Source organism: Salvelinus fontinalis, chromosome 21 (assembly GCF_029448725.1).
Source record: "Salvelinus fontinalis isolate EN_2023a chromosome 21, ASM2944872v1, whole genome shotgun sequence".
Taxonomy (NCBI): domain Eukaryota; kingdom Metazoa; phylum Chordata; class Actinopteri; order Salmoniformes; family Salmonidae; genus Salvelinus; species Salvelinus fontinalis.
In genome coordinates, this window is record NC_074685.1 from 40,457,848 (window position 1) to 40,529,936 (window position 72,089).

General features: G+C 43.6%; 1 protein-coding gene across 4 annotated transcripts; it reads right to left on the reverse strand.

Moving 5' to 3' along the window:
• Positions 1-13,929: 13,929 nt before the first annotated feature.
• Positions 13,930-54,603, reverse strand: LOC129818883 (netrin-G2-like). Of its 4 annotated transcripts, none has more exons than XM_055875194.1 (4): positions 54,298-54,603; positions 52,513-52,722; positions 50,437-51,245; positions 13,930-14,605 (listed from the first exon to the last, which is right to left on the reverse strand). In XM_055875194.1, the coding sequence occupies exons 3-4, from the start codon at positions 50,653-50,655 to the stop codon at positions 13,958-13,960; spliced, it is 867 nt and encodes a 288-aa protein (XP_055731169.1). In that variant the 5' UTR covers positions 50,656-51,245; positions 52,513-52,722; positions 54,298-54,603; the 3' UTR covers positions 13,930-13,957. The 4 variants fall into 4 exon arrangements, with proteins under 4 accessions (XP_055731169.1, XP_055731166.1, XP_055731167.1 ...); XM_055875191.1 differs by lacking the exon at positions 54,298-54,603 and adding an exon at positions 53,112-53,370; XM_055875192.1 differs by lacking the exon at positions 54,298-54,603 and adding an exon at positions 52,827-53,104.
• Between the last annotated feature and the right edge of the window lie 17,486 nt (positions 54,604-72,089).

Below are 72,089 nucleotides of genomic sequence, written 5' to 3' on the forward strand. Positions count from 1 at the left end.
TCTCACTCCTCCGCCCCTCCATCCCTCCATCACCTCTCTCCCACTTCTCCAACCTTCTCACTCCTCCATCACCTCTCTCCCACTTCTCCAACCTTCTCACTCCTCCGCCCCTCCATCACCTCTCTCCCACTTCTCCAACCTTCTCACTCCTCCGCCCCTCCATCACCTCTCTCCCACTCCTCTGTCCCTCCATCTCTCTGTCTCCTTGTCCCTCCCTCCATCTCTCTATTCTCTGTACGTCTTCTTCTCCATCTCTCCTTTGTCCACCTCCTCTTCATCCCTCCATCTCTGTACTCTCTTCTAACCTGTATGATCTCCCACAGCCTTAGTGCAGTAAGGAGCTCATCATTCTGACAATGCAGCGTTGTCAGATCAAAAAGAAACACACGTGTACTGGACGCCATCTTGAGTGGGGAGTGAGGAGTGAAGAGTAGAGCTCGAGCGATTATGATTTTTCAACGCTGATACCGATACCGATTATTGGAGGACCAAAAAAAGACGATACCGATTAATCAAACTATTTTTAAATATATATTTGTAATAATGACAATTAGAACAATACTGAACGACCACTTATTTTAACTTAATATAATACATCAATAACATCAATTTAGTCTCAAATAAATAATGAAACATGTTCAATTTGGTTTCAATAATGCAAATTCCAAGTGTTGGAGAAGAAAGTAAAAGTGCAATATGTGCCATGTAAAAAAGCTAACGTTTAAGTTCTTTGCTCAGAACATGAGAACATATCAAAGCTGGTGGTTCCTTTTAACATGAATCTTCAATATTCCCAGTTAAGAAGTTTTAGGTTGTAGTTAGTATAGGACAATTTCTCTCTATACCATTTGTATCTCATATACCTTTGCCTATTGGATGTTCTAATAGGTACTTTAGTATTGCCAGCCTAATCTCGGGAGTTGATAGGCTTGAAGTCATAAACAGCGCAATGCTTGAAGCACAGCGAAGAGCTGCTGGCAAATGCACAAAGTATTGTTTGAATGAATGCTTACGAGCCTGCTGCTGCCTACCACCGCTCAGTCAGACTGCTCTATCAAATCATATAATAATAATATAATAACACACAGAAATACGAGCCTTAGGTCATTAATATGGTCAAATCCGGAAACTATCATTTCGAAAACAAAACGTTTATTCTTTCAGTGAAATATGGAACTGTTCCGCATTTTATCTAATGGGTGGCATCCCTAAGTCTAAATATTGCTGTTACATTGCACAACCATCAATGTTATGTCATAATTATGTACAATTCTGGCAAAGTAATTACGGTCTTTGTTAGAAAGAAATGGTCTTCACATAGTTCGCAACGAGCCAGGCGGCCCAAACTGCGGCATATACTGTAACAGTGGTCCTCCTCCTCTTCAACCGAAAAGGAGGAGTAGTGATGGAACCAAGGCGCAGCGGGTTGTGAATACATAATTTTAATAAACAAGACGGAAAAAAACACGAAACGAAATACACTTGGATGATTAACAAAATAACAAACGGAGTAGACAGACCTGGACGACGAACTTACATTCAACACGAAGAACGCACGAACAGGGAAAAAATAGACTACACAAAATGATGTACAAAACAAACCGAACAGTCCCGTATGGTGCGACAAACACTGACACAGGAGATAACCACCCACAACGAACACTGTGAAACAACCTACCTAAATATGACTCTCAATTAGAGGAACGCCAAACACCTGCCTCTAATTAAGAGCCATACCAGGCAACCCTAAACCAACATAGAAACAGACAACATAGAATGCCCACCCAAACTCACGTCCTGACCAACTAACACATACAACAAACTAACAGAAATAGGTCAGGAACGTGACATATACCCTGACTCTGCTTGCACAGAACGCAAGAGAAGTAACACAATTTCCCGAGTTAAAAGAAATTAATGTTAGCAGGCAATATTAACAAAATATGCAGGTTAAAAAATATATACATGTGTATTGATTTTAAGAAAGGCATTGATGTTCATGGTTAGGTACACATTGGTGCAACGACAGTAATTTTTTCACGAATGCGCTTGTTAAGTCACCCGTTTGTCAAAGTAGGCTATGATTCAATGATAAATTAACAGGCACCGCATCGATTATATGCGGTGCCTGATTGTTTGTTTTTTATAAGATAAGTTTAATGCTAGCTAGCACCTTACCTTGGCTCCTTGCTCCACTCGCATAACAGATAGTCAGCCTGCCATGCAGTCTCCTCATGGAATGCAATGTAATCGGCCATAATCGGTGTCCAAAAATGCTGATTACCGATTGTTATGAAAACTTGAAATCGGCCGTAATTAATTGGCCATTCGGATTAATCGGTCGACCTCTAGTGGGGAGTGGGAGTGAGGAGTGGAGAGTGGGAATGAGGATTGAGGAGTGGAGAGTGGGAATGAGGAGTGAGGAGTGGGGAGTGAGGAGTGGGAATGAGGACTGGAGAGTGGGAATGAGGAGTGGAGAGTGAGGAGTGGAGAGTGAGGCTCGAGGAGTAGGGATTGAGGAGTGCAGGGGATACACAAGCCCTTAAGGAAGTGACTCTACCTCTCCTGGGCGTCGATATCACCGCCATCATTGCCCTATCTCATTACCACGGCGACCTGGACTAAGAAGAGCCCCATTTGGTCTTCTTTTTAATAATATAAAACCCATTTCACCTCGAGCGGTCCCAGCGGTGCCTGCGCAACGGGTGAATATTCATTATTCATTATTCAAATCTTCTCCTGAGCAGTTTGGAAAACCCAATATGTTCTGTGCCAGATGAGATGGCTCAGCCTTATTGTCCAGAGGGAGCATTGAGTAATCGCCTGGCCTCCAGAAATCGATATCCAACGGTAAGCATCAGACACCTCCGATTATACAGTAGTGTCCGGGAGACCCCCCTGCCGGCCCACCGACCTCCCCCCATCACCCAGGCATCCCAGAATAACAGCATTGATTAGTGATTACGTTACGGGCGGTGATGGAGGAAGATATCAGGCCTATGTCATTTCTATGGGGGCTATATTTGGCTCCCCTTGATACCGGATCCAGCAGCACAGATAGTATTGTATTGTTATAGCTTGATATTATTATACAGCAGCTTCTCTATGGATGTAGATGTTAGGGGAGAGACTGAGAGATGAGGTACATTCTGTAGGTAAGGCAATGATAATATAATACAGTTATTTAGCTAGCAGACGCTTTTATGCAAAGTGACTTATACAGTAGCTACTGAACATAAGTATTGACTATGTGGCCCTCGCGGAAACTCACAAAATTACTGATAAAGGCATTGTATTTGATTAGGGGAAAATAGGGGGATGTTGGTAAGTGAAATATTGGTCAGGGTTGCTTGGTTTGGGAGATGGCTACGGTCAGGACTTACATCTAGGCTATACATGGGCAGGATACTAACCAGTATACTAACCAGGATATTAACCAGGGTACTAACCAGGGAACTAACCAGGATACTAACCAGGGTACTAACCAGGATACTACCCTGGATACTCTAGGATCTACATCTAGGCTATACTTGGGCAGGGTACTAACCAGGGTACTAACCAGGATACTCTAGGATCTACATCTAGGCTATACCTGGGCAGGATACTAACCAGGATAGTCTAGGATTTACATCTAGGCTAAACCTGGGCAGGATACTAACCAGGGTACTAACCAGGATACTTTAGGATCTACATCTAGGCTATACATGGGCAGGATACTAACCAGGATACTCTAGGATCTACATCTAGGCTAAACCTGGGCAGGATACTAACCAGGGTACTAACCAGGATACTTTAGGATCTACATCTAGGCTATACATGGGCAGGATACTAACCAGGATACTCTAGGATCTACATCTAGGCTAAACCTGGGCAGGATACTAACCAGGGTACTAACCAGGATACTTTAGGATCTACATCTAGGCTATACATGGGCAGGATACTAACCAGGATACTCTAGGATCTACATCTAGGCTATACCTGGGTAGGGTACTAACCAGGATACTCTAGGATCTACATCTAGGCTAAACCTGGGCAGGATACTAACCAGGATACTAACCAGGGTACTAACCAGGATACTCTAGGTTCTACATCTAGGCTATACCTGGGCATGGTACTAACCAGGATACGCTAGGATCTGCATCTAGGCTATACCTGGGCATGATACTAAACAGGATAGTCTAGGATCTACATCTAGGCTATACCTGGGCAGGTTACTAACCAGGATACTCTAGGATCTACATCTAGGCTATACCTGGGCAGGATACTAACCAGGGTACTAACCAGGATACTCTAGGATCTACATCTAGGCTATACCTGGGCAGGATACTAACCAGGGTACTAACCAGGATACTCTAGGATCTGCATCTAGGCTATACCTGGGCAGGATACTAACCAGGATACTCTAGGATCTACATCTAGGCTATACCTGGGCAGGATCCTAACCAGGATATTCTAGGATCTGCATCTAGGCTATACCTGGGCAGGATACTAACTAGGATATTCTAGGATCTGCATCTAGGCTATACCTGGGCGGGATACTAACCAGGATACTCTAGGATCTGCATCTAGGCTACACCTGGGCAGGGTACTAACCAGGATACTCTAGGATCTACATCTAGGCTACACCTGGGCAGGGTACTAACCAGGATACTCTAGGATCTACATCTAGGCTAAACCTGGGCAGGATACTAACCAGGGTACTAACCAGTATACTCTAGGATCTGCATCTAGGCTATACCTGGGCATGGAACTAACCAGGATACTAACCAGGATACTCTAGGATCTACATCTAGGCTATACCTGGGCAGGATACTAACCAGGATAGTCTAGGATCTGCATCTAGGCTATACCTGGGCAGGATTCTAACCAGGATACTCTAGGATCTACATCTAGGCTACACCTGGGCAGGGTACTAACCAGGATACTAACCAGAATACTCTAGGATCTACATCTAGGCTATACCTGGGCAGGGTACTAACCAGGATACTCTAGGATCTACATCTAGGCTATACCTGGGCAGGAAAAACTCCAGGCCTTAGCAGGTGCCTTGGTATATTTCCTTCCCTCTTTTGTCTGTCTCTCTCTGTCTCTCTCTATATATAGAGGGAGCCTCTGAACAGTTGATGTTGAGATGTGTCTGTTACTTGAACTCTGTGAAGCATTTATTTGGTGTGAAGCATTTATTTGGGCTGCAATCTGAGGTGCACTCTAATAAACTTATCCTCAGCAGCAGAGGTAACTCTGGGTCTTCCTTTCCTGTGGCGGTCCTCATGAGAGACAGTTTCATCACAGCGCTTGATGGTTTATGCGAATTTTCCGCATTAACGGACCTTCATGTCTGAAAGTAATGATGGACTGTCATTTATCTTTGCTTATTTGAACTGTTCTTGCCATAATATGGATTTGGTCTTTTACCAAATAGGGCTATCTTCTGTATGCCACCCATACCTTGTCACAACATAACTGATTGGCTCAAACGCATTAAGAAAGAAAGAAATTCCACAAATGAACTTTCAACAAGGCACACCTGTTAATTGCAATGCATTCCAGGTGACTACCTCATGAAGCTGGTTGAGAGAATGCCAAGCGTGTGCAAAGCTGTCATCAAGGCAAAGGGTGGCTACTTTGAAGAACCTAAAATGTAAAATATACTTTGATTTCTTCAACACTTTTAGGGTTAATACATGAATCCATAGGTGTTTTTTCATAGTTTTGATGTCGTCACTATTATTCTACGATGTAGAAAGTAGTAAAAATAAAGAAAAACCCTGGAATGAGTTGGTGTGTTCAAACTTTTGACTGGTACTGTATATATATATATATATATATATATATATATATATATATATATATATATATATATATATATATATATATATATATATATATATATATATATATATATATATATATATATATATCTTTTCCCCTTACTTTCCCTTTCTCTCTCTCTGCCTCTCCGGTTCTAAGACTGAAAAGTGTCGGCAATACGTCCAGGCCCCCTCCTGTCTCTGACCACAGGCATGTGGGGCAGAGCTGCCTGGGAGACTGAGAGGGGACTGTGGGACTGAGAGGGGACTGTGGGACTGAGAGGGGACTGGGGGGCTGAGAGGGGACTGGGGGGCTGAGAAGGGACTGGGGGGCTGAGAGGGGACTGGGGGGCTGAGAGGGGACTGGGGGGCTGAGAAGGGACTGGGGGGCTGAGAAGGGACTGGGGGGCTGAGAGCTGCCTGGGGGGCTGAGAGCTGCCTGGGGGGCTGAGAGGGGACTGTGGGGCTGAGAGGGGACTGTGGGGCTGAGAGGGGACTGGGGGGCTGAGAAGGGACTGGGGGGCTGAGAGGGGACTGGGGGGCTGAGAAGGGACTGTGGGGCTGAGAAGGGACTGTGGGGCTGAGAGGGGACTGTGGGGCTGAGAGGGGACTGTGGGGCTGAGAGGGGACTGTGGGGCTGAGAGGGGACTGTGGGGCTGAGAGGGGACTGTGGGGCTGAGAGGGGACTGGGGGGCTGAGAGGGGCCTGGGGGGCTGAGAGGGAACTGTGGGGCTGAGAGGGGCGTGGGGGGCTGAGAGCTGCCTGGGTGGCTGAGAGCTGCCTGGGGGGCTGAGAGGGTCCTGGGGGGCTGAGAGGGTCCTGGGGGGCTGAGAGCTGCCTGGGGGGCTGAGAAGAGACTGTGGGGCTGAGAGGGGCCTGGGGGGCTGAGAAGGGACTGGGGGGCTGTGTCAGCATCCACTCAACACCTCATCAAACACCCCTCCTCACCTTCTCTCTTCTGGCAACCAACACCTCCTCAACACAATCCTTTACTCGCACGTTTCTCACTTATTTCCTCATCCATCCCACTTCTCCTCCCTCCCTCCATCCCACTTCTCCTCCCTCCCTCCATCCCTCTTCTCCTCTCCTCCCTCCATCCCACTTCTCCTCTCCTCTCCTCTCCTCCCTCCATCCCACTTCTCCTCTCCTCCCTCCCTCCATCCCCTTCTCCTCTCCTGTCCTCCCCTCCTCCATCCCACTTCTCCTCCCTCCCTCCATCCCACTTCTCCTCCCTCCCTCCATCCCACTTCTCCTCCCTCCCTCCATCCCACTTCTCCTCCCTCCCTCCATCCCACTTCTCCTCTCCTCCCTCCATCCCACTTCTCCTCTCCTCCCTCCATCCCCTTCTTCTCTCCTCCCCTCCTCCCTCCCTCCCCTTCTCCTCTCCTCTCCTGTCCTCCCCTCCTCCATCCCACTTCTCCTCTCCTCCCCTCCCTCCCTCCATCCCCTTCTTCTCTCCTCCCCCCTCCCTCCCTCCCCTTCTCCTCTCCTGTCCTCCCCTCATCCCTTCCTCCATCCCCCTTCTCCCCTCCTCCCTCCCTCCCTCCCTCCACTCCCCTTCTCCTCTCCTCTTCCCTCCATCCATCCCGCTTCTCCTCTCCTCTTCCCTCCATCCATCCCGCTTCTCCTCTCCTCTTCCCTCCATCCCCCTTCTCCTCTCCTCTCTTCCTCATCCCACTTCTCCTCTCCTCCCTCCAACCCCCTTCTCCTCTCCTCCCTCCCTCCAACCCCCTTCTCCTCTCCTCCCTCCCTCCAACCCCCTTCTCCTCTCCTCCTCCATCCCCCTTCTCCTCTCCTCCTCCATCCCTTCTCCTCTCCTCCTCCTCCCTCCCTCCCTCCCTCCGTCCCCTCTCATCCTCCCTCCCTCCAACCCCTGCTCCCTCCCTCCATCCCAACGTGGATGTTAAATACCATTCAAATGTCACCCTGCCATATTGATTGGAATAATAATTCTGAGAGGTGGGAGAGATGGCTTGTTGATGCTAAGCAGGCAGTGCGACGGTGAAAGCCATCCCTCACTGTCACAAAGTTGCAGTGTAAGAGGTTCCAGGTTCCCGCCCGGCACCGCAGCAACACGTTAGATGTGGACGCAGGTTTACGTTAAGACCACAGAGGCTGTGTGTTAGTGTTGTTCATCATCACGCCGTAGTAGACCAATGACAGCGGGTGTAGTAGGATTCACAAAGAGTAAAGAGAGGGTCAGTGTAAAGGACCCAGCATTAGTGTGATTATGTATGTTAGGGTGTGTGAGAGTGTTTGAATGTAAGAGCGATTTTAAACAGCATTCTAAACAGACATCAGAGACGTGTTTGAACTATTTTCAGTGTGTGAACCGTGAAGAGAACTAATTTACCCAGCAGCCAACACTCTTCCTTGTGAAACACCTAGGTCATGTTCAGAAGGGCCGAAAATCAGTGTTCTTATTGGATATAGTTCAGGTAGTACCACCCAGTTTCACTCCGTATCAAAATGTTTTCTCGCTGAACACTACCCTCTGTTTAGCATGTATTAGTAACTCAATTGTACCCGAAGGAAATTGTAGAACGCCGCTAAGTTCTGTAGCCAATCTTCAAGGTGAATAGATTAGATAGATTAAAGGGAAACGTGTAGCGCTCGTAGTCAATAAACTGTATATTGATAACCATGGCTATTCTAAATATTACTATATTTCCATGGAGGAGACAAATAATGGAACACCCAATACTATCCATGGTAGGGATTGTAATAAAAAAACTGTAAAACAATCAAATACAACAATTGATAAAGAAATAACTACACCATTCCAGATAGGGAATGTTGTAAAATAATTAGTATTCGCCATTCTATTTACAGTATTTATAAATAGATAAGACAGCATTAGAAGAAATTATGATTCTTTAAATAATACATCTTCAAATGTAAGGAACTGGAACACAAAAGTACTGAATCAAAATGGTAGACATAAAACACAGCAAACAGAGGACATAGAAGGCACAGTATGTGGGTATGTGCAGGTGTATTGTGATAGAAGGTGGAGCGTGTGTTTTTGTGTTTGGAAAAGTGTGTAGTTAAGTGAAAAAGGGAAATGGAAGAGCCCATGTGTGTCTGCGAGATGAAGTTGTGACAGAGAGAGCTTTCCATTTTGTGCACCTATGGGATATACCGTTGAAGTCGGACGTTTACATACACCGTAGCCAAATACATTTAAACTCAGTAACTTCAGATATCCCAAATGTTTTGGGTAGCCTTCCACAAGCTTCCCACAAGTTGGGTGAATTTTGGCCCATTCCTCCTGACAGAGCTGGTGTAACTGAGTCAGGTTTGTAGGCCTCCTTGTTCGCACACGCTTTTCAGTTCTGCCCACAAATTTTCTATAGGATTGAGGTCAGGGCTTTGTGATGGCCACTCCAATACCTTGACTGTTGTCCTTAAGCCATTTTGCCACAACTTTGGAAGTATACTTGGGGTCATTGTCCATTTGGAAGACCTATTTGCGACCAAGCTTTAACTTCCTAACTGATGTCTTGAGATGCTGCTTCAATACATCCACATCATTTTCCTTTCTCATGATGCCATCTATTTTGTGAAGTGCACCAGTCCCTCCTGCAGCAAAGCACCCCCACAACATGATGCTGCCACCCCTGTTGTTCTTCGTGTTCTTCGGCTTGCATGCCTTCCCCTTTTTCCTCCAAACATAACGATGGTCATTATGGCCAAACAATTCTATCAGACAAGAGGACATTTCTCCAAAAAGTACGATCTTTGTCCCCATGTGCAGTTGCAAACCGTAGTCTGGCTTTTTTTTTGGCGGTTTTGGAGCAGTGGCTTCTTCCTTGCTGAGCGGCTTCAGGTTATGTCGATATAGAACTTGTTTTACTGTGGATATAGATACTTCCATACCTGTTTCCTCCAGCATCTTCACAAGGTCCTTTGCTGTTGTTCTGGGATTGATTTGCAGTTTTCGCACCAAAGTACGTTCATCTCTAGGAGACAGATTGCAACTCATTCCTGAAAGGTATGACGGCTGCGTGGTCCCATGGTGTTTATACTTGTGTACTATTGTTTGTACAGATGAACGTGGTACCTTCAGGCGTTTGGAAATTGCTCCCAGGGATGAAACAGACTTGTGGAGGTCTATAATTTTTTTTCTGTGGTCTTGGCTGATTTCTTTAGATTTTCCCATGATGTCAAGTAAAGAGGCACTGAGTTTGAAGGAAGGCCTTGAAATACATCCACAGGTACACCTCCAATTGACTCAAATTATGTCAATTAGCCTATCAGAAGCTTCTAAAGCCATGACATCATTTTCTGGAATTGTCCAAGCTGTTTATAGGCACAGTCAACTTAGTGTATGTAAACTTCTGACCCACTGGAATTGTGATACAGTGAATTATAAGTTAAATAATATGTCTGTAAACAATTGTCCTAACCTAATGTCCTAACCGTGCCAAAACTATAGTTTGTTAACAAGAAATTTGTGGAGTGGTTGAAAAACTAGTTTTAATGACTCCAACCTAAGAGTATGTAAACTTCCGACTTCAACTGTACATTTTTAAATCAATTATAAATAATGTTTATTTATTTATTGTCCTATCATGATGGAACGGTCCCCAACCCTATACCCTCAACACCCACCTGAGCAACCCAACACTAAGGAGAAGTCCTTAGACTACTGTAGGTAGCCTATATGCAGCAAAGACAGAACGATAAATAAGGTCAGAGACCTAATAAAGGAGCACCGCCCCCTCAAGATTCTGAGTCTGCCTGGCAGGGTTGGTCCTACAAAGCCAAAGCCCCCTGATGGGAGAGCATAATATACAAGGAAATTCTCAAAGCTGCTAATGAGAACCTTGACGACCTTGTACCTAGCCGGTGTGGAGCCCCCACCAAGGTATTGGCAGTGCTGGCAACACTAGGTGCAGTAGCCCATGGGGAGGGGGACACACTCGGACAATCAGAGAGGAGGCAAATTATTGTGGTCTGACTGCACAGAGATGGTTGGAAAAATGGTCACAACGAAGGGACCAGCGTGTGTGTGTTTCAGGGGAAAGGGGTGTATCTGAGCTCCATCAGCTAGGACTTAACATTGGTTAATCAAATCTCCCCATTCTTGTTCAATTTTGCATGCCTTTTCAAACAGCTACACATGTACATGTAACAGTATAGCTTCCGTCCCTCTCCTCGCCCCTACCTGGGCTCGAACCAGGGACCCTCTGCACACATCGACAACAGCCACCCTCGAAGCATCGTTACCCATCGCTCCACAAAAGCCACGGCCCTTGCAGAGCATGGGGAACAACTACTTCAAGGTCTCAGAGTGAGTAACGTCACCGATTGAAACGCTATTAGCGCGCACCCCGCTAACTAGCTAGCCATTTCACATTGGTTACATATATGCATTCGCACATCAAGTCCTTTCTTGAGTTGGGCTGAGGTATGGAACAACTTGATCATCTGAGCTTGTGGTTGTTTGTGGGGGAAGGGTGGGGAGCGTGTGTGTGTGTGTGTGTGTGTGTGTGTGTGTGTGTGTGTGTGTGTGTGTGTGTGTGTGTGTGTGTATCCCACATCTGTTGCTAGGGGGTAATGATGTTAGGGACAATATAGAATGAATCACAATAATTGTTTGCTAAAAATGTAATTTTTGTAATGGCAATCCTGGTTATGGGTAGGTAACAATCCTTTGCATGAACTGCCTACATTACTACGCATATTACTTGTTAATTGTGGAAATTATGATAACAAATCAAAATAGATTTTAGATTTTGGATTATTCAAAGTAGCCACCCTTTGCCTTGATGACAACACTGCAAACTCTTGGCATTTTCTCAAACACTTCATGAATTAGTGACCTGGAATGCATTTCAATTAACAGGTGTCCATTGTTAAAAGTTCATTTGTCGAATTTCTTTCCTTCTTAATGCATTTGAGCCAATCAGTTGTGTTGTGACAAGTTATGGGTGGTATACAGAAGATAGCCCTATTTGGTAAAATACCAATTTTATGGCAAGAACAGCTCAAATAAGCAAAGAGAAACAACAGTCCATCATTACTTTAAGACATGAAGGTCAGTTAATGCGGAAAATTCCAAGAACTTTGAAAGTTTCTTCAAGTGCAGTCGTAAAAACCATCAAGCGCTATGATGAAACTGTCTCTCATGAGGACCGCCACAGGAAAGGAAGACCCAGAGTTACCTCTGCTGAAGAAGATAAGTTCATTGGAGTTACCAGCCCCAGAAATTGCAGCTCAAATAAATGTTTCACAGAGTTCAAGTAACAGACACATCTCAACATCAACTGTTCAGAGGAGACTGTGTGAATCAGGCCTTCATGGTTGAATTGCTGCAAAGAAACCACTACTAAAGGACACCAATAAGAAGAAGAGACTTGCTTGGGCCAAGAAACACAAGCAATGGACATTAGACCGGTGGAAATCTGTCCTTTGGTCTAATGAGTCCAAATGTGAGATTTTTGGTTGCAACCGCCGTGTCTTTATGAGACGCAGAGTTGGTGAACGGATGGTCTCTGTATGTGTGGTTCCCACCGAGAATTATGGAGGAGGAGGTGTAATGGTGTGGGGTTGCTTTGCTGGTGACACTGTCTGTGGTTTGTTTAGAATTCAAGGCACACTTTACCAGTATGGCTACCACAGCATTCTGCAGCGATACGCCATCCCATCTGGTTTGCGCTTAGTGGGACTATCATTTGTTTTTCAACAGAACAATGACCCAACACAACTCCAGGCTGTGTAAGGGCTATTTGATCAAGAAGGAGAGTGATGGAGTGCTGCATCAGATGACCTGGCTTCCACAATCACCTGACCTCGACCTAATTGAGATGGTTTGGGATGAGTTGGACTGCAGAGTGAATGAAAAGCAGCCAACAAGTGCTCAGCATAATATGTGGGATCTCTTCAAGACTGTTGGAAAAGCATTCCAGGTGAAGCTGGTTGAGAGAATGCCAAGTGTGTGCAAAGCTGTCATCAAGGCAAAGGGTGGCAACTTTGAAGAATCTAAAATGTATTTTGATTTCTATAACACTTTGTTGGTTACTACATGATTCCATAGGTGTTATTTCATAGTTTTGATGTCTTCACTATGATTCTACATTGTAGAAAATAGTACAAATAAATAAAAACCCTTGAATGAGTCGGTGTGTCAAAACATTTGACTGGCACTGTATATTTAAAAAAAAAATAGATATACAGTGCATTTAGAAAGTATTCTGACCAGTTGACTTTTTCCACATTTTGTTAAATTACAGCCTTATTCTAAAATTGATGAAATTGCTTTTTAAGTTGGAATGCCAAGCGTAGCGTCTGGAGAAAACCTGGCACCATCCCTACGGGGAAGCATTGTGGTGGTAGCATCATGCTGTGGGGATGTCTTTCAGTGGCAGGGACTGGGAGACTAGTAAGGATCGAGAGAAAGATGAACGGAGCAAAGTACAGAGAGATCCTTGATGAAAATCTGCTCCAGATCGCTCAGGACTTCAGATTTGGGCGAAGGTTCACCTTCCAACAGGACAACGACCCTAAGCACACAGCCAAGCCAATGCATGAGTGGTTTCGGGACAAGTCTCTGAATGTCCTTGAGTGGCCCAGCTAGAGCCCGGACTTGAACCCGATCGAACATCTCTGGAGACCTGAAAATAGCTGTGCAGCAACACTACCCATCCAACCTGACAGAGCTTGAGAAGATATGCAGGGAAGAATGGGAGACACTCCCCAAATATAGGTGTTCCAAGCTTGTAGTGTTATACCCAAGAAGACTGGAGGCTGTAATCATTGCCAAAGGTGCTTGTAAAGGGTCTGAAAACCAATGTAAATGTGATTTTTCCATTTTTTTATTTTTAGATTATTTGCAAACATTTCTAAAAACATGTTTTCACTTTGATATTAATGGGGTATTGTGTGTAGATTGTGTAGATGTTTTATCCATTTTAGGCTGTAACGTAATAAAATTTGGAAAAAGTCAATGGGTCTGAATACTTTCCGAATGCACTGTATATATTTACAAAAAATATATTTGGGGGATTGGAAGTGATGCAGAAAATTACATTGATGGAACTTGGAACAATCTATCTGCAATTTTAAAGCTGATCCACCCCTCCCCCCAAACCCCTCCCCCCAAAATGTACAAAAAATAAATAAATACAAAATTTTACCCTCTCTTACCTGGCGGGCACCTCAATGTTGGAGATAGCATAGAAGTACTTGAGCAGGTTGTCTCTCTGCACGTACGTTCCCCCCAGGGCTGGCCGGAGCAGCCTCAGCCGGAGGTTAGTGAAGGTAAAGAAGTCCCTCAAGCCCTTCATACTCTCCATGCGCGTGTACAAGCTGTCCATGTTGAGCAACCTCGGTCCGGCAAACACCGCAAAACGCTCACGAACCTCGAACTTCACATTCTTATCGTTCTTCGACCCCACCCAGCGTGAGAACTGCTCAGTACAGATGACACGGGTAATATTTGCAGGCAACAGGTCACGGACAAGCTTCGGCGGCATGTTGAAGGCATCTAGACAATCATCGGCGTAGAACTGGTAGGATTGCCAAGTGCGACCATGGTCCATGGACTTCTCCAGCACCATGATGGTGGGGCGGCCGTACTCGAAGGTGATGGCGATGTCATCAGTCAACTCCAGGCTCTTGTTCCAGGCCAGGGATATGTTGGCCAAGAGGGGTTCTGGATAACGGGACCATGTAACTGTCTGCCAGTAGGTGATGCGGCCTGTGCGCTCACGGTCCTGCATCAGTTGGGGAGGGTGGGCCAGGTCCGAGTTGGAGGCATCACACTCATCACTGCACAGGTACGGGTTCTCCTGGAGAGGGGGAGGAGAGAAGGGAGTGGAGGGAGGGAGGGAGGGAGAAGGGGAAGGAGGAGAGAGGGACAAGATAATGAGTTGCTAGTGAAGGGTTGCACTCACATATCAAGAGTCTCTTGCAGGTAAGTTGGAATATACTGTGACTCAAAAAAAAACACACTGCTTCCAAGATATTGGAAAAAACACAGATTTTATTACAATAGCTGTTTTGATCTATAGTCAGGCAAAATCATCAAAGCTTAGAATGAAACATTGGGTATCTTGAAACTTTATATGCGCATTAATTTAATCAATTCAGTGAACTATACCTGCACAGAAAACTAACCAGTCAGTCAAAAGGACACAACCAGCCTATAACAAAAGCAAGTTACAGTTCTGTGGAGGCCGAGTTTATAAATCATCTGATTTATGGTGACACTGCGATAATAGAAAAAAACAACAAGCATAAGCAAAACATAGTGGACGTAGTTTGTGAAAAGCTATTCTCAGAAGAACCACTACTCAAATCCTAGCCTGAAGATATGTAGTCATACTGGTTTTCTTTCCTGCATAGTACATAGCTGTACATAGTCCATCTGTAAATAGCCCACCCAACTACCTACCTCATCCCCATATTGTTTATATTTACTTTTTGCTCTTTTGCACGCCAGTATTTCTACTTGCACATCTGCACATCTATCACTTCAGTGTTCATTTGCTAAATTGTAATTACTTCGCTACTATGGCTTATTTATTACCTTACCTCCTTACTCCATTTGCACACGCTGTATATAGATTTTTCTATTGTGTTATTGACTTTACTTTTGTTTATCCCATGTGTAACTCTGTTTTTTGTCACACTGCTTTGCTTTATCTTGGCCAGGTTGCAGTTGTAAATGAGAACTTGTTCTCAACCTGTTTAAATAAAGGTGAAATACTTTTTTTGTGTGAAAAATAGTAGTTCATTGATTGAATAATGTCACTGATTGGCCCAGAGATTCCAAATCAAATCAAATTTAATTGGTCACATGCGTGATTAGCAGATGTTATTGAGGGTGTAGCGAAATGCTTGTGCTTCTAGCTCTAACAAGTAATATCTAACAAATTACACAACGTATACCCCATACACACAAATCTAAGTAGGAATGAATTAAGACTCTATAAATATGAACGAGTGATGTCAGAGGGGAACGGACTAAGATACAGTAGAATAGTATAGAATATAATATATAAATATGAGATGAGTAATGCAAGATATGTAAATATTATTAAGTAAATGAGATACCCTAGAATAGTTTAGAAAACAGTATAACATGAGACGAGTAATGAGTAATGCCAGATATGTAAACCTTATTAAGTGACTAAGATACCGTAGAATAGTATAGAATACAGTATATACACATAAGATGAGTAATGCCAGATATGTAAACCTTATTAAAGTGACTAGTGTTCCATTCCTTAAAGTGGCCATTTCTAGTCTATGCCTACTGGCAGCAGCCTCTAATGTACTAGTGATGACTGTTTAACAGTCTGATGGCCTTGAGAAATAAGCTGTTTTTCAGTCTCTCGGTCCCAGCTTTGATGCACTTGTACTGACATCACATTCTGGATGATAGCGGGGTGATCAGGCAGTGGCTTGGGTGGTTAATGTCCTTGATGATCTTTTTGGCCTTCCTGTGACATCGGGTGCTGTAGGTGTCCTGGAGGGCGGGTAGTTTGCGTTGGGCAGACCGCACCACCCTCTGGAGAGCCTTGCGGTTGCGGGCGGTGCAGTTGCCATACCAGGCGGTGATACAGCCTGACAGGATGCTTTCAATAGTTTGTGAGGGTTTTAGGTGACAAGTCAAATTTCTTTAGCCTCCTGAGGTTGAAGAGGCTCTGTTGTGCCTTCTTCACCACACTGTCTGTGTGGGTGGTCCATTTCAGTTTGTCCGTGATGTGTATGCCAAGGAACTTGAAGCATTCCACCTTCTCCACTGCGGTCCTGTCGATGTAAATAGGGGGGTGCACCCTCTGCTGTTTCCTGTTGTCCATGATCATCTCCTTTGTTTTGTTGATGTTGAGTGAGAGGTTATTTTCCTGGCACCACACTCCCAGAGCCCTCACCTCCTCCCTGTAGGCCGTCTCGTCACTGTTGGTAATCAAGCCTACTACTGTTGTGTCGTCTGCAAACTTGATGATTGAGTTGGAGGTGTGCTTGGCCACGCAGTCATGGATGAACAGGGAGTACAGGAGGGGGATGAGCACGCACCCTTGTTGGGCCCCAGTGTTGAGGATCAGCAGAGTGGAGGTGACGTTTCCTACCTTCACCAACTGGGAGCGGCCCGTCAGGAAGTCCAGGACCCAGTTGCATAGGGTGGGGTTCAGACCCAGGGCCTCGAGCTTAATGATGAGCTTGGAGAGTACTATGGTGTTGAATGAGTTATAGTCAATAAACAGCATTCTTACATAGGTATTCTTCTTGTCCAGATGAGATAGGGCAGTGTGAAGAGTGATGGTGATTGCATCGTCTGTGGATCTATTGGGGCGGTAAGCAAATTGAAGTGGGTCTAGGGTGGCAGGTAAGGTAGAGGTGATATGATTCTTGACTAGTCTCTCAAAGCACTTCTAGATGACAGAGGTGAGTGCTGCGGGGCACGGGGGAGATAGTCATTAAGTTCAGTTACCTTTGCCTTCTTGGGAACAGGAACAATGGTGGCCATCTTGAAGGATGTGGGGACAGCAGACTGGGATAGGGAAAGATTGAATATGACCGTAAACACACCAGCCAGCTGGTCTGCGCATGCTCTGTGGACGCGGCTAGGGATGCCGTCTAGGCCATCAGCCTTGCGAGGGTTAACACGTTTAAATGTTTTACTCACGTCGGCCACGGAGAAGGAGAGCTACAGTCCATGGTAGCGGGCCGCGGCGATGGCACTGTGTTATCCTCACCCAGCTGTGTTGGGTTCAGTAGGGCACACAGTAGAACAAGTTTTTGAAACAGAAATGTATGTTTGTTGTTGTTGGACGATTTATCACACCATTTCAAAATGTTTGTTTCTGCTGAACACGGTCCTAGTGTTCCAGGCCATCAATCCTTGTTAAGAGAGGAAGAATGAAAAACCAGCAGTACAAGATATCTTGAGGCTACTGGATTGAACAGCCCTGCTATAGAAGATCTAACAGTGTGGGTGGCTATGACTTAATACTGAAACGACTGGGTCTTTTCTCCCAACAACATTAGATGAGATCCTCCCACTCTCACTAGGGAGACGTGGCACGCTTATTTCCTCTCAGATAACCTCATTAACTACTGCTGATATCACCCTCTTATTAGACGTAACACAACGAGGCACAGACACAACACAGTAAAACAGTGAGAGATGCCTGTGAAACACAACAGCTTGCTACTCCATAATACACAACTAGGGTTGCAAAACCCTAGAAACTTTCCCAAAACTCATTGGAAGATTCCAGGAATCAGCAGGAAATCCGGAATCCTCCGATCAGGATTTCCAACCGGAATCTGGCCCTAGGCCAAGAAAAGGTACACATTTTTGTCCACCCCTCACTCCTGCCTCCGATGCAGCAACCTACATTGGAGAGGATTTGTGGCCTGCCCTAAGGAAACGACCCCTGACCTCCAAATCCTATTGAAAATGATTACACTCAACTGACACTGTCACACTGTCCCAGATACACAAGGACACGTAGTTTACATAGCGGAACTGCATTAATGCAATATACAGGACAGAGTGACGGAGGGTCTGTGTAGAGAATGGCGCAAATACAGTGTTTGTGTATTTGTGGTTTACATGCTCATCTGGATCTGGTGTGGGACTGAGCAGTGATGCACTAAATGATGCACTTGAACTTATTGTCTGACCTCTCTGTTTCTTAGATAATCAGGGAGGGGGGGGAAGTATTTTGTTGTGTATGGGAGGGTTGCGTGTGAGTGGATGCGTGTTGGTATTTGTTTAACCCCCCCTCTCCCCTCCCCTTCTCTTTCCTTACCCCCTCTCCCCTCTTCTTCTCTTTCTTCTACCCTGCCCCACATAGCTACCTCCTGCCAGCAGTATGTACACACACACACACACACACACACACACACACACACACACACACACACACACACACACACACACACACACACACACACACACACACACACACACACACACACACACACACACACACACAGATCCCAGCCAACTGCTACGGCAGGTGGCCCACACCGCTAATCCCATCCAGCATTTATCCTCGCTGGGATCCTGTTGCCGCGACGATGAGCACCACGGCGATGGAACTCTGTCGCCGTAAACATGCGGCAGTGATAAGCAGGTTCCCTTTTGGGGCGGGACGCGTCCCAATCGGAGCAGAAGCTTGCTCATTCCCTTAAGCTTAGGGACCTAGATCTGGCTCAGAAAACACAATAACCATGGTCTAGAAACAATCTAACCTAAGTACGAGACTCAGTAAGAACACATGTAGTTCATTTTAGACAGTTTGCTACAGCAAATGTGAAATATTATGTGGATTATAATGAACGGCCATTTTTGTAGGGGTTGATACAGTTTTTGTTAAGGAAAATCAAGTCTGAAATTTTAAAGTGGGAATTCCAAACTTTAGAAGCATTTTTAACAAAAAATACACTACAAGTTTACATTTAATGCTGTGCAGAACAATTATCAGCAGCAAAAGAGTGATCAAATTAAGATCTTACATCTGTAAACAGTATTTTATGAGCTGATATGATGCGTCCCAATTGGAACAAAAGCTCGCTTGAGTCCTCATTCCCTACACCTGAGGGATCTAGATTTGGATACTGACACTCAAAATCTGAGAAATATATTTTTGTTGTTGTGTGATTTGGAGAATGTATAAAGCAGATGCAAATATAAATGGGCATATCCATCTTTATGAGAGGAAACACTCCAGTAAGTTACAGAGACATCCGAACATTAAACAACTATGTACCAAACATAATATTCAATTCAAACAACTCACAATATCAATACAATTTGTCTGTTTGTCTAAGAAGGAATAGGACTCAAATTCAAATGACCTACATCAAAATAAACAGAAGGCATGCTTTGTAATCTCTCTCTCTCTCGCTCTCATTCTCCTTGCCAGCAAGGGCCATAAAGTCCCGGACAGCCAAAGAACACAATGTAGTTTCTTTGGAACAATCATCCAATGAAATAACCATCCCATTAAAACAGCCCACAGTGAGACAGAGCCAGGGATATTGCTTCCTGGCTCAGTGTGTTTGTTTTGTTGTTTGCTGTGAGTTAAGATCACCAGAGGACTGTCTCCCTTGCCCTGTTGGGGAATGTGATTGTCCTGTACATAAGAAGTGTATGTCTGTTACATTTTAGTCATTTAGCAGACGCTCTTATCAAGAGTGACTTTAGGTAAAGAGTGCGTACATTTTCATTCGTCCTGGTCCCCAATGGGAATCAAACCCACAACCCTGGCGTTGCAAGTGCCATGCAGAAGCTTGGAGTAGGACATGTAGTAGAGACCCTCGTAGTGGAGAAGATATGGAGGGAATTACCCAGTGACTTAAAAAGGGTCATGGGGCAAACCAACCCGTTGTCAGCTAATGACATAGCCCAGGCGGTGGAAACATACCGATCTACAGGGGAGTTGTTAAAAGGTGACAAGGAAGAACGGAAGGATTCCACAAATCCCGTACCCCGACTCACCCCGGCGCGTCCGCTACCGAAACGTCCAAACCCCCTCCAGAGGTGGGAGAAGTCATCACCCACACAGCAGGGTCGGTGTTATAAATGCCAGTCTCCAGACCATTATGCCCCACAATGTCCCAGAAAGGACGAGTCCATGGTCACGGAGTCATCGCTGCCCATCCCGGTTCGAGAGGGCAGGATCAACACTGTTGGTTAGCAGAAATAGCCCCAGAGATTCCGGTTCGAGTAGAAGGACAAGATGTGGTAGCCATTCTCGACTCGGGATGTATGGTTACGTTAGTAGAGGAGCGGATGGTGATCTCCGCAACACTGCTACTAGACAAAGTAGCCGTGTCCTGTATCCATGGAGACACCCACTATTACCCCACCGTGAGTCTGTCTATTCTCACTCCGAAAGGAAGGTGTACAGTCAGGGCAGGGAAAGTACCCCAGCTGAAGGTGCCATTATTGATCGGGAGAGACTGTCCCCCCTCAAACAGACGGGTTGTGCGAACGCTTGAACAAAACGATCAAAAGCATGTTGAGAAGAGTGGTGTCCAGAGACGGGAAAAATTGGGACATGCTTCTCCCACACTTAATGTTTGCCCTGCGAGAAGTACCCCAGGCGTCCACTGGATTCTCCCCATTTGAATTGCTCTATGGCAGGTCCTGTAGAGGAATCCTTGACTTAGCCAAGGAGACCCAACCATGTCCCTTTCGGTCCACAATAGAACATGTTACCCTGATGAGAGACCGCCTGTCGGGAGTATGGCCCATAGTAAAGGAGCATATGGAGAAAGCGCAAAGAACCCAAGGCCGAGCCTACGATAAATCCACGACACCCTGTGAGTTCACCGTGGGGGAGAAAGTGATGGTGCTCGTGCCCACGGCTGAACACCGCTTGCTGGCGCAGTGGAGGGGGCCCTACGAGGTAATGAAAAGGGTCTCACCGGTCAATTACCTCATCAAGCAATCTGATAGAAGGAAGAAGGTCCAACTCTATCATATAAACCTGTTGAAGAAGTACCATGGAAGAGAGGAGGGGGTGGCTTTGATGGCCCTGGAGGGCAAAGGAAAAGAGGACGCTCTACCACATGTGCGCCGTGGCCAAACTCTCCTGCCGGAGCAGTCGAGACAGCTAGACAAGCTGATTATGAACTTCGGCCGGGTATTCTCTCCATTCCCAGGACAAACAGATGTCCTGTTCCACCATATCCACACTGAGCCCGGCAAGAAGGTGCATATCCGGCCTTACAGGATTCCTGAGGCTCGCCGAGTCATCGCTAAGAACGAGGTAAGGGAGATGCTGAAGATGGGTGTGATCGAGCCATCTACGAGTGAGTGGTCCAGTCCCATAGTCCTGGTCCCCAAACCTGATGGTAGTATGAGACTCTGCAAAGACTTTAGGAGCGTGAACGCCATCTCTACATTCGACGCGTATCCCATGCCCCGCGTGGATGAACTCGTGGAGCGGAATATCTGGGTACACTGTGGTGAATGGGAAAATACGCCCACAGGCAGAGAAGACCAGGGCAATTCGGGACTGGCCTCGACCCCGGACAAAGCGGGACGTTCGGGCCTTCTTAGGGATAACGGGATATTATCGCCGTTTCATCCCTGGATATGCAACCATTGCCAACCCCCTCACAAACCTCATCAAGAAAAACTTGCCAAACCGGGTAGAGTGGAAGGATGAGGCGGAAGTTGCCTTTCAATTTCTAAAAGATGGCCTGTGTTCTGATCCCATCCTACAGGCTCCGGACTTCTCACAACAGTTCATTGTGCAGGTAAAACAATCTTGAGCGTGGATTCCGATTGGTCAGACCAGCATTGAAAAGTCCGGCGCCCGATGCATCCAAGGCCCCTTTCCGCCCTCCTATTGGCAAATCTGACCACGACTCCATTTTGCTCCTCCCTTCCTATAGGCAGAAACTCAAACAGGAAGTACCCATACTAAGGACTTTTCAATGCTGGTCTGACCAATCGGAATCCACGCTCAAGATTGTTTTGATCACGCGGACTGGGATATGTTCCTTAGCTGTCACCCTAGACCCACTTCAATTTGCTTACCGCCCCTGATAGATCCACAGATGATGCAATTACCATCATACTGCATACTGCCCTATCCATCTGTTCATTGACTATAGCTCAGCATTCAACACCATAGTACCCTCCAAGCTCATCATTAAGCTTGGGGAATTGAGGCCCTGAACCCCGCCATGTGCAATTGGGTCCTGCCCCCAAGTGGTGAAGGTAGGAAACAACATATCCACTTCGCTGATCCTCAACACTGGGGCCCGACAAGGGTGCGTGCTCAGCCCCCTCACGTACTCACTGTTCACACATGACTGCGTGGCCATGCACGCTTCCAACAAAATCATCAAGTTTGCAGACAACACAACAGTAGTGGGCTTGACTACCAACAACGACGAAACAGCCTACAGAGAGGAGGTGATGGCTATCGGAGTGTGGTGTCAGGAAAACAACCTCTCACTCAACGTCAACAAAACAAAAGAGATGATCGTGGACTTCAGTTAACAGCAGAGGGAGCACCCCCCTATCCACATCAACGGGACAGCAGTGGAGAAAGTGGAAAGTTAAGTTCCTTGGTGTACACATTATGGACAAACTGAAATGGTCCACACACACAGACAGCGTGGTGAAGAAGGCGCAACAGAGCCTCTTCAACCTCAGGAGGCTGAAGAAATTTGTCTTGTCAACTAAAACCCTCACAAACTTTTACAGGTGCACTACTGAGAGGATCCTGTCGGGCTGTATCACCGCCTGGTACGGCAACTGCACTACCCACAACCACAGAGCTCTCCAGAGGGTGGCGCGGTCTGCATAACGCATCACTGGGGGCAAACTACCGGCCCTCCAGGACACCTATAGCACCCGATGTCACAGGAAGGCCAAAAAGATCATCAAGGACAACAACCAGCCCGAGCCACTGTCTTTTCACCCCACTACCATCCAGAAGGCGAGGTCAGTACAGGTGCATTAATCTCTCTGGGATATTCGGGATGGTAGCGTCCTACCTCGCCAACAGCCAGTGAAATTGCAGGGCGCCAAATTCAAAACAACAGAAATCCCATAATTAAAATTCCTCAAACATACAAGTATTTTACATTTTAAAGATAAACTTGTTGTAAATCCAGCCAGTGTCCGATTTCAAAAAGGCTTTACGACGAAAGCACACCAAACGATTATGTTAGGTCAGCACCTTATCACAGAAAAACACAGCCATTTTTCCAGCCAAAGAGAGGAGTCACAAAAAGCAGAAATAGAGATAAAATGAATCACTAACCTTTGATGATCTTCAACAGATGACACTCATAGGACTTCATGTTACACAATACATGTATGTTTTGTTCGATAAAGTTCATATTTATATCCAAAAATCTCAGTTTACATTGGCGTGTTATGTTCCGTAGTTCCAAAACATCCGGTGATTTTGCAGAGAGCCACATCAATTTACAGAAATACTCATAATAAACATTGCTAAAAGATACAATTGTTATTCATGGAATTATAGATAAACTTCTCCTTAATGCAACCGCTGTGTCAGATTTAAAAAAAGCTTTACGGAAAAAGCACAGCATGCGATAATCTGAGTACAATACTCAGACACCAAAACAAGCCAAACAGATACCCGCCATGTTGTGGAGTCAACTGAAGTCAGAAATAGCATTATAGATAATCACTTACCTTTGATGATCTTCATCAGAATGCACTCCCAGGAATCCTATTTCCACAATAAATTGTTGTTTTGTTCGATAATGTCCATTATTTATGTCCAAGTAGCTACCTTCGTTAGCACGTTTAGTACACATATCCAAACGCTCGCGCAGATCCAGGCAAACGTCGGACGAAAACTTCAAAAAGTTATATTACAGGTCGAATAAACTTGTCAAACTAAGTAGAGAATCAATCTTTAGGATGTTGTTATCATAAATATTCAATAACGTTCCAACCGGAGAATTCCTTTGTGTCTATAGAAGTAATGGAACGCAAGTCGATATCATGTGGAATGCGCATGACCAGGACCATGCACTCTGCCAGATCACTGACTCAAACAGCTCCCTTCCGGGTCAACATCACAGTAGAAGCTTCATTCAACGTTCTACAGACTGTTGACATCTAGTGCAAGGCGTAGGAAGTGCAAACAGATCCATATCCCACTGGGATTTCAATAGGCGATGAGTTGAAAATCGGCCAGCCTCAGAATTCTCACTTCCTGTTTGGATTTTTTCTCAGGTTTTTCCCTGCCATATGAGTTCTGTTATACTCACAGACTTCATTCAAACAGTTTTAGAAACTTCAGAGTGTTTTATATCCAATAGTAATAATAATATGCATATATTAGCATCTGGGACAGAGTAGGAGGCAGTTCACTCTGGGCACGCTATTCATCCAAAGTGAAAATGCTGCCCCCTATCCCTAAAAAGTTAACAATATGTTTATCTTTCATTTGCTGTATTGGACGTGTTAATGTGTGAAAGTTACATATTTCAAAAAAATATTTTAGAATTTCCCGCGCTGCCTTTTCACCGGAACGTTGTCGAGGGGTTCCGCCAGCAGAACGTGTGTCCTAGAAAGGTTAACCATACCACGTGGTTAAACTCTGAGACTATCGAACCGACAGAATAAGAACAAATCTTTGATACTAATTACTAGTCTGCAGCTAGGAATTCGATAACATTGAACGCGAAGAATGACAACCGCCGAAACATCTATTCTATAACAACATTGCTGAATGTTATTCTGAACTATCCATTCTAACCACGGCAGAGAGGGCGGACAAACTCTCCAACAGAAACTAACTTTCCAACAGTGATCACGACGACACACTGAGCGTAAATATATATATTGATTGCAATTATTCCCGAATGAGTGAGCGTTCATGTGCAAAGGATTAGCATTTCAATTGTTATAATTAGCAAATTTGTAGTGTATTTTATCTCAGTCGACCCCCACTTCCCTTTTGTCCACCAAGCCGCGATGCCGGTTTAGCCCACTAGGGCACATTCCCCTATCATTTTCTTGTAACCATATCTACCTGTTTGTTTGTGTATTTCTGTGATTATTTAGTTAGTTAATAAATAAATGATGTAAGACAATTGATGTATGGATGACTCATAGTGAAGACTGGGTTCGTGCAGATAACCGTTTGGAATGAGACTAATGTGAGATAAAGAATAATTCATTAATTAGAAGACTAATTGATCAGATAATAAAATATCTGAAAGTTATATTAGGAAAATTATAACTTTGTAATCTGAATATTTTCCTTGGTGCCCCGACTTCCTAGTTAATTACAATTACATGATTAAGTTAGTTTAATCACGTAATAATAATTACAGAGAATTTTTGATGAAAATAAGTCTTCAGTTTAATGATGCCAAAGACACGACACAGTACTCAGTCCAATTACTACTAAAAGAACACTCAGGGGGAACCACTGTTAGTCTACACCTGTTGTTTACGAAGTATGTGACAAAGAATAAACAACAATTGATTGGATTCTTATAATCTTTGGGGACATCCTGCCATTCTTGTTTACTGTAATCCCATGAGAGAATAAATCCTAACTCACTAACTATATAGACGATGTTCCAAATATTGTACTCAATCCAAGGATCAGACAGGTGAAGTGGTATCATCGGGAGGCTTAGAGGTGGTTTGAGTTCTTCACCTCAAGCTGTCTGAGCCTTGCAACAGATCCTCCTTAGTCCCACCTTGAACTGCCCAAGACTATTGATATTTTTTTTATTTTTTTTATTTCACCTTTATTTAACCAGTTAGGCTAGTTGAGAACAAGTTCTCATTTGCAACTGCGACCTGGCCAAGATAAAGCATAGCAGTGTGAACAGACAACAACACAGAGTTACACATGGAGTAATCAATAAACAAGTCAATAACATGGTAGAAAAAAGAGAATCTATATACAATGTGTGCAAAAGGCATGAGGTAGGCAATAAATCGAGTAATTACAATTTAGCAGATTATACACTGGAGTGATAAATCATCAGATGATCATGTGCAAGAAGAGATACTGGTGTGCAAAAGAGCAGAAAAGTAAATAAATAAAAGCAGTATGGGGGGTGAGGTAGGTAAATTGGGTGGGTAGTTTACAGATGGACTATGTACAGCTGCAGCGATCGGTTAGCTGCTCGGATAGCAGATTTTTAAAGTTGTTGAGGGAGATAAAAGTCTCCAACTTCAGAGATTTTTGCAATTCGTTCCAGTCGCAGGCAGCAGAGAACTGGAAGGAAAGGCGTCCAAATGAGGTTTTGGCTTTAGGGATGATCAGTGAGATACACCTGCTGGAGCGCGTGCTACGGGTGGGTGTAGCCATCGTGACCAGTGAACTGAGATAAGGCGGCACTTTACCTAGCATAGCCTTGTAGATGACCTGGAGCCAGTGGGTCTGACGACGAACATGTAGCGAGGGCCAGCCGACTAGGGCATACAGGTCGCAGTGGTGGGTCGTATAAGGTGCTTTAGTAACAAAACGGATGGCACTGTGATAGACTGCATCCAGTTTGCTGAGTAGAGTATTGGAAGCTATTTTGTAGATGACATCGCCGAAGTCGAGGATCGGTAGGATAGTCAGTTTTACTAGGGTAAGTTTGGCGGCGTGAGTGAAGGAGGCTTTGTTGCGGAATAGAAAGCCGACTCTAGATTTGATTTTGGATTGGAGATGTTTGATATGAGTCTGGAAGGAGAGTTTGCAGTCTAGCCAGACACCTAGGTACTTATAGATGTCCACATATTCTAGGTCGGAACCGTCCAGGGTGGTGATGCTACTCGGGCGTGCGGGTGCAGGCAGCGAACGGTTGAAAAGCATGCATTTGGTTTTACTAGCGTTTAAGAGCAGTTGGAGGCCACGGAAGGAGTGTTGTATGGCATTGAAGCTCGTTTGGAGGTTAGATAGCACAGTGTCCAAGGAAGGGCCGGATTAGGCCACCAACAAGCCATGTGTACCTAAACAGTATCGCGCACACACGCACTTACTAACACACACACACAAGCACACACACACTGCCTGTGTAAGCTTGTAACATGCATTACCATGAAAGCATAAAGTGAAAATGAAATGAAACATTTCCCCGACTACAGATGTAGTGTCACGCCCTGACCATAGTAAGCTGTTTTTTCTCTGTGTTGGTTGGGGCGTGATAGTGACTAGGGTCGGTCATCTAGGGTTTTTGTATGTCTATGTTGGCCTGATATGGTTCACAATCAGAGACAGCTGTTTATCGTTGTCTCTGATTGGGGATCATATTTAGGTAGCCATTTCCCTTTTGTGTTTGTGAGATCTTGACTATGTTTAGTTGCCTGTCTGCACTATTTTGTATAGCTTCACGTTTCGTTTGTGCTCTATTGTTTTGTTTTGGTGAGTTTTCAGTTTATAAAAAATATGTGGAACTTTACTCACGCTGCGCCTTGGTCTCACTCATACGACGATCATGACAGAAGATCCCACCAAAAATGGACTAAGCAGCGTGTACAGGAGGAGTGACTTGGGAGGAGATCCTGGATGGAAAAGGACCCTGGACGCAGGCCGGGGAGTATCGCCGTCCTAAGGAGGAGATAGAGGCAGCGAAAGCGGAACGGCGACGATACGAGGAGATAGCTCAACGGAGCAAGCACGAGAGGCAGCCCCAAACATTTTTGGGGGGGGGTCACACGGGGAGATTGGCGGAGTCCGGGTATAGACCTGAGCCAACTCCCTATGCTTACCGTGGGGAGCGTGTGACTGGTCAGGCACCGTGTTATGCAGTGATGCGCACAGTGTCTTCAGTACGCATTCATAGCCCGGTGCCCTCTGTTCCAGCTCCTCGCAGTTGCCGTGCTAGGTTGGGCATTCAGCCAGGACGGATTGTGCCGGCTCAGCGCTCCTGGCCTCCAGTGCGTCTCTTCAGTCCAGGATATCCTGCGCCAGCTCTACGCACGGTATCCCCAGTTCGCCAGCACAGCCCAGTGCGGCCTGTTCCAGCTCCCAGCACTTGCCGTGCTCCAGGGGGGATTCAGCCAGGAAGCGTTGTGCCAGCTCTGCGCTCCAGACCTCCAGTGCGCCTCCACGGCCCAGCATATCCTGACCGGCTTTACGCACTATGCCTCCAGTGCGCCTTCATAGCCCAGTGCGTCCTGTGCCTCCTCCCCGCACTCGCCCTGAGGTGCGTCTCATCAGCCTGGTGCCACCGGTACTGGTCCCACGCATCAGGCCTCCAGTGTGCCTCCACAGATTGGCTGAGTCAGGTTGGAGACCTGAGCCAACTCCCCGTGCTTACCGGAGGGAGCGGCGTACTGGTCAGGCACCGTGTTATGCGGTGGAGCGCACGGTGTCTCCAGTGCGCGTTCATAGCCCGGTGCGCTACATTCCATTCCAGCTCCCCGCATTGGACGGACTAGAGTGAGCATCCTGCCAGGACGGAAGGTGCCGGGCTCAGCGCATCTGGCCTCCAGTGCGTCTCCAAAGCCCAGGATATCCTGTGCCTGCCCTCAGAACCAGGCCTCCTGTATGTCTCACCAGCCTGGTAAGCCCAGTGACAGCTCCACGCACCAGGCTGCCAGTACGTCTCCTCAGTCCGTTGAGACCTGTTCCGGCTCCACGGAGGAAGCCTCCAGTGATGATCCATGGCACGAAGCCTCAAGTGATGATCCATGGCACGAAGCCTCCAGTGATGATCCATGGCACGAAGCCTTCAGTGATGATCCATGGCACGAAGCCTCCAGTGATGAGTCATGGCACAAAGCCTCCAACGACGGTCTCCAGTCCGGAGCCTCCAGCGATGGTCCCCAGTCCGGGGCCCGCAATGAGGTTCTACAGTCCGGAGCCCCCAGCGACGGTCTCCAGTCCAGAGCGCCCAGCGACGGTCTCCAGTCCGGAGCTTCCAGCGACGATCTCGAGTTCGGAGCCTCCAGCGACGGTCTCCAGTCCGGAGCCTCCAGCGACGGTCCCCAGTCCGGGTCCCGCAACGAGGGTCTCCAGTCCGGAGCCTCCAGCAACGATCACCAGTCCGGAGCTTCTAGCGACGGTCTCCAGTCTGGAGCCTCCAGCGACGGTCTCCAGTCCGGAGCTTCCAGCGACACGACGAGGGTCCCCGCACCAGAGGTGCCACCAAAGTGGGGTGAGCCAGAGGTGGAGCTGGGCCTACGTCCCGCACCAGAGCCGCCACCGCGGATAGATGCCCACCCAGACCGGCCGGAGTCCGCACCTTGAGAGGGGGGGGGGGGGGGGGGGGGGGGTACTGTCATGCCCTGACCTTAGAGAGCCTTTTTATGTCTCTATTTGGTTTGGTCAGGGTGTGATTTGGGGTGAACAGTCTATGCTTTGTTTTCTATGTTTCTTTATTTCTATGTTTTGGCCGGGTATGGTTCTCAATCAGGGACAGCTGTCTATCGTTGTCTCTGATTGGGAATCATACTTAGGTAGTCCTTTTTCCCTCCTTTCAGTGTGGGTAGTTATCTTTGTTAGTGGCACTTAGCCCTGTAAGCTTCACGGTTGTTTTCGTCGTTTGTTGTTTTGTTGGCGACATTTTCTAAAATAAAAGGAATATGTACGCTCACCACGCTGCACTTTGGTCCACTTCTTTTGACGGCCGTGACAGCTCAGGACTATTCATGTGTTGTTTATGATTGAATTATTATTGTGTTGCTTATGTTGAAACCCTATTATGTTCCTATCAATACACCATTATTGCCCTGACCAATTCCCCCAATTTTATATTTCTAACAAGTTTGTGTGGCTTATGGAAGCTAGTGGTTCTATGTTCCCAGAGTCAGATCCATCTTTAGCTGCCATTATTACTCCTTATAGAAGGTTTTTGGTGCAGGCTTTATTCCAGCCCATCTGATTTATCTAATCAAGGTCTTAATGATTAGTTGCACACTGCAGGTGGTAATCAGGTGTGTTACTACTGGCTGGTTTTACAGGAACAAGATAATCAGGATTGAAGACCTAACTCTCTCTAGGGGTTGGCGTCAGTGCCAAGGCCTGCAGGCTTTGGGTGTCCCTGTATGGATCTGTCTGCTGGCACAGGGCAGGAAAGCTTGAGAAGGGGCAGCAAAGGCAGCATGGGCAGAAGTAGCCAGGGAAGGGGCAACAAGGGTAGCCAGGACTGAGGTAGCCAGAGATGGGTTAGCCTGGGATGATGCAAAGAGGGCAGCCAGGAAAGAGGCAGCCTGGGAAGAGGCAGCCTGGGAAGGGTTATCTTGGGCAGGGGGAGGCGGCATGGCCTTGGGCCCAGTCTGGGAAAGAAGTGATCTACTGACTGTTCTCTACTCCACAACACCACCAGCTGCCATCTTCCTTTCCTTCCAGCTACTCTCTCTCCCTCCCTTTCTCACTCTCGCTCTAACTCTCTCCCCACCTCTCTCCCTCCCTCCGTTTCTCGCTCTCACTCTCTCCCCACCTCTTTCTCTTTCCCCACCTCTCTCTCTTTCTCATGTCTATTTTTAGAGCTGGCTGATTTCTACCTTCTTAAACAAACAAACTCTGTTGTGGGACCGGAAGGTTTTTTCCTTCTTCTTTCACACATGCACACACACACCGCCCCTCATCTGTCACTACACAGGCCCATACACATACATGGAGGTACTCTGTTGGTTTTGGTTCAAACCAAGTCACATGAAAGATGTACTGTACGCTAACACAGGCTTTTCATGTGTGTGACTGTGTGTGTGACTGATCCAGCTTGATACAGTACAGGTGCATCGTCCTCAATAGAAAAAGAGGGTGACCATGTTTATAGGAACTACTGTACTACTACTACTAATTAAAAACAAAAAACAATGTTTTAAGTGAGAAGAAGCCATTGGTACAAAGCCCAAAAAATTATGGAAATTCACATGAGCGCCACAATGTCTACAAAACCCATGCTCTACAAAGGTTTTCCAGCACACAGCTTTGACCTACTACATTAGCTATGTTGGTCTATTGTACTTCAAACAATGTGTATGCAGGTTGCTTAGGAGTCAAACCTTCTCAAACCGTCTAATTCAAATCAAATTGTATTTGTCACATGCGCTTCCTTACAAGCCCTTAACCAACAATGCAGTTTTAAGAAAATACCAACACTGTCACGTCCTGACCATAGTTCTTATGTGTTTTGCTTGTTTAGTGTTGGTCAGGACGTGAGCTGGGTGGGAATTCTATGTTGTGTGTCTAGTTTGTCTGTTTCTGTGTCCAGCCTAATATGGTTCTCAATCAGAGGCAGCTGTATTTCGTTGTCCCTGATTGAGAATCATATATAGGTGGCTTGTTTTGTGTTGGGGATTGTGGGTGGTTGTTTCCTGTCTCTGTGTTTTGTCTGCACCAGATAGGACTGTTTCGGTTTGCCACATTTTGTTGTTTTGTATCGTTGTAAGTGTTCTCTGTTTTTGTTTAATTAAACATGTTGAGCACTGGCTACGCTGCGTGTTGGTCCGATCCCTGCTACACTCTCTCTTCTAGTGAAGAGGGAAGGCTGCCGTTACAAACAACCAAAAAATAAAGAAATAAGAATAACAAATAATTCAAGAGCAGCAGTAAATAAATATAGCGGGGCTAAATACAAAGAATGCCGGTACTGAGTCAATATGCGGGGGCACCGGTGTCGAGGTCATTGAGGTAATATGTACATGTAGGTAGAGTTATTAAAGTGACTATGCATGGATAATAACAGAGAGTAGCAGCAGCGTAGAGGGGGGGGCAGCGGCAATGCAAATAGTCTGGGTTTGGGTAGCCATTTGATTAGCTGTTCAGGAGTCTTATGGCTTGGGGATAGAAGCTGTTTGGAAGCCTCTTGGACCTAGACTTGGCACTCCGGTATCGCTATCCGTGCGATAGCAGAGAGAACACTCTATGACTAGAGTGGCTGGAGTCTTTGACAATTTTTAGGATGGCAGGAAGCTTGGCCCCAGTGATGAACTGGGCAAGTACGCACTACCTTCTGTAGTACCTTGAGGTCGGAGGCTGAGCAGTTGCCATACCAGGCAGTGATGCAACCCGTCAGGATGCTCTCGATGGTGCAGCCGTAAAACCTTTTAAGGATCTGAGGACCCATGTCAAATCTTTTCAGTCTCCTGAGGGAGAATAGGTTTTGTCGTGCCATCTTCACAACTGTCTTGTTGTGCTGGGACTATATTAGTTTTTTGGTGATGTGGAAGCCACGGAACTTGAAGCTCTCAACTTGCTCCACTGCAGCCCCATCGATGAGAATGGGGGTGTGCTCGGCCCCCCTTTTCCTGTAGTCCACAATCATCTCCTTTGTCTAGATCACGCTGAGGGAGAGGTTGTTGTCCTTGCACCACACTGTCAGGTCTCTGACCTCCTCCCTATAGGTTGTCTCATCGTTGTTGGTGATCAGGCCTACCACTGTTGTGTCATCGGCAAACTTAATGACGGTGTTGGTGTCGTGCCTGGCCGTGCTGTCATGAGTGAACAGGGAGTACAGGAGGGGACTGACACAACCCTTTGGGGCCCCCGTGTTGAAGATCAGTGTGGCGGATGTGTTGTTATCTACCCTTACCACCTGGGGTGGCCCGTTAGGAAGTCCATGATCAAGTTGCAGAGGGAGGTGTTTAGTCCCAGGGTCCTTAGCTTAGTGATGAGCTTTGAGGGCACTATAGTGTTGAACGCTGAGCTGTAGTCAATGAATAGCATTCTCACATAGGTGTTCCTTTTGTCCAGGTATGAAAGGGCAGCGTGGAGTGCAATAGAGATTGCATCATCTGTGGATCTGTTGGGGCGGTATGCAAATTGGAGTGGGTCTAGGGTTTCTGGGATAATGGTGTTTTGAGCCATAACCAGCCTTTCGAAGCACTTCATGGCTACAGATGTGAGAGCTACGGGTTGGTAGTAATTTAGGCAGGTTACCTTAGTGTTCCTGGGCACAGGGACGATGGTGGTCTGCTTGAAACATGTTGGTATTACAGACTCAGACAGGGAGAGGGTGAACATGTCAATGAAGACACTTGCCAGTTGGTCAGCGCAAGCTCGGAGTACACATCCTGGTAATCTGTCTGGCCGTGCGGCCTTGTGAATGTTGACCTGTTTAAAGGTCTTAATCACATCGGCTGTGGAGAGCGTGATCACACAGTCGTCCTGAACAGCTGACGCTCTCATGCGCTCTTAAGTGTTACTTGCCTCGAAGCGAGCATAGAAGTTATTTTGCTTGTCTGGTAGGCTCGTGTCACTCGGCAGCTCTCGGCTGTGCTTCCCTTTGTAGTCTGTAATAGTTTGCAAGCCCTGCCACATCCGACGAGCATCGAAGCCGGTGTAGTGCGATTCGATCTTATTCCTGTATTGACGCTTTGCCTGTTTGTTGGTTTGTCGGAGGGCATAGTGGGATTTCTTATAAGCTTCCGGGTTAGAGTCCCGCTCCTTGAAAGCGGAAGCTCTACCTTTTAGCTCAGTGCGAATGTTGCCTGTAATCCATGGCTTCTGGTTGGGTATGTACATACAGTCACTGTGGGGACAACGTCATCGATGCACTTATTGATGAAGCCATTGACTGATGTGGTTTACTCCTCAATGCCATCGGAAGAATCCCTGAACATATTCCAGTCTGTGCTAGCAAAACAGTCCTGTCGTTTAGCATCTGCTTCATCCGAACACTTTTTTATAGACTGAGTTACTGGTGCTTCCTGATTAAATTTTTGCTTGTAATTAGGAATTAGGAGGATAGAATTATGGTCAGATTTGCCAAATGGAGGGCGAGGGAGAGCTTTGTATGCGTCTCTGTGTGTGGAGTAAAGGTGGTCTAGAGTTTTTTTCCCTCTGGTTGCACATTTAACATGCTGATAGAAATTTGGTAAAACTGATTTAAGTTTCCCTGCATTAAAGTCCCCGGCCACTCGGAACGCCGCCTCTGGATGAGCGTTTTCCTGTTTGCTTATGGCAGAATACAGCTCATTGAGTGCGGTTTTATTGCCTGCAATGGTCTGTGGTGGTACAAAAAATACAGATGAAAACTCTCTAGGTAGATAGTGTGATCTACAGCTTATCATGAGATACTCTACCTCAGGTGAGCAAAACCTTGAGACTTCCTTAGATATCGTGCACCAGCTGTTGTTTACAAATATGCATATGCCCTCGCCCTGTGTCTTACCAGAGGCTGCTGTTCTATCCTGCCGATAGAGTTTATAACCGGACAGCTGTATGTTATTAACGTTGTCGTTCAGCCACGACTCGGTGAAACATAAAATATTACAGTTTTTAATATCCCATTGGTAATATATATGTGCTTTCAGTTCGTTCCATTAATTTTCTATCGATTGAACGTTAGCTAGCAGGAGCGAGGGCAAAGGCAGATTAGCCGCTCGTCGCCTGATCCTCACAAGGCACCTTGATCTCTTTCCGCGAAATCTCAGTTTCCTTCTCCAGTGAATGACGGGGATGAGGGCCTGTTCAGGTGTTTGGAGTATATCCTTCCCGTCCGACTCATTAAAGAAAAACTCTTCATCCAATTCGAGGTGAGTAATCGCTGTTCTGATGTCCAGAAGATCTTTTCAGTCATAAGAGATGGTAGCAGCAACATTATGTACAGAACAAGTTACGAATAACACGAAAAAACAAATAGAATAGCACGGTTGGTTAACCTCTCTTGGGTATGTGGGACGTTAGCGTACCACCTCTTCAACAGCCAGTGAAACTGCTGGGCGCCAAATTCAAATAAAGAAATACTCATTATAAAAATTCAGAAAACAAAACATATTTTACAGAGGTTTAAAGATGAACGTCTTGTGAATCCAACCACGGTGTCAGATTTAAAAATGCTTTACGGCGAAAGCATACCTTGCGATTATTTGAGAACATAGCCCACTAGACAAATCATTACAAACAGTAACCAGCCAAGTAGAACAGAGTCAGAGTCAGAAATAGAGATAAAACGAATCCCTTACCTGTAACGGCAGTCTAAGTCGTCCTCCTCCTCAGACGAGGAGAGGCGAGAAGGATCTGAGGACCAATGTGCAGCGTGGTAATTTTCCATGATTTAATTAACACAAAATAAGACACTATACAAAATGACAAAACAAACTAACCGTCACAGTCCTAGCTGGTGCAGACAAAACACAAAGACAGGAAACAACCACCCACAATCCCCAACACAAAACAAGCCACCTATATATGATTCTCAATCAGGGACAACGATTGACAGCTGTCTCTGATTGAGAACCATATTAGGCTGAACACAGAAACAGACGAACTAGACACACAACATAGAATTCCCACCCAGCTCACGTCCTGACCAACACTAAACAAGCAAAACACATGAAGAACTATGGTCAAGAACTATGGTCAGGACGTTACATTACCTTTGATGATCTTCATATGGTTGACTCAGCAGACATTAATTTACTCAATAAATGTTTCTTTTGCTCGATAAAGTCTCTTTATATACAAAAACCTCACCTTTTGTTTGCGCGTTTTCTTCAGTAATCCACAGGCTCAAACGCAGTCAACACAGGAAGACAAAAAAATCAGAATTGTATCCGTAAAGTTCATAGAAACATGTCAAACAATGTTTATATTCAACCCTCAGGTTGTTTTTACCCTAAATAATCGATAATATTTCAACCGGACAATAACGTTGTCAATTTAAAAGGTAAACAAGAATTGCTCTCTCTCTGTCGAGCGCATGAAAAAGCTCTGCGACACTTTAGCGTCCAGTCATTCCGAATGCTCTTAATCCCTAATTTTTCAGAATACAAGCCTGAAACTATTTCTAAAGACTGTTGACATCTAGTGGAAGGCATAGAAGCAGTTTGAGTCCTAAGTCAATGGATACTGTTATGGCATTGAATAGAAAACTACAAAACCAACAAAAAAAAACGACTTCCTGAATGGATTTTTCTCAGGTTTTCGCCTGCCAAATCAGTTCTGTTATACTCACAGACACTATTTTAACAGTTTTTGAAACTTTAGAGTGTTTTCTATCCAAATATGCTAGTTATATGCATATCATATATTTTGGGCCCGAGAAGCAGGCAGTTTAAATTGGGCATGCATTTCATCCAAAATTCCGAAAGCTGCCCCCTACCCTAGTGAAGTTAAGAGCCAATAAAATGGCAGCCATCCACTCTGGCGCCATAATTCATACTCTAGAGGAGGTGCACCCACAGTAATGTATTTGTACCACATACAAGTGTCCACATACTTTTTATAATGTGTATATACGGATATATATATATATACAGTATATACACTACATGATAAAAAGTATGCGGACACCTGCTCGTCAAATATCATTAATATGGAGTTGGTCCCCCCTTTGCTGCTATAACAGCCTCCACTCTTCTGGGAAGGCTTTCCACTAGATGTTGGAACATTGCTGCGGGGACTTGCTTCCATTCAACCACAAGAACATTACTGAGGTTGGGCACTGATGTTGGACAATTAGGCATGGCTTGCAGTCGGCATTCTAATTCATCCCAAAGGTGTTCGATGGAGTTGAGGTCAGGGCTCTGTGCAGGCCAGTCAAGTTCTTCCACACCGATTTCGACAATCCATTTCTGTATGGACCTCACTTTGTGCACAGGGGCATTGTCATGCTGAAACAGGAAAGGGCCTTCTCAAAACTTTTGCTGCAAAGTTCAAATCAAATCAAATTTTATTTGTCACATACACGTGGTTAGCAGATGTTAATGCAAGTGTAGCGAAATGCTTGTGCTTCTAGTTCCGACCATGCAGTAATTTCTAACAAGTAACCTAACCTAACAATTTGTAAGCAAAGAATCATCTAGAATGTCATTGTATGCTGTAGCATTAAGATTTCCCTTCACTGCAACTAAGGGGCCTAGCCCGAACCATGACAAACAGCCCCAGACCATTATTCCTCCTCCACTAAACTTAACAGTTTGCACTATCCTGGCATCCACCAAATCCAGATTTGTCCGTCAGACTGACAGATGGTGAAACATGATTCATCACTCTTGAGAACGCATTTCCACTGCTCCAGAGTCCAATGACGGTGCGCTTTACACAACTCCAGCCGATGCTTGGCATTGCACATGGTTATCTTAGGCTTGTGTGCAGCTGCTTGGCCATGGAAACCCATTTCATGGCGCTTCCGACGAACAGTTCTTGTGCTGACATTGCTTCCAGTTTGGAACTCGGTAGTGAGTGTTGCAAAATAGGACATACTATTTTTACGCGCTTCAGCACTCGGTGGTACCATTTTGTGAGCTTGTGTGGCCTACCACTTTGTGGCTGAGCAGTTGTTGCTCCTAGACATTTCCACTCCACAATAACAGCACTTATAGTTGACCGGGGCAGCTCTTGCAGGGTAGAAATTTGATGAACTGACTTGATGGTGCCACGTTGAAAGTCACTGAGCTCTACAGTAAGGCCATTCTACTGACAATGTTTGTCTATGGAGATTGCATGGCTGTGTTCTCGATTTTTATACACCTGTCAGCAACGGGTGTGGTTGAAATAGCCGAATCCACTAATTTAAAGGGGTGTCAACATACCTTTATATATATATAGTGTATATATATTATTTTAACAGCAGGACACTGTCAAGTCTATTATTCATCTGAAGAGTATGAATTAGGATGCTTGAGAAGATTTGAACCCTAAGCAACCTGCATTGTTTGAAGTAAAATAGTCCAACATAGCTACTGTTATAGGTCAAGGCTGTCTACTGGAAAACCTTAGTAGAGCATGGGTGGAGTAGACATTGTAGGGCTCATGTGAATTTTCTTACTTTTTTGGCTTCATACCAATGCCTACTTCTCACTTAAAACATAGCTTTTACACCGGAAGGTGATTACACAAAATGATACAACATTTTTACACGCAAAAAAAAATGTAAATGCAATTTGCACTCCAGAGCCCGGTTTCCCAAAAACATTTTAAAGCTAAATTCATTGTTAGAACCTTCATAGGCGCATTGTTAAATCACAGAGCTGTTTCCCAAAACCATCGTTAATAAAGTTGCACTTGAAAACACTTGTTATTCACCGACTGCCTCAGACCACTGGTAGAACCGCTAACTGGGTTGTTAGATGCTTTTTTGCCCTTCAGCATCACTTTATACACAGAAGATCTCTGCTAAACCTTTCATCAAGATGTTTATCTGTCCCTCTGTGACCGCTGTTAACTTCAGAACAAAGTTGACTTCAATACAAAGACGCCAATGTCTTTGCAATTGTTATAAACAAGCAAAGGGTAAAAAGATGCTTCAAATGAAAACCGAGATGACTGCATTAAAAGATAAATACAGTAGGCTACATAGGCCTGAGTGTACAAAACGTTAGGAAAACCTGCTCTTTCCATGACATAGGCTGACCAGGTGAATCCAGGTGAAAAATATGATCCCTTGCTGATGTCACCTGTTAAATCCACTTCAATAAGTGTAGACAGGTTAAAGTTGGATTTTTAAGCTTTGAGACAAATGAGACATGGATTGTGTATGTGTGCCATTCAAAGGGTAAATGGGTCAGACAAAAGATTTAAGTGCCTTTGAACGGAGTATGGTAGTAGGTGCCAGGCGCACCAGTTTGAGTGTGTCAAGAATTGCAATGCTGCTGGGTTTTCACGCTCAACAGTTTCCCGTGTGTATCACAAGTGACCAAACATCCAAAGGACATACAGCTAACAGCAGGCCAGTGGTAAAAAAAACGGGTCATTGATGAAAGAGAACAAAGGAGGCTGAGTTAGTCCACTGACAGTCTAGTACAACATTGGTACCCAAAGACCCATAAAAGAATGCACAACTTGTTGTACCTTAACACGAATGTGGTATGGCAGCTGTCGACATTACAGAGTTCCACTTCTTTCAGCTCAAAAATAAAACTGTGAGTGCAGTGGGCTACAGAACGAAAACACTGGACACTGGAGAATTGGAAAAACATTGCCTGGTTTGATGAATCCCGGTTCCTGCTGTTTTACGCTGATGGAAGGACTAGGGTATGGAGAAAACCAAGAGTACATGCATCCATCATGCCGTGTGTCAATATCGCAGGCTGGTGGTGTGTTTTCATAACACACATTGGGCCCCTTGATAAAAGTGGAGCAACGTTTGAATGCCACAGGATATCTGAACATCACTGTCAATCAGGTGCATCCCTTCATGGCAGGAGTGTATCCATCTGCAAATTGATTTTTGCAGCAGGATAATGCCCCATGCCATTAGGCTAGGATTGTCCTGGAATGGTTCCACAAACATGACAGTGAATTCAGGTTACTGAAGTGGCCTGCCCAGTCACCAGATCTGAATCAAATTGAGCCTCTGTGGGATGAGATTGAACGAAATATTCAGAGTAGAGATCCACTACCAGCGAAATTGACACAACTGTGGGAAGCCTTGGAGTCAACATGGGCCATTATCCCCGTGTAACGCTTTCGACACCTTGTAGAGTCCATGCCCAGAGGTATTGCGGCTATTCTGAGTGAAAAAAGAGGTGCAAATCAATATTAGGAAGGTGTTCCTAATGTTTTGTACACTGTGTCTTTCAATCATATTTAAATAAATGTCATGTTCAATCAACTGAGTTCTATTTAGCTAATTGTAGGCTACCGTCTGTAATTTTTGCCTCAATTTCATGATGTGTAAGCCTAACAACATGTGGTCAATGATGTGCCAAATATTTGATTTTGTGCATAGCCTAAGCATTAGAATACGCCTCCTCAATATTTGCAGACATAGGTGATATTTTCTTTCTAGGAGCTGACCCATGGTCAGTATCTAATGTTAACGTAAGACATGAATGGAGAACGCTGATCCGAGAGCAGCGCTGCCTTTCTTTCGATCCTATCAGTATCGACACATGCTCTAACAACGCACTTATTGAAAGTTCTCCCTACATGGTGTTTTGGGAAACGCATTAGTTCTTTGGCCGTTATAGAAACGATACATTGTTAAAACACTCATAAGCTTAAGTTCCATCACTATCGGGAAAACGGGCCACGGCTATTACTTCATAGAAATGGCTATTTGCATTTATGCAAAACATGTGGATTCTCCCTTTAAAGAGGGGTGGGGGGTGAATATCAACAGCTGCTTTACATTAAGAACAACTTCTTATGGCTGCAGGGGAAGTATTGAGTAGCTTGGATGAAAGGTGCACAGAGGTGCCCAGAGTAAACGGCCTGCTCCTCAGTCATAGTTGCTAATATATGCATATTATTAGTAGTATTGGATAGAAAACACTCTGAAGTTTCTAGAACTGTTTGAATTATGTCTGTGAGTATAACAGAACTCATATGGCAGGCAAAAACCTGAGAAAAAATCCAAACAGGAAGTGGAAATTCTGAGGCTGGTGGATTTTCAACCAAGATCCCATTGAAATTACAGCGAGATATGAATGGGTTTGCACTTTCTACGGCTTCCACTAGATGTCAACGAGTCTGTAGAACTTTGTTTGATGACTCTACTGTGAAGGGGGGCCGAATGAGAGAAGAATTAGTCACCACTGCCATGAGGTGACCATTCTTTGACCATTCGTGTTCACATGAGAATGAGCTCCGTTCCATCACTCATCTGAAGTCAATGTAATTCTCCGGTTGGAACGTTATTCAAGATTTATGTTAACAACATTCTAAAGATTGATTCAACACATCGTTTGACATGTTTCTACTGACTGTTACGGAACTTTTGGACATTTCGTCACGTTTTAGTTAACGCGCTTCGTGACTTTGGAATTGTTTACCAAACGCGCTAACCAAAGTAGCTAATTGGACATAAATAACGGACATTATCGAACAAATCAAGCATTTATTGTGGACCTGGGATTGCATTCTGATGAAGATCATCAAAGGTAAGGGAATATTTATCATGTAATTTCTGGTTTCTGTTGACTCCAACATGGCGGCTAATTTGACTATTGTTCTGAGTTCCGTCTCAGATTATTGCATGGTTTACTTTTTCCGTAAAGTTTTTTTGAAATCTGACACAGCGGTTGCATTAAGGAGAGGTATATCTATAATTCCTTGTGTATAACTTGTATTATCATCTACATTTATGATGAGTAATTCTGTTGAATAGATGTGGCTATGCAAAATCACTGGATGTTTTTGGAACTAGTGAACGTAACACGCCAATGTAAACTCAGATTTTTTAATATAAATGTGAACTTTATCAAACAAAACATACATGTATTGGGTAACATGAAGTCCTATGAGTGTCATCTGATGAAGATCATCAAAGGTTAGTGATTCATTTTATCTCTATTTGTGCTTTTTGTGACTGCTATCTTTGGCTGGAAAAATAGCTGTGCTTATTCTGTGGTTTGGTGGTGACTGAAAAGCATATTTGAAATCGGACCCTTTGGTGGGATTAACAACAAGATTACCTTTAAAATGGTATAAGACACATGTATGTCTGAGGAATTTTAATTATGAGATTTCTGTTGTTTTGAATTTTGCGCCCTGCACTTTCACTGGCTGTTGTCATATCATCCCGTTAACGGGATTGCAGCCATATTAAGAACATACCAGTTCCTGTAAATTACTCTTAAAGTACTGAATATGTTGGCTGAGTGAGCATTAGGGGAAAAAACAAAAATTCAGGGCGAGTCCCCACAGACTCCCCTCCAGTTTTTTACTTGTTGATGGCTACTTTCCACTAAGGGGACCTATGTCGACATCTTTTGGGCGTCTTTTTCTTTGTTTGGTGCAGTCCGGACTGGCCTTGACTTCAACGTCCAAGACGGTACTCCCTAAAAACAAGTGACTTCATCAGGGGGGGAAGTATAATTAATTTCTTCCCGGTACGGGACCTCCTATATGTACACACACTTCCGCGTGCAACAATTTTTTTTATGTGGTAGAATTTAATTAATTAATTCAATAGGATCTCTGTGGGCCTAGACATTTATCTTTTAAATGCATTACCTTTTATTGTGGCATAAACACAACCAGTCATGATGTTTTCATCTGATTGTCAGACAATCACGTCAAAGGGCTCCATTACTAGGCTACCTGCAGACGTTCATTCACTCACAACATATTACCAGCCTCCAAACAGTGGTGAATAGAAAGAGACTGTTACTCAAAACACCACAAAGTGTCATGACATTTGGCGATTGGCATTAGGCCAGAATTTATGTGTCCACTGCTGTTGGCGCACGTCTCGGTGTTGGCCACTCATCTCTGTCTTGGCAAAATTCTATCTTTTTGTTAAACCTTATCGCGTTTTCTAGCGTATGCTATACCACCCGTTTTCAATTCCATTTGCTAATTGTTCATGCCTCTGACATGCAGTAATGATAAAAAGTGGTGTAATAGCCTACAGTTTTGACATTTTGTTTTAATTATTGTGATAGGCAGGTTAGTTTTTCTAACCTGCTGCTTTAATGTTCCTAACCTGTTGGTATGTTCTCCTAACCTGTTATGAAAAAGTTGTAGCTGTATCGAAGGGGAATGTTTTTAGGGAATCTCATCCATGGACGTTGATTTTTGTTCTGGTCCGGACCAAATCTGAACCAAACATAGATGTCTATGTTTGTTTCAGATTTGGTGCGATCTGGAGTGGCCTTGATTTGTAGCAAACAATGTTTGATTCAGATTTGGTCCAGTCCGTACCAAATCTGAACCACGCATAGAAATTTGGACAGCACCATACAGTAGAGTAGTGGTTCTCAAACCTCTCCATGGGGACCCCAGGCTGTTCCATGTAATTGATCTATTCCAGAGCTAGCACACATGATTCAAATTGTCAACTAATGTTCAAGCTCTTGAATAGTTAGTTTCCACATACGGAAAATACATATGTTAAACTTCCTGAAAATACTTATTTTCACCTTTTATTCAGAACCTAAAATGAACCTAACTTCAATGTCTGGTAAATGTGTATTTTAAACATAATTTTGTTTACTAAGTTCAGATCTTTAGGAATACACTGAAAAGTAACTTGACACTTGGTCAGTCAGTGCAAATTTGGATTAAAATGGCATGAAGAAAATTGCATTGACAGAAGAGGGCGTACTGAATTAATGCATCATAATGTAAGGGCTGGATTTTTTTCTGGTTGTTCAAATAGCGACATGTCTTCTGTCTCGTCTGTTGATCTAGCTAATTAGCTAGCTAGCTAATGTGTATACTCACTGTAATGCACAGCCGATGCGCTACTTGCAAGTGCATTGGCCAGGTTTTTTAGCAAGACAATTTGTTTTATCAGCTACAGTTTGTGTTGTGAGAGGCTGGTATTGGTTGAGGAAATGTAGGGTAGCTAGCAGGGTTTGTGCTGAAAATGACATCTGGCTGCACACGTAGCTATCTAGCCAGTTTGACTGTAACATGCCGGAGTAGATAGATGTATTATAAGTTAGCAGCGTGGCAGTTTCCCAAATGTTGGTGTTGACTATGAACTTTACTTAGCTAGCTAGCTTGCTATGCTGTATGGAAGAATTTAGCTAGCTAGCATATATTGTCAACATTGAGATGTGGATGGTGCACAATCTATACAGCTATGGAACAGTCTTGTTGGCTTGTAGTTACTGGCTAGTTGGCTAGCTTTCTGGCTATAATAGCAGCCAAGGACTTTCACTAGCCTATTTGTTGGTGGTCTGATGCTGCTCTTATTTGTTGGTGCTCTGATACACAGATGACTTCAACCATATGAAAAACCATCCATAGCAAAATATACCTAGCTAGCTAGCTTCTTTTGCTTGTAGCTTTCTTCTGGTGTTAGCTAGCTAGCTACAGCTGCTAGCCTGCAAGCTGCTTCTGTTGCACAGCAACCAAGTTGTTGGTCCTGGTTTTAGAACTCTGAGATTCGGCTGAAAAGACATTGGCATTGTCATAAATGCTACAAAAGGCAGCACATCGTTGATTTTTAATTGACTGAAAAGTGCACATGGGAGCGATAAATTAAACATTTTATAACAACTGTTGCACCTACTGTACAAACGTATTCGGTTCAAATGGATCCAAGTCTAATTGTCCCCTTATGGACGCTGCAGTGTCTAGAATTTGAGCAAGGTTTGGGCAAAAAAATGTGAGATGTACAGCTGTGTGTCGTCCGCATAGCAATGAAAGTTAACATTGTGTTTCCGAATGACATCACCAAGAGGTAAAATATGTAGTGAAAAAAAACAGTTGTCCTAAAATGAAACCTTGAGGAACACCGAAACATACAATTGATTTGTCAGAGGACAAACCACACACACACACACACACACACACACACACACACACACACACATGGATGGCCAGATCAGCCAGGTAACCCGTGATACACGTCAGTATTTAAGTATTCCAAAGGTTGCCAGTTTGAATCCAGAAAGTCTTGTTGCCAATCCAGAAAGTATTTTTTTACATTTATTTTAATTTTAAGCTTATCCCAAACCTTAAACTTTACATTAACCATTTGGACTGAATGCCTAACCTTAAGATTCATGAGTTAATTCCTGAACTTAAGTTAATGCTTTAACCTTAAACACTTTGAAATTTGACTATTTGAACAACTTCTAAATTTGATGTTTTAGAAACATCTAATTTGTCTAATTCTGACTCGAGACTGTGAGAGCTGGTAGGACCAGACAGTGGCTCATTTGAGCTAGTTTTATCATGTTCTTGATACCATGTATTGTTTTTAGGTATTTTGACTGATGTCACATCTATGCTAACATGGCTAAAATTCGCTAGTTAGCTAACCAACAACTGTAACGATGTATTTGAGAGACAACAAGTGCTAATTGTGCAACTTTCTATAAGTTTTCAATAAACATTGGAGACAAAATATAGTTTACATGTTGTCAACAATCTAAGCCAACCCTGTCTGTTTTGCCCCATAGTTGCACACACGTTGGTTTTGTTGCTAAACAACCAACCCATCTATGGGACTCAAACCATTTCAGCCCCACAGCGCTGTCCACCAATGCAGACACATGCCGAACTGCCCTAACACATGCACGCACACACGCACAAACATATACTGTAGACACACAGATTTCCTCAGTTTGTTACTTATTCCAATGAACACCAAGATGGCATTCTTTTACTTATCTAAATAAAGGATTTTGAGAGAGTGAACGAGTGTACACTTCGGGGAAGGAAGGAAGTATGCAGAATGGTAAACCCAGAAGAAAGGCTTCACTGTAGCCTTTACATAAGAATTTGTTCTTAACTGACTTGCCTAGTTAAATAAAGGTTAAATAAATAAAAAAGTAAATAAATAAAGATCTCACCCGGTACTAGAAATTGCTAAGAAGAATCTGATTTGAATAAAATTTCACTCAATCAAATAGATTTATAAAGCCCTTTTCACATTAGCAGATGTCACAAAGTGCTCAAAGACGCTGCATGGTCATTCTGATGTCTGCATTGGTCATGCAGCGTTTAAGGTGACAATGCCTCTGCAGAAGTCAGGGCATTCATACTTCTTGCACTTCGCGGAGTAGTGCAGCGCTGTTGAGCAGAGCTGTTGTGAAGGAAGTTGTCAAGGAAGTGAGTTTGTGTTAACACAGGACCTCCCGCCCCCACCTACCGTCAACCAATCACGTCAATGCGGAGGTATATGGAGCCCTCCGCATTGTTAAAACTTTCGGGAGGCACACGGCGAGAGCAGCCTCTGTGTGCCTCCGGAGGCGCCGCAATTGCATCACACCCTCAAGCGTAAATTGGCTTTTATACAGAAACCTCAAAGAGCAGGCAATGCAGATGTAGAAGCACGGTGGCTAGGAAAAACTCTCTAGAAAGGCAGGAACCTAGAAAGAAACCAGGTTCTGAGGGGTGGCTAGTCCTCTTCTGGCTGTGCCGGTGGAGATTATAAGAGTACATGGCCACTAAGGCTAGATCGTTCAAATCCCAGATCCCCCCCACAACTCCTCCCCTATGAAACATTCCGGGAGAAGGGAAGGAGCCTACGGATGGGGAATGGAACGGAACGTACCATGGTGGCTAGCATCCTGGGGTCCTTGTAAGGTAGAAGCCCATTAAGGAGAGCATCAATATTTCATTGCTCAGAAACATAATTGTAGAAGTTTCCAGCAGCAGGCTCGGGCTGGGCCCTGCCATTAGGGGCAAGATACAGGATGCCCAAGTGTCTCTCTCACTCTATTTCTCCCTCTTTCTCAGTCTTCTCTTTCCCTCACTCTCGCTCTTTTCTCCCTCTCTCCATCTCTCTCCTCTACCTCCATCTCTAATTTTCTCTCTACCTTTCTTCTTTCTCTCTCTCCCCCTCTTCTCTCTATCTCATCTCTCTCTTCCTCCGGAGGAGTGATCACTAGAGAGGGCTTTCTCAGGCCATCAGCGGTTACCACTACTTCTACATTAAACAAATTATTAACCATTTGGTATCCGAGGAAGGAGCATATCTGCTCTGCTTCACATTGTTAAATGATCCCGGAGTCCTGTTGTTAGTCTCAAAAGTGGGAGGGCCTCTACTGTGTGTGTGCGTTTGTGTGTGTGTCTGTGTCTGTGTGTTTCTGAGACATCAGTGAATAATGAGTGAATCAATTGTCCCCTATTAAATTCCTGTATCTCTGCCTTTGGTTGGAAGTCATCGCTCATCTGATTACGTCACTGACTCATTGACTGGGCAGCTAACAGAGACTGTCCAGCCAGGTGGTACTGAACCTAACAGATTAAGTAAACACATCTCAGATCGTGTCAAGTTGTGACAATTAAAAGGAAGCGGTATGCTGTAGCTCAGCCAAAGATGGCCTCAGTCTCAAATGTTCAAATCGTCCTACTTTTAGAGTTTCATTCCACTCAACAACCTAGGTGGGAAATACACGTTGAGATTTGCATAGTAATGCCCACTATTCTCCTGCAGTTCTCCACCCTCACCCAGTGAGTGTTCTTGAAACGAGAGGTACTCCCTCCTCTCCCCTCTCAATACTTTATGCCCTTTACCAGGCGAAATTTGAAGTCCTTCGAAAACCCAATCAAGCCGGATGACAGTCTGCCAACACAATGGAAACAACACCCCCGGACCATTCTCAGTGATCTCCAGCCCATTGCCAAGTAATTTCACTGGTGTCATGACTTTTGGAGCCCGCCAAACTTGGCCAAAGCCCACCCGCGCCCGCTTGAATTCACGCCGCATCAGGAGGTTCCGACCTGCCTAAGCCAAATGAAATGGTAAGTTTTTTCTCCAGCTCTTTCCTTTATTGAGTGGAAATTCTGCTAACACCTTCTACTATGTTATTTAGCGCCTCCAACAAACTAGGATTTCCCAAAGTCATGCTGAGATAGGCTAGTGTTGATTGCAAATGACACACAATGCGATAAATTACGCCTTGCTCAGATGTTCACTGGATTATAGTGGGTGGGGGTGGGCACTACCCACTCCTGAAATATGATTGGCCACCCTTGGTTGATGAAAGCAGCACAGAGGTGTAAAATGGCCAGGTAACTACTGTTTGATTTGACAGGAAACTAAACCTGGGTTTTTAATCCCAATGCTGAGCTAGTGTGTAGCAGCTAGTTGCTGTATGGCATGTGTTTGTCCTAGAATTGTATGCATGTCCCTTATCGACTAAGGTGAATTAAGCTACAGTACCAAGTTGATCATGGATGCAGTCATTTTGTTTTTGCCTCTCTCTAAATAGCGGTTTTTGCCTCTCTCTAAATAGCGTTGTTTTTGCCTCTCTCTAAATAGCGTTGTTTTTGCCTCTCTCTAAATAGCGTTGTTTTTGCCTCTCTCTAAATAGCGGTTTTTGCCTCTCTCTAAATAGCGTTGTTTTTGCCTCTCTCTAAATAGCGTTGTTTTTGCCTCTCTCTAAATAGCGTTGTTTTTGCCTCTCTCTAAATAGCGGTTTTTGCCTCTCTCTAAATAGCGTTGTTTTTGCCTCTCTCTAAATAGCGTTGTTTTTGCCTCTCTCTAAATAGCGTTGTTTTTGCCTCTCTCTAAATAGCGGTTTTTGCCTCTCTCTAAATAGCGTTGTTTTTGCCGCTCTCTAAATAGCGTTGTTTTTGCCTCTCTCTAAATAGCGTTGTTTTTGCCTCTCTCTAAATAGCGTTGTTTTTGCCTCTCTCTAAATAGCGTTGTTTTTGCCTCTCTCTAAATAGCGTTGTTTTTGCCTCTCTCTAAATAGCGTTGTTTTTGCCTCTCTCTAAATAGCGTTGTTTTTGCCTCTCTCTAAATAGCGTTGTTTTTGCCTCTCTCTAAATAGCGTTGTTTTTGCCTCTCTCTAAATAGCGTTGTTTTTGCCGCTCTCTAAATAGCGGTTTTTGCCTCTCTCTAAATAGCGTTGTTTTTGCCTCTCTCTAAATAGCGTTGTTTTTGCCTCTCTCTAAATAGCGTTGTTTTTGCCTCTCTCTAAATAGCGGTTTTTGCCTCTCTCTAAATAGCGTTGTTTTTGCCTCTCTCTAAATAGCGTTGTTTTTGCCTCTCTCTAAATAGCGTTGTTTTTGCAGCGCTCTAAATAGCATTTTAGAGCTTTGTTTAGAAATGCAGTAGGCCTAAATCAGCTTTCTATAAATTCCTTGGAGGGGGCGTTAGCACTGAACATGATGTATCTAACTTGAATATTTTCATTTTCAAACGGATTCATTTGAATAAATTAGGGCAGATACAAATTAAGAGTTGAAAAAGTTATTTAATGCAATTGTGGCAGAGCCTGCGGAGAGGCCACTGCCATGGACCAGAACTAAGAGGGTCTCAGGGTACAGAGGCTCAGTGAGGCAGAGTAAATGCTTCAAACTTAGGCTCTATTACATCATTTACCAACACAAATGCTTATAAATAAGGAACTTAAAGTATAACTTTAATAACAAAGGTTATCTTAAACTCAAAGTATTTTTATCCGTAACCTGTCTTCTTCTTTAAGGCAGACTGTATTTCCGCCACCTACTTACTATACGCGGCAACATACAGAATAATAATAAAAAACATCCCACTCCTTCAGTCACAGTTCAAGTCACATCCCTAAACAGGTGCGGGTGCCTGTGAGGACAGAGCATTCATCGACAGGATTCTTTGTAATGCCTCTGCTGTAAAATCCCAGAGTCCCAAAAAACGCTCAGCTGCACTCACAATGATGCCTATTTCCTCAGATCTCCTTTCTGTTTGCGCTGTGCAGTTGATAATCAATGCAATAAATGCTACAAAGTCCACCTTCTTAACATGCAACATGTCAGGATCCCTCTGACAAGGAATATTCTCTGGTGCCTCTACTCCTACTACCATTACTTCCTCAACCACACTCCTTTCTTCCACTCTTCTCACCGCCTCCAGATAGGAGACATGCTGAACAGCCCTTATTCTTGCCACCTCTGTCTCCTTCACCCTAACAGGACACTTCAGAAATGTGGGTACATGTTCACCATCACAATTGCAGCATTTGGCTCAGCTGGTATACGATACCCCTCCTGTCTACATACACTTGACACATTACCAAATATTTTGCATTTATCACACTGCATAGGTTTGGGCATGAAGGCTCTCACAGGTTATCTCATAAAACCTAAATGCATGTGAGAAGGGAGAGACTCTTCATGAAAAAACAATAGAATGGATGGAGTGTGGCTTCCTCACTCCACCCATCATGCAGGTCAGTCAGTGTGCACCAACCACTCGATCCAATTCTTCACATATGCTTTGCATTCACTTCTAGTGCCACCCCAGAGATAACACCCTTGATACGCACCCTGCTTCGAAGATCCACACACGACACATTTCAATCCGATTTCTTGTTGAGGTGCAGATCAAGCTCCTTCTGTTCCATAGACTAACAACAACAATACTCTCATCAACGCCACCTCATGCAACGCATCCACCATTTTTATAGAGACTTTAATCGGATCTCCCGGGTAACATTGATCCAAAAGCCCTTACTCTGACCAAAAAATTATCAGAACTAGGCTTGGATTTACTAGATTCCACTACCACTTTACTTCTCTTATTTCCTTTTGTATTCTCCACTGGAATGCAATCCTTCTCTCTCATCTCCTCTTGACACGCCATCTGATTCAAACGGAACATCCGCTTCTGCCATTTTCCCCCTCCAATCATCAGTCTGTCTCAGGACACAGCATCGTCTGCTGCTGTCTCTTTTTCCCCCCAAATGTGAGCAGCTGCAGCCTAGTGAACTGTTGGGGCTGATTGACCAGTGTTAGTTTAAGACAATTTTCAAAGCTATTTCTGATGCACGTTGCTGATTTCCCATGTCCACCCATAACTTGTGCTTGGTCCCCTCTAGGCCCCCCAACTAAACAAATAATTGCTCACAGCAGCAACTTCAGACATCAATTTCAGTGCAATCCAATAAACCAACCACACCACTTATTCAACTTACCAGAGTGCAGAATCTCTCAGCTGGGTTCCCACAGGTGATGCCTGGTGGGTCCACCTTGACCCGCATGTAGTCCTTCATGGACTGGGTCTTGGGCTGGCATGCATACTGCTCCCACACCGCGCCATCGTCCGTGCTCACCAGGGACTTGCACAGGTCGTACTGGCCCAGTGTCAAGGAGGCGAAGCAGTGCAGGAGGAGCAACACGGCCTGACAGACCATGGCAGGTCCTGGGAAAGCCACGAGCGGGGTCCGACGATGAGTGGGGTCTGGCGGTGAAGGGCAAGGGGGGCCACGGTAGTCAGAGCTTGGGCGAAAAGCATGGAACGCGACTAGGGATCATACGGAGACAGAAAGTAACTTTGGCATCACCATGATGAGTCTGCGCGCTCAACTGAGCGATAGGGGACGGTTCAGTGATGATGGAAAACAAATAGAAATGCACTAAGATAAATAACTGTAGAGCCGTTCAATAGAAGTGGACACACAAATAATCACGGCTTCTTTAGGAAATTACACTTTATTGTTTTGACGCCTGTTTGGAAAAGACTGACAAAAAATGGACCAAGGGGAGGCGAAAGTCACCGTGAAACTTTGCATCTACTTCCACCATAGTGGTGCCAGTGCTGCGGTGGTGGCGGTAGGGGTCGTTGGGATATCAGCAGAACAAATCCATACTTCAGAGGTCCTTTTCCGCTGGGAGAGACAAGAGCTGTCCGCTACGAGGGATGATGAGGGAAAGGTGACAACGTACTTAGATACATCCATCAGGTCGTGAAGCACCGGTCCGGCGCCTTGCCTCAGTGATAGTCCTGGAAAAATGAGGGGAATTATGAAAATATTAGATATTATAGAAATGATAAAGCGAAAGAGAGATACTATTATATACTACAGATATTATTGAAAGAGGAGGGAGAGGTAGAGAGAGAGAGACAGAGAGCGAGAGAGAGAGACTACAGTATACCTATCAGAGTAGGTCTAGTTTATCTTGATCATCCCATTTTTCTTATTTTCTGAGATGGAAAATTTTGTTCCTTATTTTTACCATCTGAATTTTCAAGAAATATATCAAAACCATGTAGACTGACAAGGATGAGATTTGTAGCAAAGTAGCAAACAGATGTTTGTATGTAATGCGGTACGTCATCTTGCATGTAACATATTTCAGAGAGAATATTTCGAGAGTTACACACAAGCTTTTAAGTCATACAGGGTTTGATATCAAGTTTCAAAAGTTGCGCGAGTGTGCTTTGGGGTGAGCCGTATCGGATTGTTCATTATAGAGTGGAAAGCTCGTCCCCTTTCTTTGAAAAATAAGTTTGTATGCGTTATATGCATGGGAAGGGGGGGGGGGGGGTGAACTAGCAAGTGAATGTCACCCACCACTTATTTCATTCGTTCCATGAAATATGAAGCATCCTAGCTTCAACTGCATCAACATGCATTAATTTTAAACATGCTTATAGCTGACATGGCGCTTAGTAAATTATTACGCACACCTCTGCTGTCCTGGTTGCGCCCCTGCGGAAATACACGTGCCAGTGCCGCCTATGCGTGAGAGTTTGAATTGGCATCCAAATGCTAGGAGACCAGAGGTCACGAAATGGGTTTTAATGGGAATGACACTGACCCTCTTCACTGTCCGGCTACGATGTGGCCAGAATCCCACAAATATGTATTCCACGAAAATTAGGTGAAGCTTTGTTCAGCTTATAGTTTTGAAGTGCCAAAGCGGTTCTCTGGCTCGAAATACCTTATAGGGTGTGTCTGACAGACGGCTGCTTCTGCTCGCTTCAGCAGCCCGAATCGAAAGTAGCAACCGATAAGGCTGCATTTAATTTGGTCATAAATAACATTATTTCTAAACATGTATATAAAGTGACAACTTTTGAATTTATTATAGAGTAGGCCTAACGATATTTAGAGTAGTGAGTGACAATTTAGTATACTAGTCTCGAAGTGAGCGTTGCGTTTTAGTCTCACTCCGAATAGGTCTCGTAATCTCCTCAGAATTTATTTTAACAGTCAAACATTCTGAAGCGGGTCAGATTTATTAGATAAAACATTTAGCCTACTTACTTCGAAGGTTCATCTGGGAGAGCCACTCCGTGTCCCATTATTATACGAACGCCCCTCTGACATAAACCTCGCACAGCTCCATTCACTACCGGGCTCCCGTCGTGGTGTAGGCTACTGTACTCCACTCTGGTTATCTGATGCGGTCTCCTTGTTACTTTTTTCTCGTGCCTGTTACTTTTTTATTACACCATGGATGACCGTGTCCTAGATCTGGAAATGGGAGTTGGAGAAAAAAAGCGAAAGCGTGAATTCCAGCTTGAAGGAGTATCAAAAGTATGAAAATATTGACTTTGAGGAAGGTCTGGTGCTCGTACTTTCCCACTTTACACGCTCAGCTTTACCAGGGATGTTCAAGCACAGAAAGATGCTCAAGCGCAGAAAGAAAAAAAGCTTTGTGGAAAATCTCCCCCTTGCGCGCGCTCTCTCTCTCTCTCTCTCTCTCTCTCTCTCTCTCTCTCTCTCTCTCTCTCTCTCTCTCTCTCTCTCGCTCTCTCTCTCTCTGTTAATGCCTGTGCTAAATCCTTTTGACCATCTCTTTCAATCACTATCTGGGCTTTTATCTGCTAGCCTGAGCCAGGGCGGGTTGCGCAACTTCTTACCCGCTCTCGACGCTCTCTTTCACGGGCCAAGCGGCACCAAACTGAACCGTCCCACCAGCTGATCAGCAAGCGCTGCTTAAAGGAACAGCAGAAGTGGAGCTATAGCCTACTGTGTCATCCACTGCGTCCGAGCGTTCAGAGAGTTGTATCAGAAATGTTTAGCAGCAGATAAGCCAGAGTTGTTTGCTCACGTTGAAGGAAGTGGTGGATAGAGGGCGGTTTAGATACAGAACATAAACCACCGTTCGGGTTTACAGAGCCATATTTGTTGGCTTTTAAAGCTGTCTGTTTGTGCAAAAGAGAAGGCACGTACCGCTATTACAATCAGCCATAGCACGTTATATCAATTGCAAAATGCAGCACTGCCTATACACGTTTTGTAATTTAATACATGATACCTGAATCTATTACTTTAATTGAACAAATACTACTGTTTATTTTTTTAGGCCTATGAGAATAATCACAACACACTGAAGCGCACATGAAGTCTAGGCCTAGTTAGATTGTTTGCATAACAAAATTGTAAGCTATTTCAGACTATATTTAAATAGCTTCGTAAACTTAATTTAAATTGATTATATATTGATACGTTATAAAACGATTTGACTCAATCATGAATCATAAATAGTAGCAGCTTTGAGGACAACTTCAGAAGGGAATTTGATACTGCTTGGCACCTCTTCCCAGCTGCCCACTGCACTGAGGCTAGGAAATACTGTACCCACCAATAAATCCACAATAATCGACCATTTCAATAAGCATTTTTCTACGTCTGGCCATGCTTTACACCTGGCTACCCCTACCCTGGTCATCTGCCCAGCACCCCCTACAGCAACTCACCCAAGCCTCCCCAGCTTCTCCTTCACCCAAATCCAGATAGCTGATGTTCTGAAAGAGCGGCAAAATCTGGACCACTACAAATCAGCCGGGCTAGACAATCTGGACCCTCTCTTTCTAAAATTATCTGCAGAAAGTGTTGCAACCCCTATTACCAGCCTGTTCAACCTCTCTTATCATCTGAGATCCTCAAAGATTGGAAAGCTGCCGCGGTCATCCCCCTCTTCAAAGGGGGAGACACTCTAGACCCAAACTGCCACAGACCTATATCTATCCTACCCTGCCTTTCTAAGGTTTTTGAACGCCAAGTTAACAAACAGATCACCGACCATTTCAAATCCCACCGTACCTTCTGCGCTATGCAATTTGGCTTCCGAGCTGGTCATGGGTGCCCCTCAGCCACGCTCAAGGTCCTAAACGATATCATAACTGCCATCGATAAGAGACAATACTGTGCAGCCGTATTCATCGACCTGGCCAAGGCTTTCGGCTCTGTCAATCGCCACATTCTTATCGGCAGACTCAAAAGCCTTGGTTTCTCAAATGACTGCCTCGCCTGGTTCACCAACTATTGTTGTGGAAAATATTGAATCAAATACTTCTCAGATACCGGAGCTTGTGAATTCAAATATACTTTATTACAGAGAGTAACAAAGCCGAGCAATTCCATGGAAGAACTGAATCTTCATTCTTAGTACTTTGCTTTTATACAGGCTTACCCTTACATAACATCGTCACTCCACTTTACGAATCTTGTTGTCTTACTTAGTTTCCATTCTATTATTGGCTCAGACATTGGGGCATAGATTCTATTGGGGGTGACATGCACACTCCTACTGGTGCCTATCACGGATTAGCTAATGTTCCTGTCCAAAGGTCTTCACAAGTTCAGGCCGATGTTGTCTATGTATGATTAACCCATGTGCATGTCAGTAGCCTTCACAAGATCAGATATGGCCCAGACCAGTCACATCTTGTTGGTCTACCTTGCCTCATCCACACAGATTCTGCTTACGTTCTTTTTCTTACATGTCTAATGGTCAATTCGATGTAAATCCAGCTTTGTACACTCGCATGGGCTCAGCCTTCATTCTGCTTACACATATCTATTAATTAACCCTATGTTTCTGTCTCAATACTTCTGGGAGAACAGTCTAGATACTGGAAAATAAACCATAGTCATGCATTTTCACCTACACTACTTCTCTGATAGAGTTCAGTGTGTCAAATCAGAGGGCCTGTTGTCCAGACCTCTGGCAGTCTCCATGGGGGTGCCACAGGGTTCAATTCTCGGGCCAACTCTCTTCTCTGTATACATCAACGACTCCGCTCTTGCTGCTGGTGATTTTCGGATCCACCTCTACGCAGACGACACCATTCTGTAGACTTCTGGCCCTTCTTTGGACACTGTGCTAACTAACCTCCAGACGAGCTTCAATGCCATACAACTCTCCTTCTGTGGCCTCCAACTGCTCTTAAATGCAAGTAAAACTAAATGCATGCTCTTCAATGGATCGCTGCCAGCACCTGCCCGCCCGTCCAGCATCACTACTCTGGACGGTTCTGACCTAAAATATGTGAACAACTACAAATACCTAGGTGTCTGGTTAGACTGTAAACTCTCCTTCCAGACCCACATTAAGCATCTCCAATCCAAAATTAAATCTAGAATCGGCTTCCTATTTCGCAACAAAGCATCCTTCACTCATGCTGCCAAACATACCCTCGTAAAACTGACTATCCTACCGATCCTTGACTTCGGCGATGTCATTTACAAAATAGCTTCCAACACTCTACTCAACAAATTGGATGCAGTCTATCACAGTGCCATCCGTTTTGTCACCAAAGCCCATATACTACCCACCACTGCGACCTATACGCTCTCGTTGGCTGGCCCTCGGTTCATACTCGTCGCCAAACCCACTGGCTCCAGGTCATCTACAAGTCTTTGCTAGGTAAAGCCCCACCTTATCTCAGCTCACTAGTCACCATAGCAGCACCCACTCCACGCGCTCCAGCAGGTATATTTCACTGGTCACCCCCAAAGCCAATTCCTTCTTTGGCCGCCTTTCCTTCCAGTTCTCTGCTGCCAATGATTGGAACGAACTGCAAAAATTGCTGAAGCAGGAGACTCTTATCTCCCTCACTTACGTCAAGCACCAGCTGTCAGAGCAGCTCACAGATCATTGCACCTGTACATAGCCCATCTGTAAATAGCCCATCCACCTCATCCCCATACTGTATTTATTTTGCTCCTTTGCTCCCCAGTATCTCTACTTGCACATTCATCTTCTGCACATCTATCACTCCAGTGTTTAATTGCTATATCATAATTTCCTCGCCACTATGGCCTATTTTATTGCCTTACCTCCTTATCTTACCTCATTTACACACACTGTATATATACTTTTTTTCCTACGGTATTATTGACTGTATGTTTGTTTATTCCATGTGTAACTCTGTGTTGTATGTGTCGAACTGCTTTGCTTTATCTTGGCCAGGTCTCAGTTGTAAATGAGAACTTGTTCTCAACTAGCCTACCTGGTTAAATAAATAAATAAACATTGTCGCTTGCTATCTGTTCTAAAGTCGCTGTCCGTGGTTCTGAAATAGACTGACTGCTTCTCTTGTACTTTCACAAGGCAGGGTCTACAATACATGCTGCAGCCCCACTAGTGACAGCTGCGTGGCACTCCAAACATTTGAAAGCTGTCAAATGCATTACAAAAGAAGAAACTGAAGCTTCAGTATGTTCTCATAACAATGTTATGGGCGTTTCTGTGATTTTTTTAGGTGATTTTGGGAAGAGAGAGAAACAGCGAGAGAGATGTGTGATTCGGAAGGGAACTCTGAACCTCTGTCTGGGTGGGAACACTGACAGTACAGCATGGAGTCGATCGATAGTTTGTCCTTGCAGCGTCTCCTCTGTCTTTCTTAAGTCTTTCAGATTCCACTTAACCCTTGCAGCGCCTACCTAAACCCCCTTCACCCCCCCAAAATTATATCTACCTACCTCATTTATCTACCTAGCTTACATATCTACCGAGGTCTTCAAAGAAACATGTTACAGTGGGAAACAAAAATTATTACTAAATTGACCCTTGTTAGCTTGGAGTCACATATGAAATATGCATTATAAGATCTGACATTCATCAAAGTTAGAAAAGCTGATCATTTGTTATGTATGAATCCGGATGTCTTTCTCAAAGCCCCACAAATGATTTAGCGTTGGCCAGTTGAGTGGTAATTTCCCTGACGCCAGACAGTGCTAGACCTTTTACTGGCCTGACGCCAGAACACGTCACTTATATTAGTTAGGATGGTGAAATGTAATCCAGTTCCATCACTTGAAACGAGACTTGGCATCAAAAAATGTCAGCATCAAAACGTATATGAGTGATCTCACTTTAGATATGGTTTACTTGTATGTTTTTGTATTCAACTTTCTGGATTGTAGTCAATTTATTGGGCTTTTATATTGCTAATTAAAGTATGCTAAAGTATGTTAAATCTTTCTGCAGGTGCCCTAGATTGTGTCTTGATATTTGCTTTTGTATTATCTGTATCATTGATACTGTAACGTTTGTCGTGGTTGGAAGAAGAGGAGGACCAATGCGTGGTAAGTGTCCATATTGTTTTAATACGAATAATGAACACTGAACAAAAACAATAAAATGACAAACGAACACTCCCGTGCGGTGAAACAAAACACAGAACAGAAAATATAATCACCCACAAAACACAATGAAAAACAGGCTACCTAAATATGGCTCCCAATCAGAGACAACGACTGACACCTGCCTCTGATTGAGAACCATACTAGGCCCAACACATAGAAATCTACCAACAGAACAAAACATAGAAAAACAACATAGAATGCCCACCCCAACTCACGCCCTGACCAAACTAAAATAAAGACATAACAAAGGAACTAAGGTCAGAACGTGACAGATACTTGTCTTGTCCTTGTAATCCTTGATGATGCTTCAAGTGACAAAAACATTTCCCAAGTTGGGATCAATAAAGTAATACTCTACTCGTTCTACTCTAATGCATGTCAATGTATTTTCTGATCTTTGGTGTGGCTTGTGAAGGCTAGGCCTTTGGCTAAGGCTATACGGAAACAATGCATCACATCTATTGCATCCCTACACTGCATCTTTTATAACATCAGGTGGGAATTATTTAATAATACCACCTTCCCAATTTACAACAAGGTTTAACTGTACAATGGGGATCACAAACAGGTAAAACCAGGTAAAATATGTAATATTGTATATTCCAATAGTTTTACATTCTTCTAGATCCACTTCAATGTACATCAATATAACCTGACAGAAAAGTCAGCCGTGATGATGGGGATGAATGAGGGGCTTGATATTTTGGAATTCAATTATGCCTACCCTCATCCCCATGCATCTGCCTACCATTATCCCCGTGCATCTGCCTACCATTATCCCCGTGCATCTGCCTACCATTATCCCCGTGCATCTGCCTACCCTCATCCCCGTGCATCTGACTACCCTCATCCCCGTGCATCTGCCTACCCTCATCCCCGTGCATCTGCCTACCATTATCCCCGTGCATCTGCCTACCATTATCCCCGTGCATCTGCCTACCCTCATCCCTGTGCATCTGCCTACCCTCATCCCCATGCATCTGCCTACCCTCATCCCCATGCATCTGCCTACCCTCATCCCCATGCATCTGCCTACCCTCATCCCTGTGCATCTGCCTACCCTCATCCCCATGCATCTGCCTACCATTATCCCTGTGCATCTGCCTACCCTCATCCCCATGCATCTGCCTACCCTCATCCCCGTGCATCTGCCTACCATTATCCCTGTGCATCTGCCTACCCTCATCCCCGTGCATCTGCCTACCATTATCCCTGTGCATCTGCCTACCCTCATCCCCGTGCATCTGCCTACCCTCATCCCCGTGCATCTGCCTACCCTCATCCCCGTGCATCTGCCTACCATTATCCCCGTGCATCTGCCTACCATTATCCCTGTGCATCTGCCTACCCTCATCCCCGTGCATCTGCCTACCCTCATCCCCGTGCATCTGCCTACCCTCATCCCCGTGCATCTGCCTACCCTCATCCCTGTGCATCTGCCTACCCTCATCCCCGTGCATCTGCCTACCCTCATCCCTGTGCATCTGCCTACCCTCATCGACCACCCTCATCCTCGTGCATAAATAACAATGTAACACCCTGTCGAAGCACACGGCTAATAGAGCTACACGTTGCATCCCAAATGGCACCCTATTCCTTATGTAGTTCGCTACTTTTGGCCAGACGTAGACTAAAAGACCTAACACATTTCTGGCACTACTATACTATCATTTACACTTACAAAGTGCTGAGATTGAGCTTGACTTGTTCAAAAAGTCACTATCAAATCATAGTATTGTTGTATGGCAACTGCTCGGTATCAGACCGTAAGGCACTACAGAGGGTAGTGCGCATGGCCCAGTACATCACTGGGGCCATGTTTCCTGCCTTTCAGGATCTATATACTAGGCGGTGTCAGAGTTAGACCCTAAAAATTGTCAAAGACTCCAGTCACCCGAGTCATAGACTGTTCTTTCTGCCAAAAGGCTCCTTAACAGCTTCTACCCCCAAGCCATAAGACTGCTGAACAACCAATCAAATGGCCACCCGGACTATTTACATTGACAAACCCCCCCCACCTTTGTTTTTACACTGCTTCTTCTCGCTGTTTATTATCTTTACATAGTCACTTTAAAATGACCTCAACTAACCTGTACCCCCGCACATTGACTCGGTACCGGTACCCCCTGTATATAGGCTCGTTATTGTTATGTACATTTCTTGTTACTTTTTGATTGATCTTTTTTTTTTTTTTTTTACTGTAGTTGATTTAGTAAATATTTTATTAACTCTATTTCTTGAACTGCATTGTTGGTTAAGGGCTTGTAAGCATTTCATGGTAAGGTTTACACCTGTTGTATTCGGCGCATGTGACAAATAACATTTGATTTGATTTGAATCTGCCAATAGACTGTTTTCATAAGCTGTTGATCAGAACATAGCCTTACTGAATATACTATAAAGGTCAATTTGGGATGTATTAGGCTGTATTACACACATTTGGTCTACTGTCTCATACTATCTCAACTTGTCCAATAAGAAACATTGTGGCCCAATAAGAAACATTGTGGTCCCATGTGGCTCAGTTGGTAGAGCATGGCGCTTGCAACGCCAGGGTTGTGTGTTCAATTCCCACGGGGGGACCAGGGTTCAATTCCCACGGGGGGACCAGGATGAATATGTATGAACTTTCCAATTTGTAAGTCGCTCTGGATAAGAGCGTCTGCTAAATGACATAAATGTAAACACATATTTTCCATTGCAAAATGTTTTAATACGGTCTGCGCTTATGAACACAACCCCTCAACCCATATTGTAGTTTGTTTTCCATGGCTGTGCAAGCAGCCCAATTCTGATATTTTGCCCATTTACAGTATTGGCAAAAGATCTGATTGGTCAAAAGACCAAGAATTGGACAAAAGATCAGAATTGGGTTGCCTGCGTAAACGCAGCTCATGACATCGTAGAAGTGTGCAAAATGCTGAGTATGAAATTGTGGTGAGGGCAGATGAGTACTATCCCAGCAAACCAGAAACATTTCCTGATCATTAAGAAAGATTGCCAGTAGCCCTTTCCTGCAGTCAAATGACCTAGTGGCCTCATGGATGGAATGTTATTAATATTGTTCTTAATTTCATAATTAATATATACAGTTGAAGTCAGAAGTTTACATACACTTAGGTTCTAGTCATTAAAACTCGTTTTTCAACCACTCCACAAATTTCTTATTAACAAACTATAGTTTTGGCAAGTCGGTTAGGACATCTACTTTGTGCATGACAAAAGTAATTTTTTAGCAATTGTTTCCAGACAGATTATTTTACTTATAATTCACTGCATCTCAATTCCAGTGGGTCAGAATTTTCCATACACTAACATGACTGTGCCTTTAAGCAGCTTGGAAAATCCCAGAAAATTATGTCATGGCTTTAGAAGCTTCTGATAGGCTAATTGACATAATTTGAGTCAATTGGAGGTGTACCTGTGGATGTATTTCAAGGCCTACCTTCTAACTCAGTGCCGCTTTGCTTGACATCATGGGAAAATCAAAAGAAATCAGCCAAGACCTCATAAAAAAAATTGTAGACCTCCACAAGTCTGGTTCATCTTTGGGAGCAATTTCCAAACGCCTGAAGGTACCACGTTCATCTGTACTATCAATCAATCAAGTTTATTTTATATAGCCCTTCGTACATCAGCTAATATCTCAAAGTGCTGTACAGAAACCCAGCCTAAAACCCCAAACAGCTAGTAATGCAGGTGTAGAAGCACGGTGGCTAGGAAAAACTCCCTAGAAAGGCCAAAACCTAGGAAGAAACCTAGAGAGGAACCAGGCTATGAGGGGTGGCCAGTCCTCTTCTGGCTGTGCCGGGTGGAGATTATAACAGAACTATGCCAAGATGTTCAAAAATGTTCATAAGTGACAAGCATGGTCAAATAATAATCATGAATAATTTTCAGTTGGCTTTTCATAGCCGATCATTAAGAGTTGAAAAACAACAGGTCTGGGACAGGTGGCGGTTCCATAACCGCAGGCAGAACAGTTGAAACTGGAATAGCAGCAAGGCCAGGCGGACTGGGGACAGCAAGGAGTTACTAACAATAGTACGCAAGTGTAAACACCATGGGACCACGCAGCCGTCATACCGCTCAGGAAGGAGACGCATTCTGTCTCCTAGAGATGAACGTACTTTGGTGCGTTAAGTGCAAATCAATCCCAGAACAACAGCAAAGGACCTTGTGAAGATGCTGGAGGAAACAGGTACAAAAGTATCTATATCCACAGTAAAATGAGTCCTATATCGACATAACCTGAAAGGCCGCTCATTAAGGAAGAAGCCACTGCTCCAAAACCGCCATAAAAAAGCCAGACTACGGTTTGCAACTGCACATGGGGACAAAGATCGTACTTTTTGGAGAAATGTCCTCTGGTGTGATGAAACAAAAATAGAACTGTTTGGCCATAATGACCATTGTTATGTTTGGAGGAAAAAGGGGGACGCTTGCAAGCCGAAGAACACCATCCCAACCGTGAAGCACGAGGGTGGCAGCATGTTGTGGGGGTGCTTTGCTACAGGAGGGACTGGTGCACTTCACAAAATAGATGGCATCATGGGGAAGAACAATTATGTGCATATATTGAAGCAACATCTCAAGACATCAGTCAGGAAGTTAAAGCTTGGTCGCAAATGGGTCTTCCAAATGGACAATGACCCCAAGCATACTTCCAAAGTTGTGGAAAACTGGCTTAAGGACAACAAAGTCAAGGTATTGGAGTGGCCATCACAAAGCCCTGACCTCAATCCTATAGATAATTTGTGGGTAGAACTGAAAAAGCGTGTGCGAACAAGGAGGCCTACAAACCTGACTCAGTTACACCAGCTCTGTCAGGAGGATTGGGCCGAAATTCACCCAACTTATTGTGGGAAGCTTGTGGAAGGCTACCCAAAACGTTTGTCCCAAGTTAAACAATTTAAAGGCAATGCTAACAAATACTAATTGAGTGTATGTAAACTTCTGACCCACTGGGAATGTGATGAAAGAAATAAAAGCTGAAATAAATCATTCTCTTGTAATCTGCCTGTGTGTAGCTGGTGTGGAGGAGTCAGGCGCAGGACAGCAGATATGAGTAATGAACGTACTTTACTCAAGAAATCAAATATATACAACACAATAAACTAGCCCACAATAACAGACCGTATACATACAAACAATCACTCACAAAAAAACATGGGGGAACAGAGGGTTAAATAATGAACAACTAATTGTGGGATTGAAACCAGGTGTGTAAAACAAAGACAAAACAAATGGAAAATTAAAAGTGGATCGGCGATGGCTAGAAGGCCGGGGACGTCAACTGCCGAACTCCGCGCGAACAAGGAGAGGGACAGACTTCGGCGGAAGTCGTGACATCTCTCTATTATTATTCTGACATTTCACATTCTTAAAATAAAGTGGTGATCCTAACTGACCTAAAACAGGGAATTTTTTGTGGGATTAAATGTCACGAATTGTGAAAAACGGAGTTTAAATGTATTTGGCTAAGGTGTATGTAAACTTCCGACTTCAACTGTATATACGTATTTTTAAAGACGAAAATCCGGTGTTTTTTTATGTGAAATATAACAAAACTGTTTGAGTCTTCTGTGATGTATATAAAGTATATAATTGGGACGCAAACTCAACATTTTATAAATTTCAACTCTATATCTGACATGGTACACGGGTTCTTCTTTTTTAAGCCCATAACCATGTGTGAGGTGTATACTTATGTTTCAAAGTAGATTTGTTTAAGACTACCAATAAACACTTTGTGTGACCTTGATTTAGCCCACTGCAGTACAATGTTAAATTCTCGTTAAGGTTTTATCTAATATTAGCATGAAAACATCCCAAAAACATAACAAAATCTTCTTTAAAAACATGCTTTTAATGAAATATCCTTGGAATGTTCTCCTAACACTCACTAAAATGTTGTGCACAACATCTGTAACAACCACCACAGAACGTTCCACAAAAGTTCTCATTATGTTTCCACGTAATGTAAAAACACATTGAACCAGCAAACCAAAATTGGTCCTGTGAAAGTTCCCAGGACATTAGTTAGGTTGCGGCAAATAGTCTCATTACATAACAACTGTCCAGTTGTGCTGATGATTATACAATGTTTGTATAAAACGCCTGATGTTGCAAGAACATTCCCAGAACACGTGAGTTCTTCAAAGGTTCCCAGAATGTTTCGTTAGGTTTTAATGTTTCTTTTAGGGTGCAAAAAACATTTACCTTATATTACAAGAGCATTCTCAGAACACATTTTGTCTGTCCTTTAAATTTTCCCAGAATGTTTTATTAGGTTGTGGGAACAGTCTGGTGGGAACATTGTGGGGACATCATAAAATATGTGTTCCCAAAACACAAACACTGTCCAGCTGTGCGAATTATTCTGCAATGATTCTATTCTATTCCTAGAATGTTTCTTTAGGTTCTGGGAACATTGTGCCCAATATGACAAAAGATAGGTTCCCAAAACAATTAAACTGTCCAGTTGTGCTGGCATTCAGATAATGTGTTTGTATCAGGGTGCACAATAATTCCTTTGATGTTGCAAGGATGTAGACAGAACAGCCTTACTGAGTTCTTTAAAAGTTCCCAGAACATTTAATTAGGTTGTAGGTACAGTGTATAATCATTGTAGAGTCATCCGCAGAACTGGACAGTTTTTGTGTTTTGGGAAAATATATTTTGTGATGTTCCCGCAATATTTCCACCAGATGGATCCCACAACCTAATGAAACGTTCTGGGAACCTTTAAAGAACAGATCAAATGTGCTCTAGGAACATTCTTGCAACATCTGGTGAATGTTTTAAACAAAAATTCTAAAATGATCAGCACGACTGGACCATTTTTGTGTTATGTGAACATATATTTACCACGACCTAACACATGTTCTGGGAACTTACACAGAACCAACTGTGTTGTCTCTTCTGTGTCCGAAATGGCACTCTATTCCATATATAGTGCACTACTTTTGACCGGAGACAATATATCCCCTATTTAGTCTACTACTTTTGGCCAGAGACCATGGGTCTGGTCAAAATTAGTGCACTAAATAGGTAATAGACTGCTATTTGGGATGCAGCCTCTGTGTGTCCATGTGTCTGGGCAAAGGGTTGGGGTGGCTCAGTAGCCTCGTTGGCAGACCTTGATAAAAAGATATACCCTTCATCGTGGCGGCATGCAGTTTGGACTGAGTTCAGGACGATGCTCACCCACCCACCCACCCACCCACTCTCTCTCTCTCTCTCTCTCTCTCTCTCTCTCTCTCTCTCTCTCTCTCTCACTGTCTCTGTCCCTCTTTCTCTCCTTCTCTCTCACTTTTATACTGTCTCTCTCTGTCCCTCTTTCTCTCCTTCTCTCTCACTTTTATATCCCATCTCTCTCTGTCTCTCTACTTCTGTCACTCTTTCTTTCTCTCTCTCTCTCTCATCCCCCCCTCTCAGTTTACTGACGTCAACTTGTGTGGGAGTCGTGCTTGTGCATGAAGCAATCTGGAAATTTGGTATGGCCCCAACGAAGTGGTGCATGATCTGCAATGTAATGCGGCTGTCCAGCATGGCCCATGGACACTCTCTTGACCAGACGGACAGAAGACACACATACACACACACATACACACTATGTTTGCTTTGTTTGTACAGAGAAAGTGACACATTTAAAAAAATTATAAAAAAACAGAGAGTCCCCCAGGGACTGTGTTGTCATGGCCAGAATTCAGTTGAGGATCCTGGATGGAGAAAGAGGACAGAGGCCCCCCATACCGTGGAGAAATGGTCTATGTACTATTAGCATAAATCCTTCGAGTTGTGGTGAACTGGCCGTAATTTGCCGGATGCCACAACACTGTGCTCAGATGTATTAGCGTGTGTGCAAAACTGCAGTATCACAAGATAATCAGCTACTGGAATATTGGTGTTTCTTTAGTTGTAAAGCAGAAGTTTGTGTAGTCTGTTTACTTATTTATGTGGCCGTTCTTCATCTTCAAATGTGCAATTAATGAAAGGCATCCACCTTTTAGAGTGTATGTCAATGTTCATATCTTCTTGTTGGGTCCTTTCCAGTGGTTTGATGTCTTTTTAAGCTAGATAGGTTTGCCTATTCCTCCTGTTTCTCCTATTCCTCATGTTCCTCCTATTACTCCTGTTTCTTCTATTCCTCATATTCTTCCTATTACTCCTGTTTCTTCTATTCCTCATATTCCTCCTATTACTCCTGTTTCTTCTATTCCTCATATTCCTCCTGTTTCTCCTATTCCTCCTATTCCCCCTATTCCTCCTGTTTTTCCTATTCCTCATGTTTCTCCTGTTTCTTCTATTCCTCCTATTCTTCATATTCCTCCTGTTTCTCCTATTCCTCCTGTTTCTCCTATTCCTTCTGTTTCTCCTGTTTCTCCTCTTCCTCATATTCCTCCTGTTTCTTCTATTCCTCCTATTTCACCCTCTAGTGCACTACTGTACAGTGATTCAGGTCAAAAGGTTTGGACAGTAAACGTTTCTTCAGTTTGTGGCCAAGAATTATAGATCACCTGTCATTTTTAACATAGTGACATTAATGAACAAGCTTGTATGTTCACACAACCTGATGACACCCTGGCTGTGTCCCTCACAAGACAACTGGATACACACACACGCACACGCACACACACACACACACACACACACACACACACACACACACACACACACACACACACACACACACACACAAAGGCACACACACATGCCTCTCTTTTCTTTGTCATAAAGGGTGAAGGGTAGTATCATCTCCCTTTGAGATTTCACTCATTTGCTTGTTAGTGGAAAGATGCGTGTGTGTGTTTATGTGTCTGTGTCTGTTTGTCTGTATGGAGTGGCCTCTTTTGTGATCGTCAGCCTGTGCTTGAGTGAATCTCCTCAGCGGCCTTGTGTGATCTGGTGATCGATGCATGTCCTCTGGAGGTACCTTTCACACACACTCCCCTGCTCTCTAGACTACGTCACGTCTGTCTCCACTGAAGGTTACTCAGACACACACACACACACACGTGTGTACATGCGTGCGCTAAAGAGAGAATATCAGGAGGGCTCACTTGGATGAGTGAAGCATGTGTCTTCAGTTTAGGGTTACATGTAGAACTCCCTCTCCCTTCAACAATATAAGGTTATACACGAGCAAACTGTACACAAAAGGCCTACAGGTTCTTCTCAATGCACTCTTCATGACAATCTTTTGGAATCAGTATTTTTAATAGGATCTTTAGGTACTGGTCAGCAGTGACTGAATCTGATTCACGGAGGTAATGTACATTTAGAAATAAAGGTGCTATCTAGAAGATAAACGGTTCTTCGGCTGTCCTCATAGGAGAACCCTCTGAAGAACCCTTTTTGGTTCCAAAAAGTGTTCTCCTATGGGGACAGCCCAAAAAAACCTTTGAAACCCTTTTTTTTATCGTGATACTATCCATACTATAGTATAGTTCCTCGGAGTGAAATCGGATACATTATTCAACTAATATGTCAATATGTTCAATATGATATGTTTGACTAATATGTTTGGCTAATATGTTCAACTAATATGTAGACTAATATGGTTGACTAATATGTTTGACTAACATGTTAATATGCTAAACTAATATGTTTGACTAATATGTTTGACTAATATGTTAATTTGTTCGACTAATATGTTTGACTAACATGTTTGACTAACATGTTTGTGTCACGCCCTGGCCTTAGTTATCTTTGTTTTCTTTTATTATTTTAGTTAGGTCAGGGTGTGACATGGGGGATGTATGTGTTTTGTATTGTCTAGGGTTTTTTGTATGTTTATGGGTGCTGTGGTTTAGTTGGTTAAAGTGTCTAGTCTAGGTGTATGTATGTCTATGGTTGCCTAGACTGGTTCTCAATTAGAGACAGCTGTCTATCGTTGTCTCTGATTGGGAACCATATTTAGGCAGCCATATTCATTAGGTAGTTTGTGGGTGATTGTCTATGTCTTTACGTTAGTTGCTTGTGTCTGCACTTTCGTTTTATAGCTTCACGGTCGTTTGTTGTTTTGTTTAGTTTGTCAGTGTTCGTTTAGTTTTCGTCTTTAAATAAAAGAGGATGTATTGTTATGACGCTGCGCCTTGGTCCTCCTCTCTTCCACAATGTTACGACGATCGTGACAGTTTGAGTAATATGTTTGACTAATATGTGTGACTAATATGTGTGACTAACATGTTTGACTAACATATTAATATGCTCAACTAATATGTAGACTAATATGTTTGACTAATATGTTAATATGCTCAACTAATATGTAGACTAATATGTTAATATGCTCAACTAATATGTTTGACTAATATGTAGACTAATATGTAGACTAATATGTAGACTAATATGTTTGACTAACATGTTAATATGCTCAACTAATATGTAGACTAATATGTAGACTAATATGTTTGACTAATATGTAGACTAATATGTTTGACTAATATGTAGACTAATATGTAGACTAATATGTTTGACTAATATGTAGACTAATATGTAGACTAATATGTTTGACTAATATGTACACTAATATGTAGACTAATATGTTAATATGCTCAACTAATATGTTTGACTAATATGTAGACTAATATGTAGACTAATATGTAGACTAATATGTAGACTAATATGTTTGACTAACATGTTAATATGCTCAACTAATATGTAGACTAATATGTAGACTAATATGTTTGACTAATATGTTTGACTAACATGTTAATATGCTCAACTAATATGTAGACTAATATGTAGACTAATATGTTTGACTAATATGTAGACTAATATGTTTGACTAATATGTAGACTAATATGTTTGACTAATATGTAGACTAATATGTAGACTAATATGTAGACTAATATGTAGACTAATATGTTTGACTAACATGTTAATATGCTCAACTAATATGTAGACTAATATGTTTGACTAATATGTTTGACTAATATGTAGACTAATATGTAGACTAATATGTTAATATGCTCAACTAATATGTAGACTAATATGTAGACTAATATGTTTGACTAATATGTAGACTAATATGTTTGACTAATATGTAGACTAATATGTTTGACTAATATGTAGACTAATATGTAGACTAATATGTAGACTAATATGTAGACTAATATGTTTGACTAACATGTAGACTAATATGTAGACTAATATGTTTGACTAACATGTTAATATGCTCAACTAATATGTAGACTAATATGTAGACTAATATGTAGACTAATATGTAGACTAATATGTTAATATGCTCAACTAATATGTTTGACTAATATGTAGACTAATATGTAGACTAATAGGTTTGACTAACATGTTAATATGCTCAACTAATATGTAGACTAATATGTTTGACTAATATGTTTGACTAATATGTTTGACTAATATGTAGACTAATATGTAGACTAATATGTTAATATGCTCAAATAATATGTTTGACTAATAAGTAGACTAATCGACTAAAATGTTGTGGAGCCCAATTAAGATTCCCTGTCTCATTCACCAACAGTCCCTCATACCGGCTGTCACTTTCTTATGGCCTTAATATTTTCAGAGTCCTTCATCAAGGGAGAGGCTCAATAGTAAGGAATTAGTTAGTGTTATTCACAGGCCACTGTCTCCTCTTCAGAAAGACAGACACACACACACATACAGTACGCACACACATAAAGACAGATGGACACTCTTGACAACAGACACCGGAAGGATAAAACTTCTTCAGGATCAATAGAAGCTTTTCTTCCCATCGATTGTTATGTCTGTTCAACCTCGGCCTCGCCCGCCCTATGCCTGTTTCTTTCTGATCTGCTGACACTCCTCTCCTCCGTCACACTCCTCCCGTTCTGTCCATCCATCTATACATTGTTTTCAACAACAAGTATCTTGTATTCTGTAGTGTTTCTTCTTCAACTAGATGTATGATTTTTTTAACGAGGTTATTATTGTTAGAGGTGATTGTATTTTATATAACCAGATCCTAGCCTGTGTATCACATCTGTTTGTGCTCACTTCCCTTCCCATTCACTTCCCAACCATCTAATACAGATGTGAGCTCTTAATTTGATCATCCCGTTGTTGCAGGATATGCAAACATGTAATGTATTCAAGGTTTAAAAAGGCTTCTAAAGTTTTAAAATTCCACCTTAAAATGTCAGACTTGATTTGGCCAAACAAAAAATGTATCAAAAGGTCCATTAATTATAATCCACACAGTAAATCACATTTCCTTTGGCAGCAGGATTATTTTCCTCTTGTGAGAACTTGTGAAATTAAGACCCTACACCTGTAGGGCGTAATTGTTCCTATTGACATTGATCTTGTTGCCATATCCTCCCCGTACATAAACCATTACACTTGACCCTGTATCTCTAGTTAAACAAAGGTAAAAAAATTAAAATAAATCTCGACTGATCATCTCTAATAGCACGGTCTGATTATCATAGAGGTAATGGGTCCCTAACGTTACCCAGCTAACGAGCGTTCACTAACGATGCCCAGCTAATGAGCATTCACTAACGATGCCCAGCTAACGAGTGTTCACTAACCGGATAACCCAACTTGGACCAAAGCCTTACACATCTTTTAAAATAATTATATTTCCCGTCTTTGATTCTGATCTTCCTTATTAGCCAGAGAAATATAACTGGGATTCCCACGCAATTATTTTCACTGACCCCACCAACGGATGAAGAGTATAAGGAATCACACCTTTATTTGTCTCTCTGCTAGTTGTGTGTGTGTGTGTGTGTGCCAGCGGGTTTATGTTTGAGTGTGTGTGTGTGTTTGTGTGCCGGTGTACGTGTGTGTAGGAATACTATTTTCCCACAGCATGCTGGGTAAAGGTGGTGGTGCCAGGGAGAGGTTGCCACCCCTTCTGTCGATGAGAGGAGTAGCTCTCACCCCCCCCCCCCCCCTACCTTTCTCTCGTCTATCTCCTCTTAGTCCTCTCTGGTACTTAGGCTGGGAATGGAGAGAAGAATGGAGATAAGGAGTGGGTGGAGGTCTGGATCAGGATTAGTCCAGCTCAGTGCAGTGGAGATCCCTGGACTGCAGCACTAGGGCTAGGCAAGGCCAAGCTGGGCCACTCCTCACCTCCTGGAGCTCAGGACTTCTCTGTTAATGTAAACACGATCAATGTATTTGTTCTCCTCAACCCCACAGAACTATATGGAGAGGAGAACTCAGGCCAGCCAACACTTAAATTATTTTCCTTTTTCTTTTCCTCTGGCTCTGTCTCTCTCCCTGTACTGAAGAGACTGCATTGTATTCTCCTTCTCTTTCTCATACCTTATCTTTCCTTCTGTCTTGATGTCTATAGCTTGTTGTATACTCTGTGATGTCTATAGCTTGTTGTATACTCTGTGATTTATATAGCTTGTTGTATACTCTGTGATTTATATAGCTTGTTGTATACTCTGTGATTTATATAGCTTGTTGTATACTCTGTGATGTCTATAGCTTGTTGTATACTCTGTGATTTATATAGCTTGTTGTATACTCTGTGATTTATATAGCTTGTTGTATACTCTGTGATTTATATAGCTTGTTGTATACTCTGTGATGTCTATAGCTTGTTGTATACTATGTGATTTATATAGCTTGTTGTATACTCTGTGATTTATATAGCTTGTTGTATACTCTGTGATTTATATAGCTTGTTGTATACTCTGTGATGTCTATAGCTTGTTGTATACTCTGTGATGTCTATAGCTTGTTGTATACTCTGTGATGTCTATAGCTTGTTGTATACTCTGTGTCTATATAGCTTGTTGTGTACTCTGTGATTTATATAGCTTGTTGTATACTCTGTGATGTCTATAGCTTGTTGTATACTCTGTGTCTATATAGCTTGTTGTGTACTCTGTGGTTTATATAGCTTGTTGTATACTCTGTGATTTATATAGCTTGTTGTATACTCTGTGATGTCTATAGCTTGTTGTGTACTCTGTGATTTATATAGCTTGTTGTATACTCTGTGATGTCTATAGCTTGTTGTATACTCTGTGATGTATATAGCTCGTTGTATACTCTGTGATTTATATAGCTTGTTGTATACTCTGTGATTTATATAGCTTGTTGTATACTCTGTGATCTATATAGCTTGTTGTATACTCTGTGATTTATATAGCGTGTTGTATACTCTGTGATCTATATAGTGTGTTGTATACTCTGTGATGTCTATAGCTTGTTGTGTACTCTGTGATCTATATAGCTTGTTGTATACTCTGTAATCTCTATAGCGTGGACCGGTGCAGGAGGAGTCCGTCTGGGAGTCGAGATGGCAGGCGGAACACTTCTCGGCCACCCCAGGTGAGTAGGGACCAAACTCACCCAGAGCTCCCTGTTGGTCACATGCTTTTATTTCTTTCTTTCCCTGATCTCTATAGCGTAATGTGTACTCTGATCTCTATAGCGTAATGTGTACTCTGATCTCTATAGCGTAATGTGTACTCTGATCTCTATAG

Coding starts and splice junctions, on each gene's coding strand:
- LOC129818883 (XM_055875194.1), bottom strand. CDS start 50,655: ATGGTCTGTCAGGCCGTGTTGCTCCTCCTGCACTGCTTCGCCTCCTTG. Junction 14,606..50,436: donor CTGAGAGATTCTGCACTCTG/GTAAGTTGAATA, acceptor CCCCCTCTCCAG/GAGAACCCGTACCTGTGCAG.